General features: G+C 29.4%; 5 protein-coding genes across 5 annotated transcripts; 3 read left to right on the top strand and 2 right to left on the bottom strand.

Moving 5' to 3' along the window:
• Positions 1 to 14,717: 14,717 nt before the first annotated feature.
• LOC114163871 (nitrate regulatory gene2 protein-like) lies at positions 14,718 to 20,989 on the top strand. The gene is made up of 4 exons (XM_028048244.1): positions 14,718 to 16,508; positions 17,940 to 18,145; positions 18,537 to 18,760; positions 19,572 to 20,989. The coding sequence occupies exons 1-4, from the start codon at positions 15,212 to 15,214 to the stop codon at positions 20,362 to 20,364; spliced, it is 2,520 nt and encodes an 839-aa protein (XP_027904045.1). The 5' UTR covers positions 14,718 to 15,211; the 3' UTR covers positions 20,365 to 20,989.
• A 10,845-nt stretch (positions 20,990 to 31,834) lies between these two features.
• LOC114163780 (protein disulfide-isomerase) lies at positions 31,835 to 35,624 on the top strand. The gene is made up of 11 exons (XM_028048094.1): positions 31,835 to 32,120; positions 32,446 to 32,476; positions 32,569 to 32,856; positions 32,935 to 33,123; positions 33,211 to 33,336; positions 33,681 to 33,818; positions 33,900 to 34,019; positions 34,121 to 34,238; positions 34,810 to 34,922; positions 35,040 to 35,282; positions 35,395 to 35,624. The coding sequence occupies exons 1-10, from the start codon at positions 31,939 to 31,941 to the stop codon at positions 35,277 to 35,279; spliced, it is 1,545 nt and encodes a 514-aa protein (XP_027903895.1). The 5' UTR covers positions 31,835 to 31,938; the 3' UTR covers positions 35,280 to 35,282; positions 35,395 to 35,624.
• A 6,154-nt stretch (positions 35,625 to 41,778) lies between these two features.
• On the bottom strand, positions 41,779 to 44,304 carry LOC114162524 (two-component response regulator ARR17-like). The gene is made up of 5 exons (XM_028046445.1): positions 43,949 to 44,304; positions 43,722 to 43,849; positions 42,817 to 42,894; positions 42,397 to 42,464; positions 41,779 to 42,248 (listed from the first exon to the last, which is right to left on the bottom strand). Exons 1-5 carry the CDS (start codon positions 44,097 to 44,099, stop codon positions 41,957 to 41,959), a joined length of 717 nt encoding a protein of 238 aa, XP_027902246.1. The 5' UTR covers positions 44,100 to 44,304; the 3' UTR covers positions 41,779 to 41,956.
• An 11,401-nt stretch (positions 44,305 to 55,705) lies between these two features.
• On the top strand, positions 55,706 to 62,566 carry LOC114163353 (delta-aminolevulinic acid dehydratase, chloroplastic). The gene is made up of 12 exons (XM_028047616.1): positions 55,706 to 56,181; positions 56,275 to 56,386; positions 56,750 to 56,823; positions 58,319 to 58,387; positions 58,470 to 58,553; positions 58,651 to 58,720; positions 60,562 to 60,617; positions 60,830 to 60,951; positions 61,554 to 61,625; positions 61,724 to 61,805; positions 61,897 to 61,974; positions 62,155 to 62,566. Exons 1-12 carry the CDS (start codon positions 55,930 to 55,932, stop codon positions 62,320 to 62,322), a joined length of 1,239 nt encoding a protein of 412 aa, XP_027903417.1. The 5' UTR covers positions 55,706 to 55,929; the 3' UTR covers positions 62,323 to 62,566.
• An 868-nt stretch (positions 62,567 to 63,434) lies between these two features.
• On the bottom strand, positions 63,435 to 71,276 carry LOC114164273 (IAA-amino acid hydrolase ILR1-like 6). The gene is made up of 5 exons (XM_028048879.1): positions 70,625 to 71,276; positions 69,550 to 69,675; positions 64,544 to 64,840; positions 64,136 to 64,264; positions 63,435 to 64,059 (listed from the first exon to the last, which is right to left on the bottom strand). Exons 1-5 carry the CDS (start codon positions 71,081 to 71,083, stop codon positions 63,694 to 63,696), a joined length of 1,377 nt encoding a protein of 458 aa, XP_027904680.1. The 5' UTR covers positions 71,084 to 71,276; the 3' UTR covers positions 63,435 to 63,693.
• Between the last annotated feature and the right edge of the window lie 813 nt (positions 71,277 to 72,089).

Below are 72,089 nucleotides of genomic sequence, written 5' to 3'. Positions count from 1 at the left end.
ATTACCTCCGAAGGTTATCCTTTAGTAAACAGACTCCGTAAAAGTTAAGGACGATATGATTAATCGCAATATTATTGTCAATAAATAGTTGTTAAAGGATTCATGATTTGCCGTTTTATTACTATCTTTATAGATTACCTTGTGGTGATTTTATTCAACGGTCTGAAATCTTTCATAATTACGAACCCCTGCTACAGAAGATTGAAAAAGACAAGAGCAACCAGATAATGTTACTTTTTTTTACTAATTTTTACATTTTATTAAGAGATTATTAAATAAATAAGCATGTTTCATATTTTAAAAATATAAAACTCTTGTAAAAGGAAAAAAGGGTTTGAAAAGAATTATAATTATTCTAGATGAAAACTGATTGAATAAAATTGAAAAGTATTAGTTAAGAAATTAATAAACAACTTTTTGTTTAGAATAATGTTGATGTGCGTCGAAAATTACAAATTTATTGGATGAATTGTTAGTATATACAGATTCTTAAGTTTTCAACCCAATAAAACTTATTACTTATGACTTTCGAAATAATTAATATTTTAGTTTGTGCAACTATTTATTTTATGTAGGAAAAAATTATAGCAAATAGAAAAATTACTTTATAAATTATACTATTTTAAAAATTAAAATAAATACATTTTTAAGGTATAAATTATATTATATTTAGAATTTGTAATAAGGGATGACAAGTCCAAGTCATCGTCCTCGTCTTTGACTTTTTCAACTGGGTATGAAGCATATATGTCCTGTCTTCGTCTCCATACCCACCAAAATACTTGTCTCCGTCATATTTTCGTCCCTATTTAAATTATTAAAATATTAAAATTAACTTATATATATATATATTAATACATATTTTTTATTTTTTATTTTTTTAATTATTTGGTCTATTATAAAATTCATTCATATTTCTAATATATTTTTCATATTTTATCAAAAAATTTCATAGTTTAACTAATTTTTATGTCTCACATTTGAATATTTTTATTTTTATTTTTATTTATTGTATATTTTTTTTCACATAAGAACATTTAACACTCTTAATTTAAGTGTTCAATATCATAAACATTTAATTTATTAGGTAATATAAAAAAAGTTATCTTCTTTACTCTATTATTATTAATTTTTTTCATTTAAAGAATTATTTTGTTTCGCTAAGACAATTTTTGTTATTTCTCAACCATTAATATTTGAAAAGTTTTCTTAGATCTCTAACATATTTTTTATTTTATCATATCCTTAATTATATATTTGTTTAACTTTGTGCGATTTAATTCAATGGTCTCTCCAATTGTTTCTAAGACATATATTTGATAATTTTTTAATATTTTTATTTGTTGTTTACTTTTATAATGTAAAAATACTATTGTGATATATTTTATATAATTATTTTTTTATTTTTTAACTCATTATCATACTGTAATTTTGTCATTATAATTATATAAATAAATTTTATTAACTATAATATAAATGTAATTACCATGAATTTTTTTTGTCAGCATCCAACATACATTAAAGTTTAAAAGTTATAATATCTATGTTAAAATTTTATTATTATTACTTTAATATTTATTTTGTGCATTATTTTGATGAAGTGATGTATTGTAACTTTTATTAATGTATAAAAGATAGATACATTCTAATTGTATAAATAAATTTTATTTACTATAATATAAAATTTTAATGTAATTGTCATAAATTTCCTTTTATCACCATCCAACATATATTGAAGTTTCAAAAGATATAGTATTTATGCTAAAATTTTATTATTATTACTTTAATATTTTTTCTTGCGTTATTTTGATCAAGTGATGTATTATAACTTTTATTAGTGTATAAAAAAGAAATTCATTACAATTTAAAAAATTGAAGTAAACATACATCTAAAATATATTTTAATTTAAATATTTTTTTCTTTCTATATATATATATATATATTGTTATTTTATTTTTTAAATTAAATTTTATCAATTAGAATTCATTAATGTTTGCAAATTTAATAGATATTTTTTTGTTGTCATGAAATTTTATTTGGTATTTTAATTTAAAATGTATACAATTATAATATAATTTTTTTCTAAATATTTGATATCGAATAAACAACACTCATGTTAATCTTGAATATTTGATAACATTATGTTTTATTTGTCATAATATGACTATTTGAAGTTTTTACCCGTTAAATTTTGCCAACTTGAAATCTGAGAATAATATGTGAGATGTGAACACTCTACACTTGAATACACTGAGAGAAAATGCAACTTTTAGGCATTTAATAATGGCAGAAAACGGAGCCTTGGAACACACAACAATGACTATCACGCATACATGCTTATGTTCACTTAGAGTTGAGGGTTTCAATTTGTAGCGTAAAATGAATGAAAAAGGAGCGATCCAATTTTTTTTTTAATCAAAAATTTACATCATACGTAAAAATTAGTTTTTATCTTTGACCTTATTTTACATATGACTCATAAAGATTAGACGTAAATATTAACAATTTAATTATGAAAATGTTATTATGCATTTGTCATGTTTGATTTTTATGGATCAAATATATAAATAGAAAGACCTAATAAACCTATTTTTTTTTTTTTGTGTAAGTGAATTTAAGTACAAACCCAAGTTGCCACTTAAAACTAAAATTGGAATCTAAGAGAGTTTTTTTCCCTTGAATTATTCCTTGTGTATTAACACTAAAATTGTGAAATAATGATTGAAGCACAACATCCCAAAAAATTTCTTGTTTTCTAAAATTTAAATTTGTAACCATCAAATACCGTACATTTAAGCTAGAAACTCAATTTTTCCTAGAATCGCAAATCCTAAGTGATGCATGAGATATTTTAAGATAGAAGACGGAAATAGAAGAAAGGAAGAAGAAAAGATACTTCCTAACCCTATAGTTTGATTAAGGACAAAAACCACAAAAAACAAGCATCATCTGACAATTAACAAGTAATGCATGATTACGATGTCACTGAATCGAGATTAACAAATGAACAGAACCAAATTCATTTTCTAATCCTATAAATACATGTAGTAGAAAGACCTCAAGGTATGTTCTAAGAATTCATTGAATATATATATATATATATATATATATATATATATATATATATATATATATATATATATATATATATATATATTATATTGACAGACACCAAGTTAAGTGTCATAATGTTCATTGTAAGTACTAACTGAAAGTCAAAAATCAAGAAATGAACAAAATGCTGAGAAAAAGTTTAGAAGTTATCTATGTAGTTTTCACTAAATTGACACGTGACATAATTATGTGTGGATAATTTTTTTTAAAATAAAAAATTTCAATTTTAAAAAGGAAAATAAAAAAATAAAAATAAAAAACAAGAAAGAAAATAAAAAGAAAATCAATAGTTTACACGGTTAAAAACGTTAATTATTTAGATATTATTGGTAAAAAGAACTAAATTAATCAAAATTTGATAAAAATATGAATCTAATTTAATACAAAACGAAAATAATAACTAAATTGAATAAAAATAATGAAAATAGAGACCAAATGTACGCTAAAAATATTATCAAACCAAAGTTATAAGTTAAATACTTTATTTGTTCACACTACAAATTTTATTCTCACCTCTCAAATAAAGCAATATCACATAAATATTTTAGCTTAATAGAAATTAAAGTATTACTCATATAAAACAAGTTCTTATATCTTAAAAGCACGAGAATTAGAGGAAAGATATATTTCTTATCTCTGTATTGTAGAAAAAAAATATAATGGTAATGCATACATAAGAGTAATTTGAAAAAGGTAAATAAATTTGTAAAACATAAATAATATTGATAGTTACACAATTAATACAGTAAAAAAATTTATTTATAAACATAAAAAATTGATATATCATGATTAAAAAAAAAGTGCAATCATTCCAATCATTCCAATCATTCCTGTCCCACCTTAAAATTTGTCTACTGTTGTGTTGTGCAAGTGAATTAAATTAACAAAAAATGGATTATTTGTTTTATCGGTGGAGAATGTAGTAGGGCATCTTGGTACCCAAAAAAGAAGCAAATACCTTCAAAGCCGAATAAAATGAAACAAAGGAAAATTACTTTTCGTACAATCTTCATTTTAGAAACTTTTTTGGCCATTCTCTTCAAATTTGGTCCATCCATGTATTTTAGATATATTTGTAGTTTTTCTTTCACCTAAACTTTTCCATTATCCAAACGAAGCTTCTCTTTCGACTTTGCCTTTTTTTGTTCTTTATTATCTTATGCAAAGTAAATTAATATAATTTAATCTATGGTAGGGTATCTTCCAAAAATTTAATCGTAATATAATATGAATATAAAGTTTTTTATTCTAGTATGATCCAATCATGACCTGACGTATAATTATAACATTTTTAACCACATTTACATTGTCTTTCAACTTTCATTTACTTATCACTTTTCTCATTTTTTTTAAGTTATTTACACTTTTTTGTATTTATCTTCAATGTCATCGCATTTATCATTTTTTATCCTTTCTTATATAATGTTATTTATACCAAGTATTCATCGTTAGAAGTAGGTTTTAAAAGCTTAACTCAACTTCACAAAAGTGATCTGTTAACAGTCCGATATCGAGTGGAACAAAATGTCCATGAAAACTTGTTAGGATAGATTCTAACCTGACTCTGATACCATGTTAGAAATGAGCTTTAAACCTAACTCAACCTCACAAAACCGGCTTGTAAGGTGAGGATTGCATCTACTTATATATTGTGAATTGACCTTATCTCCGGTTGATTTGAGACTTCCAACATTATTCATTTATATAATTGATGGTTAATCTTTGTTACTACACAAAATTTACCTTTATAAAAGTATTATAACATTTGTTTTTGTAAATTTTGCAACCTTATCTAATGGGTGCTATGTTTTACTGCGTTCCAAGGTTTCTTATATTTTTATAGTTTGAATAGTTTGATTAAAATATTATATATTGCGAATAGAGTTAAGTACTTGTTCAAGTTAACAAAGTGAAGGTTATAATTCAATTTCGTTATTATAAAGCAAACTCTATAATATATGCACTAATAAGAGCCTTGGTCATATATAAGTTGTCTTTAACTTTTCTTGAATGCCCAAATTGAAAATATAATGATGCTAAAAGAATGCATTACTCATTTCGATTATAAGTCTCATAAATAAAATATGTATTTGTTAGTTAAAGTTTTTATGGATAGTCAACAAAAAACAAAACCATAATTCTTGAAAAAAAAAATTCTACCATCAAATATAGGAAATAATAATAAATAAATGGATAAATATAGGAAATAACAATAAATAAATGGATAAGGACTCTAAGTTAGGGATCACAAATTAATTAGTTTACGTAGATATTATTTGAATTTATTTCAATTTTCATGCATAATCTTTGTTTTGTCTAATACGGATATGAGTATGACTAATATTTAATTTCTTAAAAGCTTAAAAATGAGTATAAAAATGAGATAAATATGTACATTTTTTTTACCTCGTTATCATTGTGTACTCGTTTTACGATACTAAAATACTTTTGATTTATTAGGTAACATAGAAAAACTTATATTAATTTTGTAACTTATTTTTAGGACACAAATTAGATTATTTGTACTACTTTCTATAATTATTTGGCATTTATTTAATTGATATGTAACATTAAATTCTTTATAGATATTTAATATTGGAGAAAAAAATGGATATCTTTTTTACATTAAATCCTTAATATATAATATACTATGTTTCTTTTGTTATTATTTTTTATTTTCTTAAACTATTTAATCAATATTTAAAACAGTAAAAGAACATATATGGATATACTTAGTATAGAAGATATAAATATTAAAATGAAATTATTGAAAACTATACTAATTTATCCAAACAAAATATCCGAGAATTGTCTTATGATTAAGGATTTAATTGAGCTTTTAAAAAAATTAATATCTTACTACAAAATATAAATATAATATTTATAAAGTATGAATTCTAACTCCCTTAACTTTCAAGAATTGTTGATATTTTTTATGTCCAATATCATGGTTGGTCGATAACATTTTCAACTTCATTTATCTTTGATGTTTTTACACTATAAATTCGAAGTTGAAGTGCTGAAAAATCATAAATTAATCGATTAAAAAAGTTTAATTAATAAACAAAGTGATAAAAGTATACAGAGAATTGTAGAAGTTGTTGTTGTGAAATCTAAAACCCTAACCCTGAAAATCTGAAAAAGTGTCCCCAATAAATGTTTGAGAAAGGGCATGCATGGGACCCTCTGTTTGATTTTCTCCGTGAGCTTCACGAGAATTAGATTCTGCTGTTGACAAATTAATAAGGAACCAATTAAGTACTGTCTCAAACCCTAGAAAAATTCAATTCTATCTTCGAATCTTTTCCTTTCCATTTTTTATTTTCAAAAAGGAGACTGGACATTTTGAAATTTGAATTGTTGGAACTTGAACTTCGAGTTCATACGAAGGCCTCATTTTCTTGACCTAATTAACTACTCAATGTTTATGAATTTCATTTGCACCTTCTTTGGACTTTTCAAGGCTCTAAGATTCCTGGGAACACTCAAACCGTATTGGAACGATTTACGATATTTTATTTTATTTTACTTCTTTTTTATAATTTTGAAAATAAAGAAGTAAAAATTCCATTCCTTCTATGATGATTGTTAAAAAATAATCCGAATTTCTACTAAAAAAGAGCAAATTTTCTTTCCTAATTGTCTTCTAATTAATTATTATCTCTCTACCAATACAATATATATATATATTGATAGTGAAAAAATTTAAAAATTAATATATTTATTATTATTCTTAAGACTTAAATACTAATTTGATATCCATTTTCATCAAGTTTTTTGAATGTGGTCTTAGGTTTTGATTTTGTTAATCAAGTTTTAATTTGCGTTAGTTTTATTCAATTTAATTTTTTTCTAACACCACTTAGTTAGGTAAAGGCATGTGAAGGTGTTAGTTCATGTTTTTTTTTTTAAAATTTTAAAAAATAAAGTGTCAAGTCAGCATTGTGTTACGTGATAATAATAGTAACACGTGTCATATCAGTATCATGCCACATGGTAATATTAGTAACTATGTAATGTCAGTGTCACATGTCAAGATCAATATAGTGTTAGTGTCATATGTCAGTGTCTTATATTCATTTCAGTATCAATTTTCATTAATTTTGTTTCAAAATTTTGTTTAAATGAAACAATTTTATCTATATTCAAATTGAAGCTAAATTTAAATTTTATATAAATATTTTATACTAGTATTTTTATTAAATTCAAAATTTTATTAAATATTTCTATAATTATTTTTAAACTAATTCTAACTATATTATTATAAATATAATTGTTGGATTTATGTTTATTTTTGTTACAAGTAAAAAATAGGGCTAGCATTAGTTTAAAATAGGGTTAGACTTGGTTAAAAAAATAGGGTTAGAGTTAGTTTAAATAGATAAAGGATTATGTATAGATTAATAAATCCTAGAAATACTTAATATAAAATATTTTTTATGCTAATAATAAAATAAAATAAGATCATAATAACTATGTTAAATGTGCTTCGACCTGTATTTTTTTATGACGATCCTACATTTAAGTAAACAATCATTGTGAATACAGGTGTATACATATATATAAGCATTGAAAACAATATATAAATAAAATAAGTAGTTATCGACAGGGATACAACATTGAAATATATAGGAATTTTTGGGACACAAATAGACAAATGGATATAATAATCTTACATATACTCTGGTGGATCCCAAGTATCAATGTCAATGACGCCATGAAAGTGTTCCTATTTTTTATTACAATAACAGCTCAAACTTCACACGGATTATCCACATACACACTAAGAATAATAAAAGAAAAGGAGAAGAAGAAAATGTCAAAAATAATATATGATTCATTTTTAGGTGTAATTAGGTAAGCCAATAATTCGATAAGTTGGTATATATAATATTTAGGTATCATCCGCTCGTAGTATATAATAAACAATTTGTGTTTAATCTTTATAATACACAAAATAATTTAGTAAGAAAAAAAGTGATAATAAGATTGTAATTAATTGAGTTATTAAAAAAGTGCTTAAAAGTATAGAGTCCAGTGCATGACTTAGTTGTCTGGTTTTGTGATGCATGTGTTTGAGGTACAGTTAAACTAACCTAAAGAGACAAGTTTTGGTGAGAACATATTATGTTATTGCACAAATATTATTATAGGTCCTTTTTCCATCCATCCTCGTCAATAGTGACGTGCAGGTGGAGCTCATTTTATAGGGTATAACTTCCAACCAATAATAGTGTGTTTGTTGAAGATAATTAGTGAAGCAAATGAGCTTTCTATGTCAACTAATCAATGTTATAAATATCACATTAATTAAATACAGCAGCAATTTTTATTATCATAAGTCCACTTTATAATAAGAATTTAATATATAATTTTGTTAAATTATTTATATTAAATATATTTTTAGTCCTTAAACTTAGACACAAAATTGAATTTATCAATGTCTCAAACTTTGATGCATTTTTGTCTAAACTTTAGAAAATGAATGGATATAATTCGCCTAACCCAACATATTTTAGAATGACATTTGAGTTGTTCGCACAATTTTAATATTTTACAACTCAAATGTTTGTATGGAATACCATTTAATAAGTTCCAAAAAAATTAACTTCATTAAATTAAAACGATTATATCCGTTCATTTCTAAAATTTAAGATAAAAATATACCAAAATTTGATATATAAGTGAATTCTAATTTTGTATGAAAATTCAAAAACTAAAAATATATTTAACCCTATTATTTAATCATTATCGATCAATCGTATATATCTAATCTCACATATAAAATATCAATGTTTCAATAATATAAATACGTTGAATTAATAGTTAATATCAAAAGTTTCTACAAATTTGAAGAGGTCATTGTTATTATGTGACTACTTTGAATGCAAAGGTTTTATTTGAAATGAAAAAAGAAAAAATATTTGTTGGGTTAGTTATCGAGGATGCTATTTTCCTTCTTACCCTGCGAAACAACGACTTCGCATCTAATTTTTAACCTTGTGATTATCGAATTAAGCCACGAAATTTACCCTCTCCTCAAGTAGTTGTACAAACTTTAAACAGTAAGGTAATTATAAATATTAAATTGAAAGTAAAATTTTAGAAAAACTAGACAAGAGAGTTTTTATATTATGTATAAATTAATTTTAGTTTAAGAGTAATTAATTTTAACTTTTCTTTTATATGAATGTCAAAAATGTTAAGTTAATAATTTTGTTTAAAACTAAGAAGATAAATAGGAATGTATTTATAGGGATTCAATAGTTTATTATTAATGAACTTAATTACAACAATAACTGATGTAGGTGTATTATTAGTTATGGAGAATACTAACCAATGCTCTTAGGACACTTGTTAAGGAATAATAAATGTACTTTGTATCATCATTTTTACATTGAAAGCTGAAATAATTAAATACAGTAACTAAAATAGTATAAATGCACATAATAAGTTTTATAAAGACAAAAAAAAACCTTTTAAATTTTTAGACAATAATTTACTATTACAAAATAAGAACTTTCAAATTTTTAAGGTCTCTACTAAAAAAATTAATTAAGTCTCAAATTGACACTTTAATTGTATTTTTTTTGTAACAATTTTATATGTTTAACACTAATTTTTTGTTGTTTTTTCTATTAATTTATATTTTCTTATGTTTTTTTTTCAATTTTTAGATATTCAACACTATTTTTTGTTGTTTTTTCTGTTAATTTAAATTTTCTTATATTTAATTATATTTAATTTTTAGCAACATTAAAATATAGTTATTTTCTTATTTAATTAGTTTTTAACTTTTATTTGTGAATATTAAATAAAATATTAAATACACATGTGGGCATTTTTGTTCTTTAAAAAAAATAAAATTACATTAATGATTATTAGGTCTGATTTTAGCTTTGAGGAAAAATATTTTAAGTAAAGGAAGCTAGTACAAAATTAATTTTATTATTGATTCAAATTTGCGATGAGGATGATAAGATTATGATAAATGGAAGAAACATTTAATTTTGTTTCTAGAGTGAGTAATTAATTTATGATTGAATTGTTTGATAGAAATGGGATTAAGTAAATATTTTGATTCGAGTATCAAGTATCTAATTGGTCAATTGGTAATATATGATTGGATTTTGAATTGAATTAGACATATTTTGATACAAGAAGAAAAAGAAGAAGAGTGATTGGCCAATGGTGATCACAGAACAACGTCATTTGTGGTGGTGAGCTCGTTGATTTCCTGCTTAACCATGAATGATGGTCTGATGGTCTGAGTATGATGGTCTGAGTAGAATGAACCTAAGATCCTAGACTGAGACGATGTTCGAGAATAGAAGTATCAGATGGTTGGTTGATGTGATGCGGTACGAAAACCTAATTTTGACTCCGGGAGGATAGATAGATTTTTAATTAATATTTCTTATTTTTAACCGGTAGTAGATACCAGCGGGTAGGAATAATATACTATCCGACTCTAATTCTTAATAAATTGGTACTATTTTACTTGTTATTATTATCCATCCGTTTAAATTTTTTATTAAGTATCGATTGCAAATTTTATCTATGGATAGTCACAAATACAAGTATTTTTGTTATATCCTTATTATATGTGTTTTATTAAATTCAAACACCTTACCGAAAACACATACACAAATGTACTTCTTTAACATGGTATTATTATTATTATCATTTATGTTGTAGCTGGATGAGTTGATGTTGCCTGTATACAATCATTTATGGCAAATCTCTAGTTCAATGGGCTTGGAACATGTATGTAACAAAACCATCATCATTTCATGTTTGTTTCACCACTTGTTAAGATTTATATAAACTATGAAGGAAAAGTGCCTTATTTTATTATTTACTATTATCATCATTGTCATTAGTATGTTTATTATGTTCGTTTTCTTATCATCACAGTATTCTTTCATCTCAAGTGCTATCTTTCAATTCGAAACTATTATTGTATACAAATAATGTGTTATTTCTAAATCAAGTTTGATATGATGATTATGTCTAATTTTTTTTTAATATAAACAATGGAAAAATATACATAAGTATGTTTTTTCTTATGTTATTACAATAAAGGGTTTAACCTTAAATTTGAATTCAGATTTTTATTTCAAATTTTAATATGTTTTGATTTCAAAATTTAAAATTAAATGAATATAATTTTTTAATTCAATAATATTAACTGTTTATCTTATTAATTTGTTACTTAGTAAAATTTGAATATATCTATATATATATATATATATATATGTATATATATATATACATATATATATATATATATAAAAGAAAGTAAAATCAAAATAAAATTTATAGTGATTTTTCAATAAATTTAGATTAAAATAATCAAAACAAACCTCTGATTAAATATGAAAATTTTAGTTGTATTAAGGGTCATTCAAACCGTTAGGTTATGATATCACAATAAAATATTTCTTTCCCTTTTCTACTCGAATGTGAAAATTAAGAATGACAATAAGTAAAGTTTTACTAAGATAATATAATATTAATTATCTTTTTCATTGAACTTAATTAAGACAGAAGAAATCTTTTTCTATTCAGATCACAAACATTCATAATAAAACGGCATTTACTCTTTAACTAATCCTTTGACAAAAAAAAAATCTGAGACTTTCTTTTTCCATGCATAATTTAAAATTCAAAAATTAATCTAATTAGATTCATGAATTACACATCAAGAAGCTTCCTTTTTGTAATATTATGTCAAATAAAATATATAATCAAATCAATTTAACATAATAAGTTAATTAAAAAGTATAACACAGTATTGCATATCCAGTCCGGCAAGGAACAAAAATGCTTAAAATAAATTTAAATCCAGCAATTTTGACCAAATGTTTATTATTTTATAAAAGTGGGATTCTAATACATGTAAAAAAGTATAACTCAGTATTAGCATAAATTAACTATAATGATCACTTTGCCAAGTTAAAATAATGTAATCAATTGTAGTTATTTGTGTAACAAATAGTATTTTTGTTTTAAATTTATTAAACTAAATAAATAACTAGAGATCTATATAACAATTTAGAATATAATATCTATATATATTCTTCTAGAAATTTTACAGATAAAAATATATACTCATTTAGTGAATAATTTCTTTTAACTATGTTTCTATTTCCTATAAGAAATATTCAAATATTTTATCCCAAATAAAAGTATTACACTTCTTAGCCTTCAATGCTATGGAACTTCCAATCAATCAAAGTGGGAATGCTTTGAATTTTTGTGTGGAACCACTGATTAGGTCTTAACGTATAAGCCGTTATTAATTAAGTTATTGAAAACAAAAAATTACTTAATTTTAAAATTTGTAAAAAGTATAAAATTATGTTCTATTGTTATTTTTGTAAAATCACCATTAAATTATAATGTATAAATAATTAAATATTTTAAGAAAATACTATATTATCAAACTTACTACTTTTTACCTTTTACATATTAAGGATTAACTATTTTAAATATTAAGTACGAATTCGAATAAATGTTTTCATTAAATTTATAAGAATGGAAAAAATGAACTTTTCTTTACATTAAAATTAACTTACATATGAAGTAATTTTTAATTTTTTTAGACTTTAAAATATAATATTTTAATTTAGATATATAAGTTGATTTTAATTTGTTTTTGAAAAAATACGAATTTTATACTATATATATTATTATTTTTTTTAGCATAAGAACAAAAATTTGACTATGTAGTAATATAATTATGTTGTCATGTAATAAATATTAATAATTTATCAATTAACTATATGTTTTTCATACCATAAATATGGTTGATTTTTGTTTTGAATTAAATAGTAAGAAATTATGTCTTTCATTTAATAAGTATTTTTATTGAACATGGTAATATTATTAATTTATATAATAGTCATAATTATTTTTAAAATACATTTAAAGTTTTTTTAATTAACAATTATATTTTACCTTTTTAAAAGCAAGTTTTTGAAGTCAAAGGAGCTAACCTTATTTATCTGCAACATATTTTGATGTTTTTAAAGTAAATTACGTTAAAAGTTTGAACACAAATTGCACGGTGTATAAATAAAATATATCAATCTTCATCCAAACAGAAAATTAACTCTAAATAAGCTATAAAAAAAACCAATATATTTAATTAATTTTTTTACGAATCATATACAATTTAAAAATCTGATTCAGTGAACTCCAATTGTCAATTTATATTGTTTTAGTGAATTTTTTGAAAAATAAAAATAAAAATGCTTTTTATCTGTATTTCTGTTACAACATCTTTGTTTCTAAAGACAAAAGACACAAACCGATACATGTACTTTGCATGCATTGACAGAAAGGAAAAACATGTAAATTGTCAATCTAAAATAAATAAATTTAAAAAATAAAAAATAAGTTTGGTTGGACTTTCCTTACCTTACCAAAATAAAAGAATACAATTAAGTGTATAATCACGAGTAAAATTATAATTAGTTATATATGATAATATTTTGTTAATAAATATACTTAAATGAATTATTTAAATAGTAAATATAATGAAGTAATTTAATTTAAATTTTAAAATAATTCTTTTTAATATATTATTATTATTATTTTAAAATACAAATTTTGCTTATTAAATTTGAAAAAATAATAATTTAAAATTTACTTTACTTTAATTTATATGTTTCAAAATTATTATTTACATAAGTTGTTTTCAAACATTTGTTTTATACATTATTTTTTAATATATTAATATAAATCCTTTTATTTATTTTCTTTTTATTATTTTTTTCTTAATTTAAATAATCAATTTCTATTATCTTTATCAATCTTCCATGACTATTTTAATTTTTTTTTTCAAAATAACCCCACATTTTACCAAACTTTGTGCTCACGCGGCTGTTACAAAGTTAAGTAGTTTGTCGTTGTCTGAAAATCATTACAAGAGGATTATTAATAGAAATAAGATAGTTATTTAAATAAAAATCAATAACATTGTGTTGTAATTAAGTCAATTTAATCTCACTTTAATGAATATCACCCATGCCAGATCAAACAGTGAACTTGTTTATAAAAACAGATTGGATTTGATCCATAATATTTAATTAACAGGGGAAATATTTGTTATTTAAAGACATTTAATAGGTTTAAGGAGAAAACTTGAAATAATTACTTGTGAACCCAACTCCTAATAAAAATAAAAGTTTCAAATATTACAAAAAGAAAATATTTTAAAAGTAAATTTTTTTTACATAATTCATTGCATACCTATATTCAGAATGATATACAAATTTGAATCGCATGAATTTTTCTGCTAAATTAGATTATGATATATTAATTTTGAATTATAAAATAAAAAATTTATTTTAAAAAAATGCTATGAAAGATGTATATATTGAATAAATTGAATAACGCGGAAACATTGAAAGTGTAATCTGCAAGAAAGGGAGACCAGAGTATGACACGGAATATTGAGGTAGAATTGCATGGGTATTGAAGAAGTGTAATGTCACCAATGGTGAAAGCATCTAACAAATCCACATTAAATATTAAATTAAAATTAAGTATTAAATATGGAAATAAAGATAAATAAATATAAAGAAGCATGAGATGGTATTATGAAGAAAGGGGTCCTGTTGCCAATGGCGGGTCTCCTCTTTCTCCCTCTTCTTCTCTTCTCCCACTCTCTCAAACTTCCATAAATCTCATTCAATTTTTCTTTAAATTCAAACACAAACAACAAAAATCAGATCCCCACCATCACCAATCTCAATACAATTTCTTCTTATTATTTTATTGCATAACATCCTCCCCACCCTCTTTTCTTTTTCATGCTTCAAAATTAATAATTAAAAATCTCTCTGGAATCTTCATTCTCTGTTACTCTCCCTTCCATCAATCCCCTTGCATGCACACACACTCACTCACCCTTCACTCTTTCTCACGCGCTCACTTCTTCTTTAATGATATACACAAAGTGTATCAAGCAAACGCCATCACCATCTTCTTCGTTATGCGGCGCCGTCACCATGATGCAGTGCCGCGGTGAAGCATGTTCTCCGGCGTCGACATCGGCAACTCAGTCTACGATCTCCGGTCACTGACATGGGCTGCGGCGGCTCCAAGGTGGAGGACTTCCCCGCTGTGGCTCTGTGCAGAGAGCGGAAGAGATTTCTAAAAGCCGCATCGGAGCAACGCTATGCTCTTGCGGCGGCACACGTGGCGTATTTCCATTCGCTCAGGGAAATCGGCGATGCTCTTCGCCAATTCGCCGAACAAGACCTGACTACCACTGGTTCTTCCTCTCCGGTTCTTACATTACCATCCGAAACCAAAAGCGTCAACAATAACAAACTTTCATCCTCTTCTGCTTCAATCTCTCATGTGGATTCTCCTGAGGGTTCTCACTTGCCTCTTTCTTCTGGATCCGAATTGAGTTCTCCTTCTCCTACTCATTCTCATTTGCACTCTCATTCTTCTTCTTCCTCGCCTCACATTCATGGTTCCCCAGAACCAGACCCACCTCCTTACGGGTACTATCAAAATTTCCAATACGCCCATTACATGAAGAGGTCTGTCCCTAATGGGAAACCAATGGTATATGAAGAACCAGAGAGACACGTGGCAACAATTGGACAATGGCCTGATCCTTCTTACGGTTACGGTTTCTACGGGTATCCGGGTGGGGATTACCCTCACTACCCTCCCCCGGGACCGTCGTCATCTCCGCCGCCTCCCCCTCCCGCGCCGCCGTCTCCTCCCCGCGTCTCTACTTGGGATTTCCTCAATGTCTTCGATAGCTTCGAGAACGGGTATCCGATTTATCCCCCTCGGTTCGGGTCGAGCGCGAGCAGTCCCGATTCGAAGGAGGTGAGGGAGAGAGAGGGGATTCCCGAATTGGAAGATGAGACGGAGCACGAAGTCCAGAGAGCGGCTCCGGTGAAGGTGAAGGAGAAGGAGGGTAAAAAGGTGGCTGAGGAAAAGGGTTTCGCTGGAGCGAGGGATTTCGGGGAAGGGCCTTCGAACACTAAAACGGTGCCGTTGCAGCAGGTGAGTAGCAGCGAGGGGAGTTCCAAGACGGTGAGGTTCCATGACGGCAGCGATAACGGTTCCGTTGAGAAAGAGATAAGGAGCAGTCCCGACACTGTTGTTTCCGAAGAGCATGGTGCGAAGAAAGGGGTGAGCTTTGAGATTGATGAAGCGACGGTCGCGGCGGTGGAAGGTGACTCTTCCGTTCTGAGTAGTGTAACCACTTTGTCTGCGCACGGAACCAGGGATCTGCGTGAGGTTGTGGTGGAGATTCAGGATGAGTTTGTGACGGCATCGAATTTTGGAAAAGAGGTTGCATTGTTACTTGAGGTTTGCAAACCGCCTTATCGGTCTAGAGTTGCTGCACTTAGAGGTATAAAGCTCTTTATCCTTTTCTGCTAAATGTTAGACTTATGCCTTACCTTTATTTCATTCAGTTTTTGTTCGTGTGTGGAGCTTGTAGATGGTGATGTGTGAGTGTTACGTATTTTGCTTCTTTTTCTGAGCCTGTAGACGGTAGAGGAAGGAAAGATGACGTAGATTGGCTTATTTGCTCCTTTTGGGACTTTGGTTTTATAATTCGTTTTTGTTTTTATTTTTATTTAGGATTATCTCGTAATTAAGTTAGTGCTAGAGTAAGCTTGTTTTGTTTGTTTTATCCTTTACATTTTGTTAAATTTCATTAGATTTAGTTTCTTTTTTTTTATTACAGTTTGGCTTTGCATCCTCTTTAAAAACCTGGAGTCTGTTGTGGCTTTTGAGCAATAATTTCTATTAGAAAATAGCTAGGATGAATCCGACACCTAGGAGTGCTCCACACTCCACTGGAACACTGTTGTCTGCATGGTTGTTTTCTCATCCAAGGATGTGGGGAACGAGCGTCCGAAACTTCTCAGCCTGTATCCCAGTTGGGAGCATGTTTAGATTTCAGTCGAGAGAGTTCAAATTTACTATTATTCTCAAAACAACAAATTATTTCTTCTTCATTTTTGTGCTTCGGAATTTACAATTTTGTATTGAAGTTTGCAAAAGTATTTTCCCGAATTTAATCCAAAATTAGCTTGAGTTGTCTTCCCTTTTTTTGTTTTTTCTTTTGACTCTGGCAGCGTGCTTTGTTAGAATAAAACATGGGTTATGCAATTTGATGATCATTCCGTGTACACCGGTTTAATTATCATGATTTTTCTGTATTTATGCAGACAATATAATCTAAAACAAATTAGATAGCGTTGAGAGAGAAAAAGGCAAGAAGCTAAATACTTCATTAAATGGTATAGCACGTTTATTGTAAACCAGTTTCTGTACAACTTACTGCAACAGACTTGTGTTGATTTGGCAAGCATGAGCTCCAAGCAGAATACTTTTTATGCTGTATAATTACGTTACAAGACGTGTTTTGTTGTTTCTTTCGTTTAGTCATTTTCTTCCGTGCTATTTTCCTTGTCTCCTCTCCTAAAACAAATAATCAAGTCATGGACAGACTGCAGGCGCTACCAGATTGTGTGATCGACTGTGAACCAAGTTGAATTTATAAAGATTTTTCGTTATGAACCCTTTAGTTTTATATTTCCATACTCGAGCCTCCCAGGCTTGTGCCTCAAGAAAATGTAGATGCATTTTTATTTAAAGGTCCAAGTAAACTGAGTCATTCAGATGATTTTTCTACAGCAAGCATACATACATGTGAGCGTATTTGTGGGGCTTTATTATTAAACTGTGTTTTTTACTCTCCATACCCTCTTTGATGTTGAGTTTGAAACATCTGTCAACTAAATGTCTTCCTATGTTATGTGGTTTTATGCAGTTATCTTGTCCAGAATCTTGCAGATGGTAGCACCTTCCAGGTTACCCTCAGATCCTCCATCTATACAATTTTCTTCTAGGGAAATAAAGTTGGCACGAGCATACTGTGGGGAACCTGGGAAAGACTTCAAGACAAATCCAGAAAATCTTTCATCCACATTGGAGAAACTTTATGCGTGGGAGAAGAAATTGTATAAGGAAGTTAAGGTATGAGCATGATTATTTTCAAAATAATCCAAGTTTAATGAATCATGAAGTTAGAAATGTTTTGTGCCATTCATAGTTTGATATCCTTCATACTGATTTGCTATATGACCTACTTGTTGAGGGCAAAGGCTTCTAAATCGCTTATGATATAGTCCCTTTAATACTTTCATGTTCTTGGACAGGAGGGGATATAATTTGAAACTACAGTACTCAATAACATGTATTTTCAATGTCATGCATATTCAGCATCGTCTTCAATGATAAATTATTTGTATTAATCAATAAATTGTAGATTATACCACATACTTGTATTGATAAGTGGTTCTAGATAATATACTTTGTGTTAATTTGAAATTATGCTTATGTATTTATATTTTTGCCCTGTTCTCAGGATGAAGAGAGGTTACGGGCCATTTATGAGAAAAAGTTCAAGAGACTGAAAACATTGGATAATATAGGAGCTGAATCTAGTAAAATTGATGCTACTAGAGCATCAGTTAGGAAGTTGCAAACAAAAATCAATATTTGCATCAGAACCGCTGAAACTATAATGGGAAGAATACATAAATTGAGGGATAATGAATTGCAGCCTCAACTTGCGGCATTGATTAATGGGTATCAAATTGCTTCACTTATTCACTATGCAATTTTTATCTGTCATTTCTTGCTAATTTCTGGTCACAAACATTTAAATTTTTTACCAGAAAATACTGTCAAAAGGCTTTTTTTTGTTGTCATTTCAAGAGGCAATGTGTTTGGTCTCTCTTCTTCCCTATAAAGAGTAGGCGAAAATAAGTGAGATGAAGTATTAATGTTTTTAAACACATAAAAGCCACTTTGTGAAGTTTTACATGTTTTTTTGCCATGTTTTAATATCTCCGTGAATTATGACGATATTTAATGATCTAAGCCATATAATTGTTTCCACTTTTTTGTACAAATAAATTGAGTAGAAACCTTGCTCTCCTTAGATTCTTCAATTAACAGTTTTTGTTCACCACAGTTCAATTGGCTCAATACAACTCCCTCATTCACCTAAGGATGAGAGATCCCTTATGGAATGTTTGAGTTTGCAATTTAAAAATCTTGCTGTCATTATTAATGCCTCTGGATGCAAGAGAGGCCAATAATTGATGGTACAAGGTAATTTATGTGCCAAATCAGACATTCCATTGAGAATTGTCTCAGTCGGATAGAGATATGGCACTGAGTCAACGTATATGTTCAAGTTATTGATGAGAAATAGGCTTCTGTGATTATGTCGTCAGTGGTTAGTGGTTGAAGACATGTTTCCGTCATCATTATTAACATTATCATATTTAGTTTTGGAATGGATAGATCTTTTTTTTTGTACATGTTTGAATTGTTTTTCTTGAGTTAGAAGTTATGGAGCTATTGATTTGATGAATAGCCTATTTGTCAGCAGATTCACAAAAATGTGGAAATTCATGCTCAAATGCCACCAGAAACAGTTCCAAGCTATCATGGAGAGTAAAAGTCAGTCTCTTAAGATTAACGTTGGTCTGCCAGGAGATGAAGTTCTGAGGGCCATTGTAGAACTTGAAAAGGAGCTTTTGAATTGGTGCAGTCAGTTCAACATTTGGGTTAAGACTCAAAAAACTTATGTCAAGAATTTGAACGAGTGGCTCTTGAGATGCCTTCCTAATGAACCTGAAGAAACAGCTGACGGTATTGCCCCTTTCTCTCCAAGTCGGCTTGATGCTCCACCAGTTTTTATTATTTGTAATGATTGGCATCAAGCAATGACTAGAATTTCAGAAACGGAGGTGGCAGAGGCCATGCATGAATTTGCTCAAAAACTACATGAGTTATGGGAAAGGCAAGATGACGCTCAACGCCAGAGAATCAAAGCTGAGTATCTCAGAAAGGACTTTGAGAAACAACTTAGAACATTGCGCACAGAAATGGGAGGCATAGAACATGATAAAGTTTCAGGAAAGACTGCATTGTCGAAGCTCACTTCTGATAGCGGTGTTTCACCACTAGATGATCTAAAGGTGGATTTAGATTCTATGAAGAAGAAATTACATGAAGAGAGGGTCAGGCATAAAGAAGCCGTCAAACTTGTTCGTGATGCAGCTAATAATAGTTTACAGGCTGGTTTGATTCCCATTTTTAAGACATTAGAGAGTTTCACTTCAGAGGTGGTGAAAGCTCATGAACAAGTTAGGGTTCAAAATGCTACTGGGCATTCGTAGAGATTCCAACTATTTTGTTTCTTTTGACATCACATGATTCCGTTTACTAGAGTGAATTGATTGGGGGAGTTTGGGGGTTGTACTTGGAAGATTTAGAACTAACCCACCAGTTTTGCAGCTATAGTTAGTCTTATTATGTAGGAAAGCGTTTGCTTGGAACATGTTTCAGCACTGAAGAGTCACCCAATCTACAGTTAGAGGAAAATTGTATAGCAAAAAAATTCATTTATTGATTTATTGGTTGTAACTTGAAGGTGGACTGTATATGTTGCATATGCCTAGGAAGGAGTAGGATCTTTATGAGGAGGAAGCAGGGAAATTTTGTAGATGTTCAAGAATGATATGGTGAATTAAAACATAATCTCCTGCAGCTTTGATTCTTTCCTCTTTGATGAAAGAGTTGAATATGAAACCAATGTTCAGCAGCCCGATGGAGGAAACTAAATTTTTGTAATGATAGGAGGGAGGAGGGTTCACAGTGAAGAGAAGTGTTGTAAATAGTACCTAGTGTCATTTGCACCCAACACTGAATTGCCCTAATCCCTATATGGAAAGGGAAAAATAGAATGGGATGCAGATGAACTATGAGGCAATAAAAAGTTTAACTTACTTGGTTGTGAAAAAATCGGATAGGAAGGATATTTAAATTTTTGGACTTCATATTTAATTTTGTTACTTATTTCTCTTTTGTTTTTTTTTTATTGTTTTTATTTCCATTTTTTGTTGTCAAACTGACCGAGATTAGTTAATAGAAACAAATACCTAAATAAGCAGTTAGAATTATGCTTTTTTCAAAATAGTATAAAATGTCATAATTTATTTGTCTTGATCCTTGTACTATTATAGAGGTGCAAAGTATTTAAGTTAATATTGGAAAAAAAAAAGATTGACTAACTGTTCTGTAGTAAATTTTTCTTCTTCTTCTTCTTCTAATTATAGCAGTGTTTGAACAGGAAATTTAAGGAATTTGAACTCTGCTCCGTTTAAAAGAATGATTTGTTAATGTATTTTTCTTGATTTAAAAAAAAAAATACTAAACTTGCTGAATTTTTTGTAATAAAAGGTGGTTTGGTAAATGAACTTAACGATAATAATAAACTACAGATATATTTTTATTACGAAAATCAACGACATTAATTGTGAGTGAACTGCAACATCAAAAAGTCTGACTCTATTTTAATTAAATTATTGGTCAGTATATTGTTTGCATTTCGAAGGCTAAATCTGTATCGGTTGAGTAAAAAAATTCAAGTTAATGTGTCTTGACATTTTGCAGTTTTCTTTAATTTTAATTTGTTTTCTTATTTGATTTTAAGTTCTTCGTTTATATATTATCATTATCTCGTATAATAAAATCTCACTTTGTCTACAATAATTAGGTTTAATGAATAGAACTAGTTCACTGCGCGGCGAATCAAAATTAAATTTTCATTTTTATAAAAGATATTTAGTATCCGTCAAAATCTTAAAAAACATCTTATTAAATTTCACTATAAATAAAAAAAAAAATCATAGCCATATTTAGCCACATTTATAGGCTTATTAAATTTGGTTATAAATTTGATCACTTTATATATTTATTAAAAGTAGGTTAGTCGTTTTTTAATGGTTTGATATGTTCAAATATCTATCTCACACTTCATTATATACACTTAAAGCTCTTTATTGTCCCTCGGTTTTTTTTTTTTTATGAGTATATCTTCTGTTCATTTTTAGGAGCAATAAGTGTCAATGATTAAATGAATTTGTAATCATATGATTGTCCACAATATTAATAATAATATATCTACCATTCGATTTGTCATAGTCCAATTTAGTGTTTTAGGACCCATTGGTGAATATCTTGATTTCATTCTATCTTTTTCCACATTTGTTAGATATTTCTTTCATGGTAGGTGGTGCACAAATCCTTGCTTTGATTTTAGTTAGGTATTTATGACTCCATCTCAACTTTGAAAATAATTAGGTACTTTTTTTGTTTAAATTATTTAAAATATAAGTCATTTCAAATATCTTAATTTCTTTTTGCATCTTTAATTTATGGACAAAAGCTTAAGCACAACTTTTTACTTATTGTTTATAAGTTAAATTGAAGTTTCATTTCATTAATATATGTACTATATATCTCCATCAAATGCTAGCATAAAATTCGAGATGAAATATTATTTTGGATGGGAAAACGACACTAAAATCATCTAAAAAGAGCATTTGAGTTTTGTTCTAATTCATTGTAAAGTCTAGGAGATATTCACTTGTTTTCTACGTAAGTTAATGAATTCAAATTAGCCTATTAACAATGAGTAATATTGAAAAGAATAAAATATAAAATAAAATAGACCAAAATAATATATATATATATATAATATAATATAATAACTTCTTTTATTAGATATTTTAATCCTTACTTTTTACACTTCCTTAGGGATGGCAAAATGGGCCGGGCCCGACGGGTCGGCCCGCTAGCCCGTCAGTAAATACATGGGCCGGGTCCAGAAATTCAGCCCGTCAACCCATGACAGCCCGACCCGTCAAGCCCGCTGGCCCGTCGGGCCAACCCGCGGATCAAAACGGGTCGGCCCGCGGGCTGTATCACTTAATAAAAAAAACAGCACGTGCACATTTTTTCAGTATCCCTCCCTCACACACACTCTGCGCCGAGACACCTCACACACTCTGTGATTGCGTCTCTTCTTCTCGACTCTTCTCTGCGCTCACTTCTCCTCCACCCACGACGTTCTGGTTCCATTTCAACTTCGTAGCGTTCTAGTTCCATTGCAGGGCTGTTTGTGTTGTGATAATTTTCTTGTTTAATAGATCATTGTTGTTGTATTCTTAATTGCAGGAGAATTTCTTTTGGTAATATAAAATTGGGACATTATTCAGTCAACTAAATTTGAAATAAAAAAAATTAAAATCTGATTGGGCCACAAATTATACAGATGAGAAAAAACTGGCGGGCCGGCCCGCCAGCCCGTCAGCCCGCCAGCCCGCGGGCCGGGCTCAGAAACGCAACCCGTTTTACCATGTCGGGCCAGCCCGGCCCGACCCGTTTAATACGGGCCAAAAACGGGCCGGGCCAAAACGGGCCGGGCTGGCCCGTTTTGACACCCCTACACTTCCTCGTATGTTTCTCCTTTTTGTTTATTTTCACATACTTATCCTACTACAATTAAATATAATAATGTTGATAAAAAAATTGTTTAATGCTATAATTCAAATATTAGTTTCTCCTAATTATATTCTGTGATACTGAAATATACATTTTTATCTTGTTACTAATATTGCTCCTCAAAATTTATTTTGTTTAAGATCACAGACAAAAAGGATTTTGGAAGAAGTTAGTGACGGAATCCCCAGTGTCCAAGATGCAGAATATACATGGGCGGGTAGGTGATAAAAGATATTTGGGTTTTTCTTCCTCACTTTTTCATTTTTTCTGAATCCTCAAAAATTTCTAAAATTCCAAAAATACTCTTTATTTATTTGAGCAAAGTCATGTAAATCATACTTTCCAAATTATTTTCAGACATCGACATTCGATAAAAGATATCTCCAAAAGTTGACGTCTACTTAAAATTTTAAACTTCTGGATGTAATATATATATATATATATATAAATATAAATGTATTAAGATTTTATTTTATTTTTAAAATACATATTAAAAATTATAAAATATATAATTTTTTTAAAGCAAAAAATACTTTAAAAAATACAAAATAAGTAAAAACAATTTAAGGAAAATAAAAAAACTATAAATTTAAAAAAATGAAATATATATATATATATATATATTCTTTAATTTAAAATTTTATTATTTTAATTTAAATTATTTTTCAATTATTTTTCAATTTAAATTATTTTATATGTATTTTTATAATTATTTTATTTATATAATTAATGAGTATAGCATTTTATAATTTTTTTAATTCTATTTAGAATTTAAATATTTGATTTTAGTTATGTTTTTAATTTTTTATATTTTTTAATTCAAAATTATTTTAATATAATTTGTTAAAAATTTAACAAAAATAAAAAACAAAAAATAATTAAAAAAAGACAAATTATAAATTTTTAAATATATATATATATATATATATATATATATATATATATATATATATATATATATTCGGATATATATATTTTGTTGACATCCGAAAATTCAAATTCGTCACCGGATATCGGTAAAACTTTTACTATAAATCGACAACAGGGAATAAATTTGGAAGTGTAATATATGTATCTTTTTTAAAATTGTCAAATAATAGTTTTGAGTTTTAAAAAAAATTTGGAGGTCAGAACAAAATTTTGAGATACAGGAAGAAATTCCTAAGATATCAGCTTTTCTTATCAATTAAAATTCTTTTTTAGTAAATATTAATAATTTTTAAAAAATAATAAAATTATAATTGTACATAAAAGACAGATTAAAAGAAAGTAAATGTTAAGACCCGACGACCCGGATGGGTGCGTCGACCCGTACGGGCCCGACGACAAGGACGGATCTGACGACACGGATGAGCCTATTCGGGTCGTTGGACATGTCTAGATCATCGGGTCCGTCAGGGTTGTCAAGCACATCCGGGTCGTCGGTCTCGTCCGAGTTGTTGGGCCCGTTTGGGTTGTTGGGCCTTTCTGGATCATTGAGCCCGTCCGGGTCGTTGGGCTTGTCTGGATCATTAGACTCGTCCGGTCATTGGGCCCGTTCAGGTCGTCGGGCTCGTCTGGGTCGTTGAGCCTGTTCGGGTCATTGGGCCTGTTTGGATCATCAGGACCGTCCGCGTCGTTGGGCTTGTTCGGGTTGTCAGGCATGTCTGGGTTGTCAGGCTCGTCTGGGTCATCGGACGTGTTTGGGTCGTTTGGCCCGTTCAGGTCGTCGTACCCGTCTGGGTCATCGAGCCCGTCCAGGTTGTCAGGCCCATCCATGTCGTCTGGCCCGTTCGTGTCGTTGGCTCGTCCGTGTTTTTGGGGTGCCCTGGTCGTCGGGCTCGTCGGGCACCGTCTGGGTCGTCGGACCCGTCCGGATCGTCGGGTCCGTTCGGGTCGTTGGACCTGTTTGGATCATCGAGCTCGTTCGAGTCGTGGTTCTTATCAAGGTCGTCAAGTAGGTTTGGTTGTTCGACCTATTCGGGTCGTCATGCTTGTCTGGTTCGTTGGACCTGTCTCACAGATAATAATATATTTTAAAAAATAATATATTTTTCATGTGAAAGATAAAAGTCCATGGGTTGACGCTAACCCCACAAGGCTTTTGTAGGATTTTTGATCCTATAAACTTCTTTGACAGTGACTTTTTTCAATGTAAATTTTTTTTATCATAGCCCACATGAACCATAACCAAGCTCTATGAGTGGGCCAAATTGACACATCTGGCTGAAAGGCGTCACTAACACAATTTGGCCATGTAATTTGCATATCTTGTTGAAGTGTTTATTTTATTATATTATCATTGTACAGGATATTTTCAATAGATGCTGTTTTTTTCCTGGTTTTCAGTGTCATAATTTTTTCTCGATGGAATTTGTTTGGACTTGGACTCGAGTTTAGGGATTTTATTTGAGGGTTTTTGTCCTGGAAGTGTAATCTATTGGACTATGACAGTAAGCATTTTATACGGCACTTACATTTCTTATCTAATAAGCATTTTATACGGCACTTACATTTCTTATCTAATAAGCTTAATCAAATGCCACTGACAATCATAAAGATCTGGAACGTTTCAAATACTCATTGCATAACCGAGGATGAAAAGTGAGATTTTACGGGGGAGAAATTAAACCAAGTGGTCTATTACTATGTATACGGATAATGTTAATGTCAAGAGGGTGGAAAATAACACAATTTGGATTAGAAAAAACAAAAATTAAATAAGTGAAAATTAAATGTGATAAATTTTTATCAATTTTTATTTTAATGACAATTAGTTTTAAGACAGAAAATAAGGTGAAAAATAATACTAAATGGATAGAGAAAAAAAGTAGAAATAAGTGAAGAATTTGTAGGAAATTTGATTCATCTAATAGAAAAAAAAAATTAAATTCATTGAATACTGTAAGAATAGGTATAAATTAAAACTGAAGATGATGAATTATAAAATCTCTATCTTAGAAATAAAAATAAAATTAAAAATTATGTAATTTTTAAAATTATATATATAATTAAAATTATAATTAGGGGTGATAATTCGGGCCGGTTTTCATAATGTGGGCTAGCTTGTTGGGTCTTGCATTTTCTTGTGTTGAAAAGTATGGTCTGTCCTGCATAAGTGTGAGTCCACGGGCTTGTGGACGAATTTGGTTTTTTTTTTAATTTTTTTGAATTCTTATGATAAAATTTTTAATGTTCAAAAAATTGAAAAATTTCAAGAAGTTCACAAAATTATTAAGCAAAGACTTTGAAGAGTTGGATGATAAATTGATAATTCAACATTTTCATCATATTCATACTTTGACATACAAGATGTATTCTTCAAATTTTAGTACATAACAAAATTTTTAATAGTTGTCTTTCCCATCATACAAGAATTTAGAATGTTAATGCAAGAATATAAGAAAATAACTGATATACACAAACACAAATTTTTTTTGTGCGGGCTTGCAGACCAAGCTCATATTACCACCCTTAATTATAATTGTAATTTATGATGAAACGTTTTTTTTTTATGTTTATAACATGAAAAGGTAAAAATTTAATAAAAATAAGATAAATAAATAGTTTAATACAATAAATTAAAAAAAAACTATTTATCCATAAATATATTTTAAATTAGGGTTTAAAAAAACAGTCACACACTCGTTTATATATATATATATATATATATATATATATATATATTTGTCTGTCTTGAAAAATGAAGTAAAACCAACAATTCGACTTTTTTAACTTCAAAACTTATTGTACATAAACACATTCATCATAGTCTTAACCTATTATTATGCATTGCACATATCTTAATCTTCACAATATCAAAGGTACAAAGATCTGTGCATCAACATTCTCATCATCAACACAAATGTTTGTCTTCATCAGTTCAAGCAACATCAGTACATTCTTTACAGCATTATATATTTGATAACTAGCCAAGAAGGCAAGACTTATCTAACACAAAGAAAAAGATAAAGATGAAACATTGTTGGTGCTCTTACAAATTATTGTGCTTAACATATGCTATGTTATACAAATGCCTTTACATTGACAATTGAGGTTCTTCGTTCCTTGCAATTTCCCATTAATCATCAACTACAACAGGACCAAAACCAAGTAGTGCACCCAAGAGAATTTGCTCCCAACGTTTCACACCCCTCTGCACTAGGCTCGAGGTTATCGTGCGCAAGCGCGATGTACTGCTTGAGTCCAGCAAAGATGTTGAAGAAGACATGTGAGGATCTGTTGGAGGAGGATGGTATTTCAAGGTACACTTTCCTGATGGATGATGAACTTTAACATCAAATGCTGGTGAAAATGGTTGTCCCATAACTTGAACATGGGAGATGTTGCACCATAGTAATGCAAGACAGATAAACAAACAATTGGCAATTCATTCTTAAAATGCGAAAAAATTTGATATTACAAGGTGAATAAAAACTCGGTTTTGGAATATTTGATCAATGACCCATTTGAATAAACTTTTTTATCTTCTATAGTGACTTCTATACCAACTACTAGCATAGATTGATTTTGATCTTGAAGAGCTCGAGTAGTATATATTGTTTTGAATTAATCAAAGTCTAAAATTTGGATGTACATTTCACGTTGAGTTTTAGTTATTTTCTTGTGTTTCAGTTATTTTCTTTATTCTCTTAAATAGGTGGGTCAAGGAGAAATGTCAGAGGTGTTGAGTTGGGTATTTGAAAGGAAGAATGATAGTTTGAAAAAGTTTTTTTACAAACTCCGACAAACTATCTATTTAAGTAAAAAAGTACTACTTTATTATTTCATTTTAGTTAAAAAATAAAAAATTAATCTATTTAATTTTATTTATAGAAACTTTGTCAAGTTTGTTAAAAAATAATTTTTCATTTGAAAGTATACCTAGATTGTTTGAACAGTAAGAATAGATTGTTTGAATTTAAGGAAGAATTTGAGTAAAACTAAATATATAAATTTGAGGACATTCAAAAATTGTGATGTTGTTCATTTTGTAAAATAAAGATGTGAAAGTGAATAGATTTGAATAGAAAATTTGTAAAAGATTTAACCCATGTAATAAATAAAAACAAAAGATAACACATTGGGTTGTTATGTTAAAAATAATAAAACATAAATATTTCATGAGTTAATAAGTATAATTAATAGCTTTTTAATAAAAAAATTAATAAGTATAATTAATTTCAAATACAAGGTCATTAATTGAAAATATCTTAATTAAATATTCTATTTCACTAAAATAAATATTAAAATTAAATATATATTAATTATCATTGTCATTATTATTTTTATTAATATTAAATATGATGTAACAAATATCAATGGGGTGGGCAACAATAACTTAACTGTACCAAACTACAATTAACTGCACCATAATATACTGAAAAAAACTGAACTATTAATAATAATAACAACTGAACTATACTATTTTTTTAGTTTAGTTTTAAGAAACTGAAACTACTTTTAAATTTACAGTTCAGTTAATTGCAAAACTCATAAAGTTGCTCTCACTTACTATCTCAATCTTTAACTTCAATTCCCAAACCATACTTCAACTCATTCAATTCCAAAACTATACCCCAACTCATCATCTAATGCATAGACTTTTACTTTCATTCATTCTGCTAATTGCTAATTCCTAATTCATTTTTCTTTCAACAAATTAAAAACTGTCATTGTTTATTTCTTCTTCTTAATTCAAATCTTGTGTACTACTGACACTTATATTTTAATTTTAGGATGTATTTTAATATTTTTTAAGGATTTTGAAAAGCAATTATGAAATTGAGATCATGATAAATATATATAAAACATTAGCTTATTTATAAATTATAATATTTCTAAAATATTTTATTATCTTCTATTTCAAACACAAAAAATATTAATTGTTTAGTGTTGAACTTCACGCTGCACGATACAGTTTTAATTTACATGATTTACTTACTTTTTTTTATGTTATAAATTAAATTTTAAGAAACAGATTTTGTTTCTTTTATCAATTTTCAAATAAGTGGCGATCATTGCCAAAATTAATCTTAGGTGTTATTTTTTTTTTTATTTAAAAAAAAAATCCAACACAATTCAAAAGTAGTTGGCAAATCGTTCGGGTCAAGAATAGTGCAGCTTGGAAACAAGTTAAGATACATAATTCAATTTATATTTTAATTGAGTGTAGTTTAGTATAGTTCAGTGTAGTTTTGTAGAACAAAAAATAGTTCAATTCAATTATTCTGAACTAAATTTTTGTTCAATATAGTGTTTATTAGTGCAGTGCAATTCACTTACTTTTGCCTACCCCTAAATATCAAAGTCAAACACCTCCATTCATATAAAAAGTTATTTAAATGATATTATGGAAGTATACCCATAAGACATACAGGTGTGACAAAAGAAAGTGAGAATAGTATTGTTTGATTAAGTTATCATCCTGAATGTTCAGAATTTTTAACATAAAAAGTTATTGAAATAATATTATGGGAGTATACCCATAAGACATACAGGTATGACAAAAGAAAGTGAGAATAGTATTGTTTGATTAAGTTATCATCATGAATATTCAGAATTTTTAAGATAAAAAGGCATGAATCTTCTGAAATTACATAAATTTGTTAATTATGAATCGAATAAAAGCGAGAGCTATTTGTAGAAGATTCTCTAATATTCAAGTAATTAAGAACATAAAATATATATATATATATATATATATATATATATATATATATATATAAAAGGAAATCAAATGAGTATTCAATATGAGAATGCATTATATTTATAAATAGATGTAGATAAGAAATGATAGATGTAACAATTGATTGTCAAATAAATTTAGTTGACAGATATATGCGATTTTAATTATTATTTTTATTTATGCCTGGATTATCATATTTAATGGGATTTGTGCCATATTCTCATAATTATATTTTGTTATGATGTGATATTTCTTACAAGAATAATATATATATATATATATATATATATATATATTATATTTTTTTTGTCAATAGAAGAATTAATTCTCTCAAATCATAATTAAATTAAATATTATATTATATTTGAAAAGCACATCATAATAAATAATGATAAAAAAGAGTTATATTGCAAATACATACAATTTGTTAAAAAATTGTTATAATATTGAAGAAATTCATTTAATAATAAATTATTAAGAATTCTAAGTTCTACGGTAAATTTTAAAGAAAGAATATATAAAGATAAATACTTAAATCATTAGATTCTCTAGTATCAAAATTAACCTTTAATATATCTTATTTATTTATTGTTATCATAGAAAGACATTATATTTAATTATAAATATGTGTAACTAAACGTGAATTCAGTATAATTCATATAATAGTGAAAATAAGTAGGCTTTTCTACTCATAATGACCATATGATAGATAGATAAAAGTTTTTTATTTTTATTTTTTATAATGGCTATTAACATGTTAGTTACAATTAGGTATGAATATTTTTTAAGGGTTAAATATGTTTTTAGTTTCTTAATTTAATATTGAAATTAGTTTTTCTTTACATTTTTGCACCGATCTAGTCTCTAAATTTTATAAATGCATGAATTTAGTCATTTTAAACATATTTTATTAGGTTTATTTGACGTTTCAAACATATCTCAAGATAATATTTCAATTAACATTGAAGTGAAAATATATCGTGTTAAACGACTTAAACAACTTAAATATTACCATAAACAAATATTTGAAATGTCAAAAAAATTTAATAAAATTTTAATTAAAATGACTAAACTTACACATTTTAAAAGATGAGATATTAAATTAGATCAAAATTTCAAAACAGAAATAATCAAATTTTCAGTTTTAGACAAAAACATATTTAATCCGACGAAAAAACATATTAAATCCTGTATTTAAAGTTTTGATTATGCTATAGTTTATATCCATGTAATTATAGAATAGTTTTTGACCGGTATAGTTGTATTAATAAAAGGAAAAACAAAATAATCCGGAAGAGTCAAAAGATGTTATCAAGAAAAATTATTTCCTTAATCAATCTAACAGCAAAACGGGCACGCAAATCCATCAGATTTGTTGAGCCACAAATATTTAATATACACCCGACCTACACGGGATTATGAGCACCCTCAGAAGCATTTATCCGTTAATTAAAGCCCTATTATTCAATATTCGAGCCACCGGTTTCACTAGGGATACACTGAAGAAAAGAAAAGAAATGTTGAGTGACAAGATCAATCGAATAAGATTTCGCCACGTCATCGAGAGTGCCAACGTGGGGACATGAGATTCGTTAGCAATAGCCATGTCCAAAATATCTGAGAAACATAGCGCACGTGTCATGCGGTGTTCTTACCGGGTTTCTAACTCCTACAAAACCCCCTCTCGTGACCTTCTCTTAACCCCAATTGCTTTCGCAGCTTCCCATTCAGAGGAACAATGGCACGTAGGGTTTCGATTTGCTCCTTCTTCTTCGTCTTCGCATTTTCTCTTATCGCCTCTCAGATCTACGCTGAGGAGTCCTCTGAGACTAAGGAATTCGTGCTCACACTGGATCACTCCAACTTTCACGACACTATCAGCAAGCACAATTTCATCGTTGTCGAGTTCTACGCTCCATGGTATGTTTCGATTCTGTTGCATTTTTACGTGTTTTTATTTTCTGCTTGATTTTTACTCCTTCTGATCTGTGACATTTGCTTTGACTTTGTTCTACATCTCGCTCTTGTTAATTTCCTGTTGTGATTTTGTGTCTGTACTGATGCCCTCATTTTAATCTGATTTATTTTTGCGTTTTGGATTTAATTCTGTGGTTTCGTTTGAATTGACTGTGTTTGATTTGATTTTTGAATCTGTTGTTCTGAATCGGCTTCGCTGAGATCGATTGTTATTGATATTAGTGCATTGTGGTTTTCACGTGATATTTGTTTTTATTTTTCTTTGTAGGTGTGGCCACTGCAAGAAGCTTGCTCCCGAGGTAATTTTGGTCGCCTTTAAGTTTGGGGTTTCCTTTGATTTGTTATTGTAGGATTATGCGGTTGATGATTGTTGTCATTTTTGTTTATGCAGTATGAGAAAGCTGCTTCTATATTGAGCAGTCATGATCCTCCGATTGTTTTGGCTAAAGTTGACGCCAATGAAGAGAAGAACAAAGCTCTTGCAACCGAATATGATGTTAGGGGATACCCCACACTTAAGATTGTGAGGAATGGGGGAAAGAATGTTCAGGAGTACAAAGGTCCCCGTGAAGCCGATGGCATCGTTGACTATTTGAAAAGACAGAGTGGTCCTGCTTCAACTGAAATTAAATCTGCCGATGAAGCTTCAGCTTTTATTGGTGAAAATAAAGTTGCTATTGTAAGTGATCCATCGTTTCATTTTTCTTTATTTTAACTCATATGGGCCTGTAGTAATGATATATTCCTATGATTTCAGGTTGGAGTTTTCCCGAAATTTTCTGGCGAGGAGTTTGATAACTTTACTGCCTTAGCAGAGAAGTTGCGTGCTGATTATGACTTTGGTCACACCCTGAATGCCAAACACCTTCCAAGAGGTGAATCATCAGTCGCTGGCCCTGTAGTTAGGTTATTCAAGCCGTTCGATGAACTTTTCGTTGACTCCAAGGTAGTGTTGATTTATGTGGATTAATTTTGCAATTTTATTAGATGTTTGAATCTAATACTGGCTGTCAAAATTAACTTGTGCTTGCAGGATTTCCATGTGGATACTCTAGAGAAATTTGTTGAGGAGTCCAGTATCCCTGTTGTTACTGTCTTTAACAATGATCCTAGCAATCACCCTTTTGTTGTCAAATTCTTCAACAGCCCCAATGCAAAGGTAAATTTGCTGTTTAAGTCAATTTTGTTCTTTCAGTATTGAACTGGAGATTTCCGTATTAATAACGTTATTGCTGCTGAAATATTATTTGTTAAACACCTCCGTGGTTTCAATAATAGCTATAGCTGGGTAGCAGGGCATAGATTGAAATATAGGTTTTCAATTGCGGCCATTGGGCTACTAGCAGCTTTTTGCCTTCTGTAATCTGCACTAAATAGCATTTTCCTAAACTAGTTTTCTTTCCCTTACACTTCCTGTTCCATAATGTTTATTATTTCCTTTTGTTTTGGTTGTGTGCACATTTTATCCTGTGTTCAAGAAACTTAAATTGTTGATATTGGCAGGCAATGTTGTTCATCAACTTCACTGCTGAAGGTGCTGAATCTTTCAAATCAAAATACCGTGAAGCTGCTGAACTATATAAACACCAGGGTGTAAGCTTCCTGGTTGGAGATGTAGAGTCTAGTCAAGGAGCTTTCCAGGTTTGTATCAAAACATGTGACATTCAAAATATGGAGCATTTAATATCGATATTTGACACTGAGTATGGCTTGTCTTGATAGTACTTTGGACTGAAGGAAGAACAAGTACCTTTAGTTATCATTCAGCATAATGACGGGAAGAAATTCTTTAAGCCCAATGTGGAAGCCGAACACATTCCAACTTGGTTGAAGGCATACAAGGTTATTCTTGTTTCTCCTAGTGGCTTGTAACGTAGGCATAATTCAATCTGATTTATTACTTTTAGTGGTATATCTTGACATTTTTTTTCTGAATATTTCAGGAGGGTAACATTGCACCATATGTGAAATCTGAACCTATTCCTGAAACTAACAATGAACCAGTTAAAGTGGTAGTTGGGGAAAGTCTCCAGGACATCGTTTTCAAGTCTGGGAAGAACGGTATGCTTGTTCCTTATTTCTATTTTGGTTCTTTTCCATGGATTATCAGATTTTGGCACACACTGTAATCTTAAAAAATATCACGTTTCTAATGGTCCTTGTTTTTGATGGAGCATTACGGTCCAATTTAGATGAGGAATACATCTTCAGTTTGTATAATATCATCAACCTTTACGAAAAGCTGATAGTAGATATGATTTATATTTTTACCACATTTAATTTGCTGGATCTGTTTGTATAATCATTGCAAACTATGAAGGATATAACTTGGATTTTTGTTTTCTTTAATTCGAAGGTGTGTTAAACATTAGACGTATTTCTCTTCGTATATGAAATTAAAGAATAACAAAATTGATTAGAACTTTTATTTAAAAACTATATGCTAAGATGACGAAGTCTTCATCTTCTTCAGACAATTATTTATCTTTGATTATATATAGTAGTAATTATGCCCATGATTATATATGGTAGTAATTATGCCCGTAGTAGAATCTTTCATTCATCTGCATCATTTTTGTTAGTTGTAAACTTTTATCAGTCTATTATAACTGCTAACACAAACACCTTGCAGTTCTGCTGGAGTTTTACGCTCCCTGGTGTGGTCATTGCAAACAGTTGGCTCCTATATTGGATGAAGTTGCTGTCTCATATCAAAATGATGCTAATGTTATCATTGCCAAACTGGTAAGAACTGTATTCAGTTTTCAGCTTCGATGTTGGGAGTAACTTTGAGAATTATATTTTAATTACCGTCCTGTGCTCTTTTTGCTCGGTCACATCTACATGTTTGTCACTTTCCAGGATGCAACTGCCAACGATATCCCAAGTGATACCTTTGACGTCCAAGGTTATCCAACCCTGTACTTCAGGTCATCAAGTGGAAATCTAGTACAATACGACGGTGGTAGGACAAAGAAAGACATCATAGAATTCATTGAAAAGAACCGGGACAAACCTGCCCAGCAAGAACAAGGAACAGATAAACCTGCTCATCAGGAACAAGTAAAAGATGAGAAAGAAACAGGAAAAGATGAGCTTTGAAAGGTAAGTTTGTGTTGATCATTGGCTGTCAATTTTCATTGCAATTCCTAACTCTTGCAGACTATGATTTGCATATTTATCTAGTCTCTCTTATTTTATTTTTTATTTTTTGCAGGAAAGTTGTAGCTTTCTGGGGATATAGGCACATAGTTACATGTGGGGTGTTAACCCCTTTGTATCTCTTTTAGTGAATTTTAGGTGCAAACTATCTTTCTCCTTCGGTTTTCCTTCTCTTATGTATGTTTCGAGAAATAAAACGGATTTTCTTTGGCGGAGTAGAGTTTTAGTTTTGGAAAAGTTGTAGTTGGAATCTGAATTAATTTAATGAATGCTTTTAGAACAAGATTTCCGATTCTTAGTCTTGATGAGACTATAATTTACAAATAAGAGTTTTAATTTGGTTTAATTTTCTTAATCGAAATCCAATTTATATACATAATAAATAAACGCGATTTGCAAATCCCATTTAGATTGTTGCTCTACATTTCACCGTAATTTTAACTAGGGATATCAAATTGGGTTCAGTCCGATGGCTGACCCGTGAACCTGACCTAAAAAATTGAATCGGGTTACATATTGGGACTTTCTTCCTGCATCTCCAAGTATTTTTTTTTGCACTTCCAAAAATTTTAAAAATTTTAAAATGTCTTTTGATCACGAAGATTACATCTTTAAACTTGTTTTCGAATATCAACTGGAGAATACCTTCAACAGTAAAAATACATAATTGAAAGTTGATTTTGGAAAGTCAAAATATAATCAAAAATTGATTTTCGGAAGTCAAAATATATAATCGGAAGTCGATTTTCAAAAGGCAAAATATATAACTAGAAGTCAAAATACATTATCGAAAATCGACTTTTGAAAGTCAAAATATATTACGAAAGTCGACTTTCAGACTTCAAAATATATCACTGGAAGTCGACTTTGAAAGTTAAAATATACTATCGGAAGTTGACTTACGGTATCGGAAGTCAAAAACAAAATATATTTTTCATTTTCGTTTTTATAATTTAAAATTTAATAATATTTTTGTTTTATTTACTTTTTATATTTATATTTATTTTTTAGTACATTAAATAAAAATAAAATTATATATATATATATATATATATATTAAGAAATATGAAAACATAAAAAATAAAAAAATATTTTAAATTTAGAAAACATAAACTTTAAATAAAATTTAAAATAGTTAAAACAGAATTAATATTTTTTTAATATAAAGTTTAAGTATTTTTAATTTATTTTATTTCTTAAGTATTTTTAATACATATTTAAAAAATAAATTTTTATATATATATATATATATATAATTTTTTTTATACAATGTTTTAAAAATAAATAAACAAAAAGATAAATTTTAAAAATAATATTTTGACCTCCGGAAGTCGACTTCCGGTAATATATTTTAATTTTCGGAAGTCAACTCCCGATAATATATTTTGATTTCCAGAAGTCGACTTCCGATAATATATTTTGACTTCCGATTATATTTTTGACCTTCGGAAGTTGAATTCCGATTATATATTTTGACTTTCGGAAGTTAATTTTTGAAAGTAATTTTGAGAGTGTAAAATCCGTAGTTTTAATTAAATGGTCAATGAGTTGTTTTGGGATTTAAAATTTTATTGGAGATGTAAAAAGATTTTTGAAAATACAGAAAAAAGACTCATATATTTGAACCTATTAATTTGAAAGAACTCGGCTGGCCTCGTGTGTAATAAGACGAGCTAACTGGACTAACCCGCTAACCCGTAACTCTCCTTTTTTATTTTTGTCCCAATCTTCCTTCGTTACGCTACATTTATTTTTCAAGCTCCACAGGTTCTTCTCCTCACGTATTCACGGAGTGTGACTCCAGTAACATCACCGGCAGTGACATTACCTGATCCAGGGCGACTTCATTCACGGTGGCATCACCTACGGCGACTTCACTCACTAGTTGCAAAATTGTACAATTTTTTTTTTCAAAAATATTTTCATATAAAGAAACTTAAATCTCATACAATTTTATAGCATATCTGAATCTCCTTCACAACATTCTTTTCAGCAACACCAAACAACATTGTATCCGTCATATTACTAAGTTTATATTTGTGATAGCATTTGATTTAATTTCTTTCCACTTTTTTATCTCTGATGTTCACAAACATTTCTTGAATTGTATTCATAATTGTCTTTTGGTTAAATTTTTTTTTCCTAATTTTAGTAGTTTTGTCAAATTAATTATAATTTTGTTTTTTTTAAATAGGTTTCAATTTTCGTTAATTTTGTTCAATATTGTCTTTTATTGTTAATGCCATTTAAATCATTAACAACCTAATAGTGTATCATGTATCAGAGTTGATGTTTTATATTTAATTTGTTCTTTATATTCATTATTTTTGTTCTATTTAGACTTAATTAATTTTTTAAAATGAAACAATTTGTTCCCTCTCTCCAGTTGAGACCAAATTTACTTTTTATATTAAAATTAACATTTTTATTAAATATTTTTGTTTAGGGTTAGAGTTAGTTTAGAATTAGAACAAAAATTTTAAAGATAAATACTAATTTTAAAAATTTAGAAAATGATGTTAGTTTTTATCCTTACAATTTTTGTTTTAATTTTAAACTAATTTTTTTCATAAATAAATAAAAAATATATAAAAAATTAAAAAAAAATCATGTAGTGACATGTTGCAAACATGGTTCATCATTGTTAATGATTTAAATGGTGTCAGCAAAAAAAGGATAAAATTGAACAAAATTAATGAAAATTGAAACTTATTTCAACAAAAAAAAAACAAAATTAGGATTAATTTGACAAAATTTGACGAAAATTGGGATCAAAAAAATATTTTCTTAAAATTTCTGTTATTTTCAATTTCAACTGTAAAAAATTATTTTCATTACACTTCTTTATCCCATATTTTGTTGTCATAGTTTTAAATTTAATTACACAAATTACTCTTATGGTATTGTTTTTTGAAATGTGAATTGGACAATGAAAGAGAGATTTCCCATGAAAAAACGGATGGGTCTAATAGACAAAGTTAAATACAGTAGATATTCGCTTAAGTCCGCATCCTTTATAAATCTGCATTTGAAAAGGGAAAATTTTCGAATCAATAATTTTGTGACTTTATTTTCACAAAAAATTACATAAAGTTATTTGAATTTATATTTCTTATATATATATATATATATATATATATATATATATTGAAAGAAAATATATGAATAAAATAAAATAACAAGGTTCTCCTATAACATATATTTTATATCTATCATATTTCTTATATTTTATATCTCTCATTCTTACAATCCCTACAAATACTCCACAATCTTAATATTTCATATTATAATTATATGACACTTAATAATCTATATTGTAATATGACTATTAAAATTCTAATAAGTTTGCATCCGAATTAAGTCCACATTAAAGTCTCAAGATCATAATACACTTAAATGAATGTTTACTGTATCATGTCCTCACTAGGGATGGCAATGAGGCGGAAAGGAGACGAATTTCGTTATCTCATACCTATCCCCGTTGAAAAAAATCATCTTCATCCCCATACCCAAACCTAAAGGGTATCAAACTTTTGTCCCATCCACATCCCTACCGAGTAACGGGTATAATCTCGTACTCATACCCATATCCGCTTTCTTAATACTTCAATATTAATTTTAATTAATTTTTATAAAATAATAAGAAATTATAGTAATGGAAACATAATATTATCAAATATTCAATATTAGAAGAATGAGTATTTTTTCGATATCAAATACTTTAAAATAGATTATAATTTTTTACATTTTAGATTATAATACCAAATAAAATTTCATGATAACCAAAACATTTATTAAATTTGCAAATATTAATGAAACATAGTTGATAAAATTTAAAAATATTTTTTTAAAAATATAAAAGGAAAACAAATATTCAAATTAAAATATATTTTAAATGTTTTTTTACTTCAATCTTTTAAATTTTAATAAATCTCTTTTTTATACACTAATAAAAGATATAATACATCATTTGATCAAAATGATACAAAAAATAAAGGGTTAAATATGTTTTTGGTGGTCCCTTAACTTTCAGTGAATTTTGGAATTAATTCATTTTGAAACTTTAGACCAATTTAGTCCTTCATATTTCAAAATACGTGGATTTAGTTATTTTAATCAAATTTTGTTAACTTTACTTGACATTTCAAGCGCGTTTCATAATAATATTTGACTTAACATTAAAGCAAAGATGTGTCAAACAGTATAAACAACTCAAATACAATTATGTCATCAGTGCTGATATAGGTCATTTCCTCATCTTCACTGTTATCCTCTACTGTCTCCAGAATCCAATCACATCTGATGTTCTAAATGTATCAACCTAGTGTTCAGAATTAAAATGTGTTGTACTGAATGGTGAAAAGAACAGCGTCGCAGTGAATATTTTGTGGATCCAGAACCCAATCACAAATGTAGTCTCCCAATCAAAAATGTAGTCTTGCCTAAACTGTTGCAGTTCCGCCTGCAATCATAAATTAACATTTTATATTATGTAAAATTTATTTTCATTACCATGCCACCCACCAATGGGTTGGCTTCAACAATGACTTTGCTTATCTCTTCACCAATGTAGACCACTGCAGAACGAAAAACACCAATCATGCTTCACCAATCCGCTCTTGAACAACACTGTTTAAAAAAAAATCCAAACTTTATCATATATTAACCAAAAACAGAAACAAAAATGCCTCCTTTCCACAAACATCAACAAATAAAAAATTTGTTGAAGTGGGTAAACCCAAAACTTTTTATGCTCCACCAAAAGGGAAATAATGAACCCAGTCCGAAAATATCTTCCAAAATGGAGAAACAAGAAACTTGGAAAATGAAGGAAGAAGAAAACTACAGGCATGGAGGAAGAAGAAAATTAGAGGGGTAACGAACAATAGACTTTGGAGATGGAGGAATAAAAAACTTGGGAGAAGGAGGAAAACCAAACCTGGGGATGGAGAAACCACAAATTGCTCTCTACTTCTCTAACCACTTCCACTCCGCTCTCTGTCCTTGCTTCTCTCACTTCTGTCACTCCATCAACCTCCCTTTCTCTCTCGCACTCAAGCATCCAACGTGAAATTGTGAACAAAAACTGAAAAATAAAAAATCACTGCTACGTCAAATAGTAAGAGAAGTTGTTAAAAATCAATTGTTAATATATCATTTTTCTTTCTTTTTTTCTTTTTCTAAGTCATATCAAGTCTTTCTTTCCTCCATTGAAATAATTCCACATGTACATGGTCAAAAATTTATCTAAAAAGCTTTATTAAAAAATAATTTTCCCTCGTATAAGATCGTTTTACAGTAACTACTTTGGGTGGTAATGTACGTGACGACTTTGGGTGATAATGTACATTCAAACCTTGTTACCTTGTTGAGTAACAAAGAAAAATGATGTATGAAGTATATTTTTACGCAAAACATGCCAACACTATTTGAAATCTAGTTCGAAAAAGTAACATTATATTATTTTTGCACAAACCTTACAAAATAAAGTATGAAAAAGTATCCTATGGTAAAAGCCTATGATTTGTTTCAGCGTACAACAGCATTAAGAAAAAGTTGATGATACATGCAATGCAACTCAGAAAAGAAAAACAGTGGAAAGCACGTGGTTCATGAAATACCCCACACACACACACCATTTTGTCAGTGTAAACACTGATTTTACTACTCTTTGCCTGCAAACTACTTCAGTTTTACCGTCTATTGCGTATGTCCAAAGCAATACCCTTTAACTTGTAATCAAGAGCTTAGTTTATGCAGTAGACACAAGGATTTTCAAAGACCCCACTCAGCCACTCACATGTGTTTCATATCCTTAACCTTATAAACCAATTTTTCAAAATAGAAATAAGTCAACTATTATGTAAGTGTTGATATCCTATTTTCACTGACCATAAGACAAGTTAACAGTATATAATTAGTGAGTGCAGTATTTCAAAATTAATTTTGTAAAATTGAGTTAAATTTAAAGTTCAATTCTTAATATGATATCAGAATTGTGAGTTAAAGTCTATTCTAGTAAAATTTATTGTTTGTTCGACCTATTATGATACTCGATATAAAAAAATTTTTATTTATTAGATTTATCTTGTGTTACATGTTATTAGACCATCATTAATTTTTAATCTCACGGTTAAGATGCATTTTATTGTGAGAGAACGTCGGAGATCCATGTCAATTACAAATAAGACAAACTTATAGTACATAAATGAATGCAAATTTCATTTTGTAAATCAGTTTTGTAAGGATGAATTAGACGTAAATTATACTTTTTAACGCTGATTTATGCTTGAATTATTCTTTCTTCCGCATGAAGATGTAAGTTAAAGATTTGACTAGTTATATAACTTATAAAGGAGTTAAAGAGCCATGCAAAATGTTCCTTCTAGTTTGTGAAAATTGTTTGACAGTGATTTAAGTTGGGAAGTGGTATTCAACATGAGGAAAGGAAAAATAATAATTGAAATGATTTAAAAGAGGAGGTAAATGATAATTAATTGTGAATAACGACATTAACACTCACTGGGAATTGATTAAGCTCTTAGATTTGAGGAGATAGCCACAATAATTAGGATCATAATCATAAACTATATAACAGGTATGCACCAAACACTTTCTTACACCACAGCCAACTCCTTCATTTTGGGTCTTGATCTCTCCTGATGAGACTCTGCAGATATGGCCTTCCTTTTGCTGTTACTGTTGTTACTGTTATTGTTATGGTTACTGTTACTGCTACTACTGATGTTAATGATCACATTCTCATTCTCCGAATCTATGCAACTGTTATGATCAGATTCTTCTTCACAAGAGTTTTCAAGGGATTTCACAAAATATGACTGAAGCTTGTCCAAATCTGATAACTGAAGAGGCTTCAGCAGAAACTCTTCTGCTCCTCCTTCCAAACACCTATCAACAATTTCTCAATTACATAAACTCTTACGACATTATAGTATCAGTCACAAAAAAAAATGAATCTGTTTCCTTAATGTTGTCACAAAGTGATGTTCTTTTAGGAGTTAACTAAAATTCTAGAAATGAAGCAAGAAAAACTCACATGCTGATTCTGGAAGGTACATTTTCTGATGACATAATCACGACGGGAACATCTTTCCAAGAAGATCCCTGCAGCGGTAAGCAATGTCAAAACAAGAAAGAAAGGAAAACAAAAAGAGCGACCAAATTAAAGAAAAGGAAAAAAAGAAAAAAAAGTGAAAGCAAACTTAGATCCTGAGATCTGTAACTTTTCCTTTTTCTTTTCTTTTATCTTTCTTTTTACTGAAAACTACACCGTTTAGAAAAAGCTATGTATCTGTGTTGAATGGTGAATAAAAAGAAGAGTGTGGATTAAAAATTATTGATTGAAGGAGAAGGGAATGTTTGGAATCTTTGAGAGAGTGTGAGTACATGCTATTGAAGCTAAAAAAGACAGAGGGAATTTCGGGAGGGTGTCGGGGAATAAGAGTTGTGTGTTGACCTTGACTCGTTTCAGTAAATCATAGCCACTCATCCCAGGCATGCAATAATCTGTCATGATCAAATTCACTTTGATTCCCTGAAATTCAAAAGATGCAACACAAAGTACACGTTACTGTTTCCTATTAATATGGAATATCTCACCACCAAAAATTTAAAACCAAAATTCAATGGTCTTTGCCCAAACCTTTTTCTACCCGTTTTTCTTTTCCAAAAGACACCCTTAACTTAAACAAAAGAAAAAAAAAAAAAAAACAACAACTGATGTAGACAACAGTAGATACGATTCTGGGAGCGTGCCATTCGTGCATCAAAACAACAATTACTCGTACGTACACGCAATGAAAAACTCTTAACTTTTTCTACAAATTGTATTATTTTTTCACGGCATGCTTATGGGATTACAATGCCGTCGGATCTTCAAGAAAACTAGCACAAACAATTATGCAGAATGGACTCAAGAACTCAATGTTATTTACATTATAATAACAACAATTTCAGAAACTTCCTCGTGATTGATCACTATATATGTGTGTACCTTTTGAAGGTAATTTTTTGAGAGAATATATTAATATATTACTTATGATAATTTATTCTGGCAATTGAATATGCTGTTACTTGAGGGCAAGAAAACATGAAAGGAATAACCAATGCTGCATTTACAACGAAAAATGGAAGCCATTTAGAAGTTCTAAAACTAGTGTAGTAAGCGAATTAAGCAAGAACTTTTACTTTCTATGAGCGGAAAGAAAAAAGTCCATGGAATATTGAAACTACAACTCAAATCAATGGACTGGCTCAAATGTAGTACACAACAAGCACACGTCTTAAAACCATTGAAGATAAACACAAAAAATAACAGAATGAGATTATTATTATTATTATTATTATTGTTATTATTATTACCTCTTGCTGCAATGGTTGAGGTGGAGGAGAAGATGGTGATTCTAAAGAGGTTGAAGAAGAAGTATCATGAAGGTCTTCAACCAACCCGAGATATTTCAAAGCCTTGTCTCCAGAGTCCACGCAGGTCACTGTTTAACAAATAATTAACACAACCATAAAGCAAATTAGCAACACAGAACCTGAGAAATAAGAGGGTATGGTAGGGAAGAATTAAAAATTGTAGGAACCTTTGCATGAAGAACCTCTCAGGAGCCTCTCCAAAAGCTTCCTATCTATGACACTGTCGTCCACTGCCAACACATGAAAATGTTGCTCCTGCGGTTGCAGATGTTGTTGTTGTTGTTGTAACTGTAGTTTTCTGGTATCCACAAACTCCATATCAGGGTTGAGAAAAAGCTTCAGAACACTATCTATATGTTTTACTTGCAATATATAGATATAGCTGGTTTAAAATGTATGAGTAATTCAGAGAGAGAGAGAGAGAGAAAGAGAGAGAAGGGGGAGAAGAGGTGGAATGTAATTATCCCACCCTGGTAGCTTTTTATTTTGATTTTTTATTTTTGATTTTTGTTTTGTTTTGTTTTGGTATTAGTGGGTGCATGAGAGAAAAAACTGTGGTGGCACAGTGGCATGGATGTGGTGTTGTTTTTGTGTGCGCTTAGCTTCTTCATGGTGAGATCTTCTCCCTAGATTCTCTCTACCACTTTGGTACAACCACCACACATACATAACCTTTCTCTCTCTTTCCCCTTTCAATTAGATTTTATTTGATTGCTAAGGAAAAACCCAAGATCTTTGTTCCCATTCGGTCATCATGATGATGGAAACAAGGTTGAAATTTTTTATGCCTTTCAAAATTAAACCAACCCTTCTTTCCTAACTAATTAAACCGCTTTTACTTTCATATTAATTTTCCAAGACCAATGAGTAGAGTTTATTTTTAGAAACACATTCCTATAATTTTATTTTTTTATTTTCATGACATAATTTAATGTGAATTCTTAATTCTTTAAAGAAAATAAGGATATATTAATTAATGATTTATATTAAATCACATCAAATAATAAATTATGGGAGTAAAAAAATAGCAGTTATATTTGTTTTTTCCTTTCACCTTATTTTAATATTCTTGCTTCTCCACCCACTTTTGTTTACTTTTTCATCTAAAATACAGTGTTCTATGTTACTTCTAAAGTGCATGATGCATTGGGTAAGATAATTTCGGAGACTTTTCTCCAACTAATGGATAATCTTACATCACCCTATTTTACTTTAGCCTAACATTTCGCTAAGGAATGTAGGATGTGACCCCTAATTAAATAGGATCATTTTGCTATCATCATTTTGTTGTAAAAAAAAGAAGTTCATAGAAATTAAGTTAATAAAAATTTTCCACTTCAAAAATTTCTGTGCGTCTTATAAAATGTGGAGAAATTGCAATTTTGATGCTAAATATCCTCACACATGCGTAAACCCATCAACTCCTTCTACATGACAAACTCATTCTGTCGGGCACGAAAAAATGGAATAACATGAAATTAAGTGGGTCAATTAAGATTGTTTGAAGTCCTAGGTGATTATTGTGATATTTCATCTTTTTAAAGTGATTTATGGCTTGTTTGTATGATAGTCTAATCTTAATTAATATGGTTAGCTGCTAAGTACCCAAATTTACGCAAACAACAAGAACAAGATCTTTATGAAATCCCACCGAATATAAGAAAATAAATGTGTTGCTTACCTGAAATTAGACGCAATGTTGACATCGCCCCAAGACCTGATGGGAAAAAGTTTGTTTGTACCCAATTTCCAATTCAAACCGGGAAGAGTAAAAATTGTGGAGTTTGGGTAACCAAGTTACGTAAAATAACATAATTTATTTTATACCATGAAGTAATATTTTTTTAAGTAGTTTTAAAATATAAAAAAAAATAAAAGTTTATTTAAAAGATGTTGTATCCGTTTCAATTAAGATTGAGAATGTCAACAAATTATTTAAGATTTTACATTAATTAATTTATAAATCTACAATAATAATTAATTAAGTAATAATCATTAGATAATCGATAATTAGATAACCGATAATGAATGAAAAAAAAATAATGGAATCAATTTTTTTTTTATTGTTATTTTTATATTTTTTTTTTCCAACTTTATCTCTTTATTTCTTATTTTATTTGACTAATTCTATTTTATAGTTTTTAGAAGAACGAATTCACTAGAAATAAATTTTATGTTTATTGGAAGACGATTTGTGATTATTTTATCCTTTCTATTTTTGTTGACTATTTTCTTAATAATATTGAAGTTGTTATAAATAATATTATTTGTTTGATCGTGTTAACATCAATATTATTAACTTTTATCATATTGTAAGAAAAAGTTAAAAAAATTTAATTATTAAAAGATTGTTTTTCTTTACAAAATTATTTTGTAAAATAAAATTTATGATCATCGATATGGGATAAATTAATCTTATTTTTAATTTATTTTTAATTTATATATGATATCCAAGAATTAAAAAGACAATTGTGAAATGAAAAATAAAAGAGGGACCACCGAACATAGAGGAATGTGATAGAATGCGTAAAACATTTACACAGAGGTTACCATTAATGTTTGCAGAGTAAATGGCAAAGGGGAGAAGAGATAAGTATAAAGGGTGGGGAGTTGGGACCAAAGCGGGGTCCACATAGCAAAATTTGAAATCTTGGGTGGGTCCAAGCAAATATAATCTTTTGTGGATCCCAAACCCATTCCTCTCTTGTGATATAGATTTCCCAATATTTGGAATCTGTTCCCATCGAGGGTGTCCAAAGCAGAAAGTTTTTCCTTTAGGGCTCAGTCAGTTTGTTCAAAACCCCTTTTTCACACTCGAGTGTGGGACCCAATTCTTGTCTGCCACGTGTTCCTTCCTTTCATGTGTAGACCTAATTATCGTCTGACATTGGGACACACTTGTAACGTGGTGCCTCCTCAACCGTCAGATCACATCACTATCATCCTCAATCATTTTACCCTCTTCTACTTCTTCTCCTATTTTTTTCTTCTCTTTTTTATTGCTTTTATATTTTAGACAATCCCATTGGCGTGTTTCTCAAGGACTCTCTCTGTTTTGGTAACACACGCCACACAAAATACTCAATTTACAATTACTCTCTCAACAAAATGCTTTAATATTTTACACAATCCCAATTTCATTACCATCTGTAAAATTAAATACGAATCACATGCTTATAATGTTTTCATCACTCAATAAAGGGGACAAAATGATTTATGTATCCATCACTCAATCAGTACATATCCATGCTTAACTTTAATGTAATATTTTCTTTTTTTTACGATCATAAAATTAAAAGAATTGGGAATAATTTTGATCCACTAATAGTCAACCCATATTTTCCTATATTCGTTGGATTACTAAACTATGAAAAATCTATTAGTAGTTTCATTCTGAATATATAAGTTATGATTGTAATAAATTGTGATTATATATATATATATATGGTATTGGTTTTATATATATATATATAATATTTTGATTTCACTTAAACTTAAAATTTCCGATATGAAATTTTTGATTCACTAACAAATTCTTTTTAAAACATTCAATACCTCTTTGTGAATTTTTTTATTAATGTATTTTTTATGACGATTAAAAGATATATAATTGTTGGATTATGTTTTATATATTATAGTTAGCATTAGTTTTACATATATAAACCATTTGATACTATTTTTATCTTAAAATTTTAAGATAATGTAATTATGAGTCTTCTATTTTATATAGTATTTAATTTTATTTTTTTATATAATATAAGATTTTTTTATTCACACTTAAATTATTTTTAATAATAATCACTGAATCAGTAATTAAGTTCTTAGATTTCAATTTACTGAATAGTGTACAATTATAAGAAAAGTTGGAAGCAGCAGCTATATAGTAATCCATTTTGGTGAAAACAATTGTAATTAAATTGTTAGGTGAATATGGCACAATGCAATTCAAATGTTTAAATCGCTTAAGCGTAAATGATAATTAAGAAGTTAGTTGATTCAGCAACGGAGGCAAACTATTAATGCGGTTCAATCCTTAACGCACAATCTAGTTTTTGGTGCAAACAACATTTCCTTCCAAATTTGGAGTTAATTGTAGATTAAATAATCACTTCTACAACAAATAAACTTTCTTAGATAACATTCACTGTTTAATTTAGATTTATTTTCTGAAAATTAAAATTGTTAGTTCGTATTTGTTTTAAATATTGACATAGTTTTGTAGGATGAATTCTTAAAGGATTTTTTTTTTTTGGAGAATAAATTATTTTACATTTGAGTTATGTGTGTGTACACGCGTGTGTACGCACATAAATATATTGTGCTTGTCTTATATTTCTTCTGAGACTTAGATTTATTTTCAATAGAGGTTTTTCTTATTAAATGCTCAAATTAATTTCATTCTTTTAAGGAGTCTTAATTTATTTGCTTCAATTTCTTTAATTGTTTAGTTTATTAACTTTGTTTTACAATTTTCTAGTAATAATTTAAATGCATTGTTTAGACTGTTTTTCTAATTTTAAGTGTTTTTTTTCTTTATTGTATTTTTAGTTTTGTTATAGTTTATTCTCTTTCGTTTAACTTATTTTTAAACTTAAATTTGTTCATCACAAGAAGATGTAATATTAATGACGAGTGGAATTCGTCAGTAAAAAAGTTCGTTAATAAAATAATGTACATAATTTCGTCATTAATTATTAATTAATTTAATTGTCAGTAATATTCATGTAGGAAACTTTTTTTTCTATTGACGATTAATTTCATCGATATCAAAGAATATTTCTTTTTGTAATTATTTTTGAATTAATTTATTAATAAATTTGTAGATGATATTATTTATTTGTGTTTTTAATCCGAAATTTGAAGTGAGGGTTTAGCCGGTTAAAACTTCTTGATATTAAATGTGGTGATTCCAGATAAGGAATTTATCTGTAGGAGACTCTCCGATGTTCAAGTGAATAAGAATAGTGAATATTTGATGATTATGATGTCTATAGGTCAGGATAGGCTATGTGAATAGATAGACGTATATGATTAAGTAATACTGATATAAATAGGATTATCTGGGGTTTTGTGATTAAGGCGTTATAATGATTAATTACCTATAGTTAAGGCGTATAAAAACTGTCGAAATACTCGTAGTTAATATGTGATCTTTCTTTTAGGAGAAAGATTTTTAATGGATATTATGTCCATCGAGCTCTATCGTAGATAATTGGGCCTCATTTATCAATAATTACTGATGAATTAGTTCATTAGTTCATTATTTTCATACTAAATTTTTGTTGGTAATGTTGTAGTTAACAAAAAGTCAAATTTGGTCGTTATCGATTTTATTACATCACATATCACAAACTAAATTTATCAAAGGAAAATATTAAATACATATTAATTAAAAACAAAAATTGAAAACGAAAGTCTAAATGCAATAAAGACATATTGTTCTATTTCAAATGTGGAATTGTTGAGCTTCTTCCTTAATAAGCTTGTACAAATTCTCAGAGCAACAAAATTGGTTACGTAAGTGTTGGAGGTACGATGTTACTATTGACTTTAAGGCAAAAAGATAGAATATTATGGCACATTCTCTTTCTAAATCATTTTAAATGGTTTGTTCTCGAGCAAAATCTCAATAAATAACTACATTGAAGGCTATTCATGTAATAATTGTTATAATAACTACCTTGTAAAACAGAATTCAGTAATTCTGTTGTTGAGTTAATTCTGGTTTTGTTGAATTAAAATTATAAATAGGCCTTGTATATGCTTTTAAAGGGCAATGAGAGTTTTCTAATTTGGTGTAAAATCTCTATAATCTTCCTTTGAAGTTGTGAGTGAGTATTACTAGAGTGATCTTGGAGTTACTTGAGAGTGGTGTGAGTTCTCCTTACTGTGAAGGGTGCATGAGTGAGAGTAATATCAGTGTAATATCACTTTAGAGATATTACAATTCAAGATGTAGATTTATAGTTGAAATCTATTATGGAAGCATGTTATATGGATGATCTTTTGAAACCTAATCACACAATACATGACATTAAGGAAAAATTGGTAATTCCTTCCAATTCATAAATTATTCAACAACTCTCGTCGGGTTTCCGTTTTCATAGTTCTCTTATTGGTGATAATGTAGATTATTCCAAGATCGTAACCTGAATTATCGCTCAATTTTTTTAGCCAATAATGTATTAAGAACTCTAAACTTATGTTAATGGTACTTAATACGTGGAAAAACTAAATCGACCAATGTTCATCCTTCTAATTTGTTGTCATTACTTGTCCCAAAGAAATATTAAAAAATTTATATCATGTTCTTTTTTAGTGATTTGCTATACATAAAGAAGTAGGAGGACAAATTTAGGAAGCTAAATAATGTTATTTTCCATTGATTTTAGAGTGAATATTACCAAGATCTTCAATTTTTCTCATCCGACTTTAGTCGAAGAGATTTGAGGATAATATATCCTCTTTTACCATAATACTCATTTCATATGCATGCACTATTGTTTGTCATGCTATTTGATATGTTGATAAAAAGCTAGAAGCATTTTTTCATTTTCTTTTTAATCAAAGTTCATTCATCCTTGAAAATATTCCCATAAACATTCTATTTTCTAATAAACCTCAGGAATCATTTAATAGAAACTTTTTATTATAAAATGTTATTAAATAATTAAAAAATAATTATGAATTATATATCTTTAAAGTATTTGAAATATAAACTTTTATCAATGTTAATAAAATGTGTAATGTGAGAATTCTTTTAATATATTTTAACTAAGATTTCCAAGAGTCTTCTGATACAACTAATATACTTCAATGAAGGATCTGTTGTTTGAGCAATCTTAATCACTACAATAATTACAATTTATTAGCAATAATCAAATATATATAGCTTTTAAAATTTATTACTAAAATGAAAATTATTTCAACATGTCAATAAAACAATAATCACAATAATATTTAACATCTATTTTTTTACCAAAAAAATTATATTTTTTATTTATTACAATATTATTTTTTTTCTTCCAAACTATTCATGAACCTCGATTCTAAAAAAAAATATTTTAACTAATTTAAAAATTGTTATGAATTAATGATTGTCCATTAATTTGATAGATCTACTCATATGATTGATATAAGGTTTTAACGAGATGTTCTCTTATCAATGGACACTCAAGGGGGAAATGTTATGAGTTAATGATTGTCCATTGGTTTTTGATAAATCTACTCATATGATTATGATTGATATGATTGATGCTCATATGATTTATTACTTCTACTTTTTATGTAAATATTTGTATTAATTAGTTGATTTGTTTTCTTCATAGATTACATGTTGTATGTTACGACTATTCCTATTAATAATAATACACAGAAAAGTTTGTTACCCATCCTCTTGTTATGTGTTCTTCCTTTTCTTCTTCTCTCTATTATTATCTATTATTAGCTTTATTTTAATAACAAAAATCATTTTATATTACATTCCCGTACCAAAATAATATGATAATCTTTAATTTCTGTTTATTAAAATCTTTTTATACCTATTATATCAATTAAATCATTCACAAATTTTCACAATTTTCATCTCTAAATCTACTTACGTTCATCACCAAATCCTTTAAAAGAAATAATACAACTTTTATTTTTAAAGATATCCACTCACTCTCACTTAAATCCATCTTTGAAAAAAATACACCCTTAAATATGGATTTTGATAACAAATTTATCTTCGTGTCATGGTTACATAGTGATATGTGATTATTGAAAAGCTATCCTAATATCTCCCTCAAAAGTTATGATGAAAAAAAAAAATCTAATCTTGTTTCTAACATCTCTGTAGATCTTTGGTGGATAAAATTCCGGAAAGGCATCAAAATTCCTGTAACACCAATTAAGGCACTGAGAAGTTTTGATATTTACGGATGAGTTCTGCTAACTACTTCCAACGTATTCTTTAAATATTCTACTATTATTGTATAATTTCTTCGGAATGGGTTTATTTCGATGTTGGGTTTTTAATGTAGAAATAAGAATTAATTATTTTTTATTCAACTGAATTAATGTTCTAACGTAGAAATAAGAATAAATAAGAATCAGTTGTTTTTTATTCAACTTTTTTTTTTATTCTTTAATTGATTTTGAAAACTAAATATATACTGATTTTGCGTTAGATAGAAAATCAATTCTAATGGATTTTACGTCAATTTGATACAGAATCAACACACTTAATTTTAACTTCAATTTCAGAATTAAAAAACAATGAATTTTAAGCATTTGAGAATTACATAATGTTAGCTTGGTGACATTTCATTAGAAAGTATCTTGCACTAAAAAAAATTGTAGAAAAAACACATTTATTTTAAAAGAATGGACTTTTTCTTTTTGGATTAATTTAATAAAAGAAGAAAATATATGAATTATAGATAAAAATAACAGTCATATCAAAAAGTTAACAAGATTACCTAAATAAAAAATATAATAAAAAGACTGAAAAGTTTTAAATTTTAAAAATATTACTAAATAATCGACTCAATCGAAAGTTTTTAAAGTTATTAAAAAACAAAAAATAATTAAGAATATACAAGAGTTTTTTTTTTTTTTTTTAACTTTTTCACTAATACATGCTCAATTTAAAATTTGAATAATCTTCTTGGATAAGAATTCTCTTAAGTTCTTCATTCAAACTTTGTTTATCTTTATCTTTACTTAATAATATTAGTAGTTAGCGTTGTAAGTAGTTTTTCCTCTTTTATTACTTTTCTAACATTTTCTTTTTCAACTTTTACTCTACAATTATTTTCTTTTCTCTCTTTTTTTCTAATAAGCCCTTTCACGTGTTTTTTTTTGTTCTTTCTCTCTTCTTACCCAATATTTTTCTTCTTTTTCTACCTCTCTTTTCTTCTTCAAGTCTTTTAGTTCTATCATAAGGTAGTATAAATTTTCTTTTCATGCAAGTCTTTATTCATTCATGTCATGCTGATATCTCTATTTTTTTTTCCAATTGCAATATCATATGTCCTTCCCCCACACTCTAAGTTTATGTACATCCTACAAATCTTTTAAAAACACTCTCACTATAGGTTTTATTCAACAATTTATCTTGATTATGATATCAATTATGATAGATTGGAGTAATTTTTTTTTTCATTTTGATTTCTTTTATTTTCTAATTTCTTCATCCTTTGGTGCAAATTAGTTTGTTATAATTTGATGAAATCATGGATGAGGAGTTACACTAAAACATGAGAGAGACTTGGGGCTTGGATTAAAAGTTTGTATTTTTATAATTTTTGTATATAGAGTCTCGTAATTATTTTGTAGTTTGTTCTAATTCTTTATTATGCCTTTTAATTATTTTGTAACCTTTTGCATTTGGTCTTGTAATTTTTCTTACCGTCCTTGAAATTATAGATTTTTTTGGACATTGAATCTCTTGTTGGATGAACTCAGTAGTACTCTCTCTAGCTTTAAACACAAGATCCATAAAAGATCTTTTTTTTAGACTTCCAACTCATGAATCATGATTACTCATTACGTTAAATATTTTATTATTATTTTTAAATTTTCACTTTAAAGTGATAAACCATTTTTAAATTTTTGATTTTTTTTATCACGTCACACAATGACTTTACACTTAGACAATATTTTTAAATTAATAAAAATTAAAAAATAAAATTAATTAATAAAAAATTAAAAAAATACTAAAAATTGGCACGTTAATTATTTAAACATTATTATCAAAAGAGACCAAATACAAAAAATTGACAAATATTATAATATATGAGTTCATTTAAGCTAAAAATAAATGCGTCATTGCATGAGAGAATATCAAGTAAATATAGGGTGACAAAACGGTTCTCGTTTTGGTCCGACCCATCTGTGGTCCGTCAAAAATGGGTTAGGTCGGGTTGGCCTGCCACCAATAAACGGGCTAGATATTGTAACCCGTATTGTCTTAGGGCGGGCTGGTGAATCAGCGGGCTGGTCTGTCTTTCTTTTTTAATTTTTTAATTTTTTTCTTAATTTTTTAAACTTTTTAAAACTTTTTATAATTTTTTGTTTATAAATCTATTATATATAAAAATTTATTTATATAATATAAAAACGTTTTATTTTTTAATTATTTTTAATTTTAAACATAAAAAATTAAAAAAATATATATAAAAGAATGGGTTGGCGGGCTGATCCGTGGACTGGCCCGTTTTGGCCCGCTAAATTGACGGGTTAGGCGGGCAAAATTATAACGGGTTGACGGGTTAAAAATTTCAACCCGACCCGTCCTTTTTTGACGGGTTGACGGACTGACCTGGCAGATCTGACCCATTTTAACATCCTTTATGATATTTTTTAGAAAATAAAAATAGCTAAATATTGATTTATTTGTTTCTTAAAAACTTTAATTATAAAGTGGGGAGAGATTCGCAACATTATGATAGGTTATAAGCGATAATTAGTTAAAACACAAGTTAAAGGACAATCAGTACGTCATATTAGTTAAATGAATTTGTTTAGTTGGATAAAAAAAATAAAGAAATAAATTTTCACTGTGTTTAGATTAAAAATATGCAAAAGTAGTAATAAATAAAGAAAAGTTTTTTTGTCACTCGTCAAATGATTGAATAGAAAAGGTGCGAGGAAAATAGTGATGTTTTTTCTTTCGTTTTTTAGATTACATTACCTTTTATACGTGTAGATCTTGTGGGTTGAAGAAAAACATAAATAAAGGATTAAGTATGAATTTTTACTTTAACTTTGTAATATTTTATCTTTTCAAATTTAAAATATTTAGTTATAGTTTCATAAATTCCTTCCTTCATTTTCATTGTATATATAAAGAAGTACTATTTTTAACTTCTTCCATTATTAAAAAAAGTGCACTGTACACTTATCTTAATTTTATAATATTAATTTGTAGGTGATATTATAAACTAATTTTATCGTGAAACTTTATTAAATCTTTCTTACGTGAGCGGAGACGTATATATCTTGTATATGGAGTTATATATATATCTAGTATATGAAGTTAAATATTCATGAATCCGAATAAAACAATAAACCTAATAAATAATAAAATTTTGTTACGATAGATTTTAATCCATAACTTTAATACTATATTAAGATTTAAATTTTAAATTAATATTTTGTAAGACAAAATTTACACCTACACAATCTTTAATCGATTTTGAACTTTTAAAGTCATGTTTTTTTAAATATTCTAATTAAAATCAATATTTTGTAAGACAAAATTTACATCTCCACGATCTTTAATCGATTTTAAACTTTTAAAGTCATGTTTTTTTAAATATTCTAATTTGTTAACATATGACTAAGTCATTTTTTATTAATATAATGTCATTGAACTCTTATTACAACCTGCGCTACTGAATTGAAGTGTTTTTTCTTTTACTAACAATTAAGAACGATTTCCCCTTATGAATGAAAATCTAAATCACAATATTCAAATAAAAATCCAAGAGTTTTAATAAAATTTATAATATAAATATCCTGAACTTTGAAAATATATAAGGTTACATTTTAAAATTTCACTTTTTAGTATGATGAAAACAAACTCTAACTTCCATTATCTATTTTCCAATATTTTTTTTCATTTATAATTATCTTCACACTTTTCATTCATTTCAAAATAAAAATTAGGTTAATTTTTTAAAACGAAAGAAAAAGACCAATAAAAAAAATAAGTCTTTCACTTTCTCTCCTACTGAAATTTGCCGTTGATGAAAGGAAGATCGGGCCTTTCTCTATTTCATTTAACATGATTCTTTGATATACTTAGAAAACATTTATTTGGAAATTGATAAATAACACTTTAAAATATAAAAATTATTAAAAATATGATGATGATGATATAATAAGATCGGAGAAAACATTGTACTATCGTGTTATTTAATACTAAGTGAAGTATTGAATCCTGTACGTACGTCCTCACTTATCCTGTTTCTGCAACTCTCTTCTCATTGGTTATCTGTATTCTCTCCCAAATCCTGTAGATCCAACTTTCCTTTTCCTTCTTCACTCCCAATCCCATTCTTCAAGCTTCACCAAAAATCTCTAATATCATTCAACCAATCTAAAGTTGAAGGCGCCAAAATCTTCAATCGATCGTTCTAGGCGTTCTATACTGCAATCAATGGCTTCTTCAATCCCTAATGCGCCATCCGCGGTCAATTGCCCGAGCTATGTCGGTCTCCGAGCGCCGCAGAGGACCTTCAACTTTTGCGTTCCACAACCTGCCACCAAGTCGTTCCCTCCGCGCCTTTTCGTCGTGAGAGCGAGCGATTCCGATTTCGAAGCCGCCGTTGTCGCTGGAAAGGTTCCATCGGCGCCTCCTGTGCCGCCTAAACCAGCGTCTCCGGTTGGAACTCCGGTGGTCCCTTCACTTGTGAGTCTATTCATTGTTTTTTGCATTACTGCCACTTACTACGCATTGCTTCGCAATGATTTGATTGGTTTGGATTGTTGGATTTTGTATTAGCCACTTCATCGGCGTCCTCGTCGGAACCGGAAGTCGCCTGCGCTTCGGTCCGCTTTTCAGGAAACGAGTATTTCGCCGGCGAATTTTGTGTATCCGCTCTTCATTCACGAAGGTTGGTCTATTTACACGCGGTGATTTTTTTTTTTTTTATAACGTAGGACTTATTACTTGTAAGTTATAAGCATTTTGAGTAAACACTGTTCTAGTTTGATTTCATTGCTTACTGTCATTTGTACTAAAAATACTGTAAAGGAACCAAGTTTTATAGGATCAGAGACTAAAGTGAGAATTTTAAGAAGTCAAAGATCGATGATATTGCAAAAGCTTATTTATTTATTTTTCGTTTTTCACTATCATTTTTTTTTGCTAAAAAAAATACTATTTTTCATTTGTAGATATTGGGTTGAAATATAGACTACTATTCTCTTGATTATTTGATGTTGGATAATGAGGACATTTAAGTTTGAATTTGCAGGCGAGGAAGATACTCCAATCGGAGCTATGCCTGGATGCTACAGGCTTGGGTGGAGGCATGGACTTGTAGAAGAGGTTTTATCTGCTACTGTTTATGTGTCTCTTACTATCATGCATTAGTGCATCACTTAAATGAATCCCTTGTTTGCCTCAAATCTTTTGTTTCATTTTTACGTTCTTCAATTTTAGTGCCGAAAGTGAGTGGAATTTTAGAAATGTAGTACAGTGAATTACAAGTTAACAAAATCAAACCATTAACAAATACTAGTGAATGTGATATTGGAGATGTCTTTCTACTTTTGTTCTAGAACCGGACTGGCTAGTCGAAGCAGAAAACTGGTGAACCAGTCCGTTAACCGGTTCAAATAAACCGCAAAAGCAGCCTGCAGAGAAACCCGGTTAAAGGACCCAGAAAACCGGTAAAAAATAGTTACGTGTTGTTTTAAAAATTTGTCAAAAAAGTAAAAATCAACCTAAAATATTTGTTATTATTTTATTCTATGTCTAAACTTATTATTAATAAATATTGATGTCTATTACTGAAATTTCAATTTAAGTATGCTAACTTATTTCATATGAAGTTCTATATACATTTTAAAGGTTAAGAACCTATAAACTTGTCTTTTATTTTACTTATGAGATTATGTTTTTTTAACATTATTTTACATATTATTTAACTACTATAATAATTTTATTAATACTAGTCGATTTTCATTCAAATATGGTTGAACCGCTGAGCCAATGTCTTAACTGGTTCAATGACCGGTCTGGTTTTAAAGATATAATTGTCTACTTCTGTGAGATGAGCATATTTAATTGGAGATTTCTTAGACTTTCTTTTGCACAATATTGTTCGAGTAAGTCTCAGAATTTTTCCTTTTGCTTTAATGTCGATTCTATGATAATCAAGATAAAAATATGCTTTTGTACTTTACTACTTCTACAATTAAGAACTATAGGTCAACCCATTAAGAGCGATCTAGAGGTAAATGGTCTGTCTTTGAACTTGATTAAAGACAAGTTTACAGCTCTGGTTGATCAATGTAGCCAACCCACCTCGTAGGAAAAGACTTTGTTGTTGTCGTTGTATATATTTTATAGATCTGCACCTGTGAGTCCACATTTTTTTTATTATTTATATTATTTTAATTAAAACCATGTTGGATAAGCAATATAGATTGCAGATTTGCATGGAAGAGGAAGAAAAAAGGTGTAACTGTATTGTAGAGTAATGATGTATGTGGTTATTTTAAGCAGATAGATATAGTTCATCTCTACTATTTCTTCTTTATTGTTTGTATACTTTACAGAATAATAGTTTTGAGGTTCAAAATATTGAAATTTTAAACTATACTTAACGGCAAAATAGGAATATCAAAATGTATATACAAGATGGGGTATCTCCATTATATATTGTTATAGATGTTATAGATTATAACTAAGGAGTAGAGACACACATGAAACGATTTTCTTGTCTATATTCCTAAACTATGTGGGTGATGTCATTTGGACAATATCTTGTATAACTTACTAAAGTTTAATAATTTTCAGTGGGCATTTTGTTCTTCAGGTTGCAAAAGCACGGGATGTTGGTGTTAATAGTATTGTGCTCTTCCCCAAAATTCCAGATGCTTTGAAGGTTCTATTCTCTCTCCTATAAACTATAGGTTTTCAGTCAGATAACTGTAGCACAATCTAATATAACATCTTTCACCCTTTAGTCTCCCACAGGAGATGAAGCATACAATGAAAATGGTTTAGTGCCTCGGACAATACGTTTGCTCAAGGATAAGTACCCAGACCTTGTGAGTGAACACTATTTCCATAGTTTGAAGATATTATATTTTTGTGGTTCATATAGGAAGTTAAGCCAATGACCTTTCTCATTCAATCTTTCTTCAGATTATTTATACAGACGTTGCATTAGATCCCTATTCATCAGATGGGCATGATGGCATAGTTAGAGAAGATGGTATGCTATCAAATTTGTCTTTTATACTCAGTTGGAAACCTCTTGAGAAAAATGCAGAAAGTATAGGTTTTTTAGTTGGTTCTTGTTATATTTGAGTCAATGTTGTTATTTCCGACACCATATGGACCTAAAAACATGGAGCATATGTGTCATACGGAGGTAAAAGTTTGGTTTGGAGGTAAAAGTTAAAGAGAGAAAAATGTAGGTCATGGGTTTGAGGTCTTCTTGCTAATAACCAAAACTAACATTAATAACTAACATTTCTCGATAAAAATAATGTCATACTGAACATGATTTCCTGACTTAATTCATGAGAATTCTGTGAATTTCAGACATGGATGCTAAATAAGAATCTTCTTCGGAGATGATCTTGCTTTATGATGTGGTCCAAAAAAGTTATTGAATTGCTCCCAATAATATTCTTGCACTTATTCCTCATGCTTCAGACCAAGCAAGATTTTGTAAGGATATTGGATCATGGATTGCTCCAAATGCCTAACTATAGCAAACATAAACAATGTCCAAGTTATGTTCTTAGCGCTAGACTTCACCCATTTAAACCTTGACAGATCCCTCCATTGCCTTCTTGACTGCCTGTATCCTCTCCCTAATTAATCCTCTTCTACTGAAAATACTTCTCATCCTTGTTAACCTAGTTTTAAGCATCTACACTGGCAAACATAAGAATGTCTATTGTCTCCAGCATTTGTCTCTTGGTCAACTTGCTTGTCTGCCTAAGGCCCACTTTTAAGTCTTCCCTTTTCCGACTCCTGGTGATGCATTTCTCCGAAGTCCCAACCATACCTTCATTGGAGAACTAGCAAGAAGGGTTCAATTTTTTTCATTCTCGCTTCTTGTAGCTCACCGCAAGATTCTAAAATGCTTCAAAGTTTCTAAACTTCTCTCCCAAGTAATCTCTTTATTTCATTCTTGTCCAAAACGTGTACTGCTCCCTGGATCTTTTATTACTTTTGATAGAAACCTGGTTTCTTATTACAAGAATAAGGTAAATCTCCTCTAATTATAGCGCTGCAGAACTTTGAGGGTCTGCAGCTCCTCATACCCAAAGGCCCCAATTCTCTCATTAAGTACAAGATGATCTTTTTTCTTATCTCTACGATTGATACCCTTCACCGACTGTAAATAACTAACTAATGAGTTATCTATGTTTTGTTTTTGTCTCCTTCTGGATTAGCAGATAATAAGGAACACAAGAAGAGAATAGGTTCTACCTTGGTATTTGAATCACAATCATATGGGTACCAAATAAGTTTTATAGTAGGATGTCTACCTACTTAGAAGTTGACCTTAATGTATTTTTAGACGACAAATGAAATTATTTGGAATTGAAATGTGAATAGAATTAGGAATGGAGTTGTTTGGAATGGTAAGTATGTGCTATGAAGATATACATCATATAAAGCTAGGATAATTCAACATGGAAAGTTATTCAAAATACAAGGTAAGAAAATGAGCATTAATTCATTTCATTCTGCAGTGAATGGTTATTTCTGATTCTGTGGAATCAAGAGTCTTAATTTTTTTCCCACACTACCCATGAAAAAGACTGGAATTGAGTCGGTATTCTCCCCTTTGCTGTGTACTGACCTGTACTTTTAATTTAGTACTTGTTGAATATGTCTCGTCTCTTTTTCTTTTATTCCAATATTTTTCAAAAAGAAAAATATTCTTTCCTTATAAATAATAGACATCGATCTAATGTGTAGTCCGTAGCTCTATTTGTCAACTTTAGTTGGGAAAAGAGTAGGACCTAATCTGAATGAGTTTTAAAGAAGTGGTCCTTCTTCATTAATTAATTATATATCCTTGATATCCTGTAGGAGTTATTATGAATGACGAAACAGTTCATCAGCTATGTAAACAAGCTGTAGCCCAGGTAATGGACTGTGTCTTCTATTGACTTTTGCAACACGAAGCTCAATTTTTCACTTCCAAATAAGTCTAATTTGTTTCATTTATGGATGTGATTTTTGATTCATGTAAATAATGGGTTCAACATGGCGGTGTCTCAACTCCGATTTCCTTGTTACATTTCTCTATTACATCACTAACATTATGTTTGTCTCGTTTTTTTTAATTTACTAAAAGGCCCAAGCTGGAGCAGATGTTGTCAGTCCTAGTGATATGATGGATGGTCGGGTAGGAGCATTGCGTGCAGCTCTTGATGCTGAAGGCTTTCAGCATGTTTCTATAATGTCCTATACAGCAAAGTAATTTTTACTTGCCATTTCTTTTTCATATCCCATTTTCTGTTTATACAAGCTTTCACTGAAAATTACTGAAGGCTTAGTCAGCTATGCAGATGTATACATGCATCCAAAATTAGAAATAACTCCAAAGATAATTTGAAAATTAAAACCCAAAAATAACTAAAAATGTAGTATTATATTTCATTGATCCGTTATAACTTAGAAGAATGAGTTTATGGAGAATCTAGAGTTGATATCTATTGTTTAGCATTATATTAAAGATCCTAAATGTGGGGAATATTGATTCAATTTTTCATGTGAAACAGTTCCATTTTGCACAAGTTGGTTTCTTTCTCATCCAACTTATAAGCAATTTTATCATCCTTACTGCCATTGTTACGACCGTCCAAATCATTTAGATTTGCATCTTCTTGCTGCCATAAGCTATCTCACTACTTTTGCTAATTGTTACTGAGTTTATTCATTGACAAACAGTTATATAAGAATATAAATTTTACTTTAAAAGATGGATCGGCGAAGGTCGTCATTGGCTTCATCCATGTCCTTTTTGTGTCTGGTACATAATTTGGTCCAAAACAATGCCATTTATCTATTGCCAACAGGTATGCAAGTTCTTTCTACGGTCCATTTAGAGAGGCACTAGACTCCAATCCCCGGTTCGGAGACAAGAAAACGTATGTATCATCTTGAAGTTGAACTTACCATTCTATGAAATCGATAACACATTGCTGATTCTTGGTTTGTTTATAAATATGTGCTGGCGGAACAAAAGTTATCAGATGAACCCAGCTAATTACAGAGAAGCTCTGACTGAGATGCGGGAGGATGAATCTGAAGGAGCTGACATTCTCTTGGTTGGTTCACTTTTCTTGTGTGCGCTTGGGCGCAATTTATGCTAACTTTTACCTGCACTATTCTTACAAACATGAACAAATGGATTTGCAGGTAAAGCCTGGTCTTCCTTACTTGGATATCGTAAGGCTGCTCAGGGATAATTCTCCTTTGCCAATTGCAGCATACCAGGTTCTTTTCTTTGCCCATTCTAGCACTAAGCAAACTATTTCTGATTAAAAGATAAACGGAAACCTCTGCATACTTTTATGTGAATAAAAAGATGTAGTTCTGAATAGTTTTAAAACAAGTTTGCATGTTTTATCATCTTCACCACCCTTTTTTTCTTATATTTCTTAATTCATGAAATAGGTTTCTGGTGAATACGCAATGATAAAGGCTGCTGGTGCTCTCAAAATGATAGACGAAGAAAAAGTTATGATGGAGTCACTGATGTGCCTCCGAAGGGCTGGTGCCGATATCATCCTCACATATTCTGCTCTGCAAGCTGCCAGAAGTTTGTGTGGAGAGAAGAGGTGAGAGATTCTCTGATTATGTTGAAGGCTGAAGAGATTTCCTAATACCAGCATGTTAAGCTGGAATTTTGTCAGTTGTAAATTGTTTTAAGAATGACTTTGGGGTTATGTGTATAGAGAGACTCATTCGTAATAAAATATTATGGTGTAGTTTTACTTATATATTTAATAACCTAATAGGAAAAGACATGGCCCTGTTTTTGGCGTTATTGTAACGTATGAATGCAACTTTGCACTCGCCTACTCAATATTTCGTATTGCAATTTGTAGTAAAAATTGAGTGATAACAAGAACAAGATGGTTTTTAAGACGTGGACGAACATTTGTTTATAGAAAGTGAAAGCTTGACTTGTAAGTTTTTACTGGGTAATGATATAAGATATGGTTAAAAATGACCGGATGTAGATTGAGAATAGTATAAATGTGGTAAATTTCAAGGAGAATTGTCACATTGTTTGATGAATGTATTGAGTGGAAGTCTTTATTCTAAAGTCATATTAATTTTATTAAACTCGTGAACTCGTACGGAGAATGAAGTCATACTAATTTTACTAAATTTGTGAACTCGTGTAGAGAATGAAAATTGGATGTATAGGATTGAAGAAGATTCTTATGCTAAGATTTATATGAAAAAGCACATTTCTGATTTGTATGGAGTAATGAAGTCAGTTTATTAGGAGGATGCCGAAATTGTGAGACAGCGTTTTTTAAAGCTGTCAAAAACTCTACATATTTTATCTCTTGCAAAGATCATTTTGGAATAATCTGTAATGATATTTATCATTATGAATAAACTTTTTAGAACAATGAAAGTTATTTTAAATTTCTCTTTTGAAATTATTCTGAAACGTTCTTTTAGAAATGACTTGTAATGTTTTTTTAGAAAACAAAAGCTTTCGAGAAATAAAGGTTCCGTTCCATGCATCCTTTTCTTCTTAAGTTCCCAGATAAGCACATTCAGAAAGATGACTTGTGTCAAAGGGTGGTACGTAAATAGTTTTACTCAAATTTATTATCTGAAAAGAATTATGAAATAGTTACCTTTGTCTTGGTGACATTAAATATAAATTTACTGAACTCGCCAAATCTACAATTTAGTCTTTTAGTTAAATGGCGTTTAAATATAAGTTTCTTCAATAATTTGTATTGACATTAAAGACTAGGGAAAACGTTCAAATGTAAAAATTACTAAAGTGAAACATTATATAAAGGTAGAAAGAAACTAGAGTAAGGGTTATATAAACTTAAACTAAAGAGACAAACACTTACATTATATGAGGAACTAAACTGAGAATTTACTCCTGTAAGAACATGAGGAGAAAGGGTGCGAATTTTGTACGAAGTTGAGAGAATAAGATCTGATGTGAGAAGAAGATTAGGCACGTTGAATGAGGTACCTCTCTGCAATAGTGGCATGAGTAGCAGCACCTATTGGTAGAACGTCTTCATCAATCATGAAATAGGGAGAGTGACCCGTATGAGTAGACCCCAATGTTTCATTCCTTATCCCAATGTAGAAGAAAGCTGAGGGAACCACCTCGGAGTAGAAGGAGAAATCTTCAGCACCCATCATAGGTGGAACTACCCTGAAATTCTTCTGACCCAGCAAATCAATGGATACCTTCTTCACATGCTCATACATTCTCTCATCGTTTACTGTTGGAGGATAAATGGTGTATTCCTTTTCAAAGAAATCAACCTCTGCCCAGCATCTGTACACACTCGCCTGTTCAACAATCACCTGTTTTCCAAAACAACATTCATCATCTATTTTTAATTCTCTCTTTTCACTCACACTCATAGACTTTTCATCTAACCTGTTCTATTCGTTCAAGTAACTGGTAAAAACTTGTGTTAGAGAAGGCTCTGAAAGTCCCACCGAGAACCACTGTGTCTGGTATCATGTCAAGATTGTCGCCTCCATTGAACGAAGTTACAGAGACAACCTGCAGTTGTAGTTAGTTAGGAAGGTAAGCAAAAAGACACAAGTGTGTAAGAATAGCTTCCAGAGAGATATAACACTAATGAGATTTGAATCCAATCACATAAGATATTGACATCACTCTCAATACAAAACCTTAAGTCAATGAATTTATGGGTCTTCATTCTTATATAATGTTTCACTTTCTCATTTTTATCCAATCTAAAATTTAAACTCACACTTAGAATCCTAACAAAATGAGGATTGAAAAATAAAAGAAGAAAAAGATTGAATGATGCAATACCTGAGAATCCAGTGGGTTTGATTCGCGGGAGACAATGCCCTGTAAGCTGATAACAGAAGCTGAAGCAGCCAAAACAGGATCAACACCAAAACCCTTTTTGCCAGTAATGACGGCTCTGAAAAATCCACAACCAGCGAGGAGGGGCCCGGGCCTTGACCCAATTATTCCGGTTGGATGTTCATGGGATACATGAGCTGCAAATATCGCTTCCACGTCCTCCAAAGCACCTTCTTGCATCATTCGTTTTGCTCCATTACCAGCTTCTTCAGCTGGCTGGAATATCAAAATCACAGTTCCCTGTCATCGACACAACAACACTTCAGTTGCTCATACTAAATATATGCTTCATAAGACCACATGTTTCCCTTAATCGCATAACTATTCAAATCGTTGGAAGTCTCCGATCGACTAGAAATAAGACAATTTCATAATATATAAGTGATGTACAAATCTCATCTTATATACTGGTTTTGTATGGCAGAGTTAGATTTAAAAATCCACTTCTAACATAATATCAAAATCATTGTTTAAAATCTATCCTAACGAGATTTCATAGTACATAAATAAAGTACAAATCTCAATTTACAAGTCGGTAATAAAGATAATTTGGTGGTTAAAAGAAAAAAAAGAGATGAAATTCGATCCCGCCGCTAATTTAGAGCAACAAAATTGGTTTGATTCTCTTTAGAACAAAGTTAAAAGGGAGATGGAGAGAGATAGCAGATTTAACTCCCCTTAAAAAAACTAACTGCTTTAAATAAAAAACTCGACGAAAATATACTAAATACTGTAGAAAAATACGATGGTTGTGTTTTTCGTTAGATTTTGTTATATAACAATTTGTGAATGATTGTGAGTGAGATAATACTGAGAAGAAGATTGATTCGACAATGTGGTTGCATTTAATAAGTAGGATATTGCTTTTAGGTGACACGAAAATAAAGATTGGGAACCACATCACATCTTTGCCTTCTAAATTCAACGGTCCCATCATCTCACACTTCACTTCCTACTCTTCCCCACCAACCCGACACCCACTCCCATCATTTTAATTACATCTTTAGTTTTCATGCTTTCTTCGATTCACAACTGAATTATAAAAAAATATTTGATTTAACTGAGAAAATAATCTTGAATAAAAAGTACATTGTAGCAAATCAACTCAAATTTTCAATCCTAAGCCTCAACTGAAAGTAAATAACTACCTAACCTAAAACATTTGTGTTGAAACAAAATGTAGAAAAGGCGTAGTAGTATAATAGGATGGTCCCTACTTCTTCCTACACCTAGGCTCTGAGTTCCTAGTTATAGGATAGCCTCCCCTGCTAACCTAAAGTTGATGGTGAATTATCCTAAGTTTAGAGGTCTCGTCAGTGACCATGTTTTCACTGAAAGGGTAATTTTTTAGGTCAAATGTCCTTGCACTGTCTTTGCTTCCTATATAAGTACTTTTGCAGAGGAAAGGAAATTTGGATCTGAAGTGATTTCACGGGTTTGGATTCGTAGTTCATTGTGAGAAATGAGAGGACAAAAACGAGAAGTTCACATCACATCCCTAAGAAGAGTCGGAGTCCTGTAGTACGTTATCCACAATATCAGAAGTCATTGTTGTCTTCTTCTTCTTAGATATTTAAATCAATATTTTCAATTTCAACTTCCCTGTAAATTATTTTTTTTATGATTTTTCAAAATCAACAGAAAAAGTTGTATGGTAGAGATACTGAATAATGTGGTCAGGTTCATAAACGGCAAAGCAGACTTTATTTTTAAGGACCACTTCTTACACTGCTTTCAGAGCAGCTCCTTTAATAGCAATGCAGCAGTGATGGGGTAATAATTTCTTTGCCTGCTCATTTTTAAATACTAAACTTATGTTTCTTTACGATCAAAGGAATATTTCTTACATTGTTTATTTTACAAGGAGGTTATTTAAAATAAATTTTATGATGATTATATTTTAATTTATTTTTACGTTTTATTATTTTAAAAAGAGGAACAAACAGCAAAAGATATGACATATTATTTTTCTTATGTTTATTTTCTGTTTCAACAAATTTGTATAAGAAAAACGAAAAAAGATATTGAGTTGGTTAGATATAAAGTATTTATTTAATACATATTATAAATAAAATAAAAAATTTAAACATATCTTTTCTCTTCAATGAAATTGGTTTGACAACAATATTTGAATAGAGTAGAATACAGATGCATTTCAAAAAGTAAATCTAAACCCGATTTTGTTCATTAAAAATCTCGCTTATACAATTTAACTCGATTATTTCTGAAAAAAGAATTGTTGTAGTGCACATTAACAATAGGGAGAAAATTGGCCTGGAGAGGATTACCAAATTCATTCGCCATTTCCATTTCTTTCATTTTTCTTAGAAAAAGCAATCTCATATATAAGAAGTATATTTTGTTAGAAGTACTAAACTAAAATATGACCAATTTAAGTTATACAAAGGAATGTTAAGTTCTATGAGATTGAGTTAGATAACTTTTTAACATGATATCCTACAAAAATTATTAATTGTTGGATATATAAGTAGATGCAAAAGCAAACCTTATCTTTCTAAATCCGTGGAATTGAATTAAACTTAAAAAACACTTCTTAACATATTACAAATTAAATTAAACATTAAAGTCAAAATCTTTAAAGAAAAAAAAAAGATTTAAAGGATGGAATCAAGAGCACTGAGGCAAATAAGCTTAATTATATAATTTAACTAGTATTCCACACTATTTATTTATGAATGAGGAAATATTAGGAAGTAGAGTAGCAAGCACGTTAAAAGGAATCTGAACTTCCTAACTATAGACAAAAACGAAAAAAATCATAATCTAACCCATTTAACTCGCTATCAAAGCAGGCACGCAAAAACTAATAACAGAAAAAAAAGTTATTGAAATTAAGTTACACGGTAAAGCTAGTTTTCTATGCGTGTATCGTTATATATAAGGAAATATGCCTAGTTTTTGTTGTATGTTGGAAATACATGTGAAAACAAAGACGAAATTAGATAAATAGGTGTTGTGAAAAATGTAAAAATATTAATAATTTAAAAAAAATAAAATCTACAAATATTTTTCTCTCATGACAGAGTAGTGTTATAATCTGAAAGGGGAAGTTAAAAAAATGGCGTAGACAACTGTTGGTTTTGAATAGATTCTGAGAGAGGCTCAAATTTATGACTCAACAGAAGACACCCGCATTTAGTTGTCAAACCTGGCCAGACAACCCACCTTGTCTCAGATTCTTAAAATTCATAGATATCAAAAGTAAAAAAAATAAAAATGTTGGTTAGATTCTAAAATCAAAACTATTCTTTTCTTTCTCGTGATATGGTTAAGCAGCCCTCTTAAAAATGTCAACGCGTCTCATAAGTGGAAAAATAAAAACATACATACGGAGAGTTGTTTATACTGTAATTGTTACGGTTCAATAATAATATTGAATTATATTATCATCTAATAATAAAGTTATTGCATAATAAATTTATCAATTATTATAATAACTAATTAAAAATTATAACTAAAATAGTTTCTGATTATGTGACAATATGAAAATCTACAAAAGCCTATTCACCCCCACAAAGCATAAGATAACTAAAATGGTGTAAGAAAATAGTAATTATAGTCAACTCTGTACTTAAAAAATGGGACAAACTGCAAAAGCTAAGTCAAATTCTGAAAGAAATATATGAGCCAATCAAAATAGATCTACTTGGCTAAGTTAATCTGGAACCTCGAGATAGAATCAAACTAATTTAATAAGTTGGGTAACTAGATTTATAGATAATATATTTATTAAGTTATTACTATTCATTCAATACTACATATTATTTAAATGGACAAATGATACCATCCCTCTCATCTTTACTCTCCCTCTCCTTCTTTACTTTCTGACATGATTTAATGTAGATTATTTATGAATGTATAATTATTTTTATTTTAAATAATTAATAATTCACATTGAATTATCTTAGAAAGTAAAATATTAGAGTAAAAATTTGGAAGTCGTAGTATAATTTTTTTTATTTAAATTTTATACAAATATTGTAAGACTTGATGTTCAGTAGAGATGACTGACAAGGTGTAAAATTTAAAGTTGTGTTTACTGGGAGATTTATTATTTCATATATAATACATAAATCTTGTAAATATTATTTTCATGAACGGTAATTTAAAATATTTTGGAATTATAGAGGTTTATATGTATGTTAAATTTTGTGAAACGTCCAGGGTATTTTTAAGGCACGAAATAGAAAAGATGAGGGTGTTTTTTTCCTTAAATATACAAGTTAAAATGGTCCACCATTTGAATCTTTAAGATGAAGTTTTTCCAGTGTCTGTCCTTGTGGGAGCCATTAACTGATAGCGGAAATATATCTTAACCCACACGGAGTAAAAAGATCGTGTCTTCCACAGGAAAGTGCAATGGAATTGTTAGAGGCAAAGGAAGTGTAATGGACCACATCTAGGCCCAAGTGTCGTCCCAAATAAAGTTATGCCATTATAAACACCATGGGATGTCAATCCTCTCTCCCTTTTTTTTATACTCCCATTTATTAATGTAGAAAATGGAAAACATATATATAATGTGTGAAAGTAACTTCTATTCCTTACGGTAAATCAACAAGAACCACAGTGAAAAACTTCTAATTGGACAATAGAATATAAATCATACGAGGAGTTATAATATTAATTTGATGATAAAAAAAATTGAGAAAAATTGTTTGATTCAACTCTTTTCACTTATTGATATTTGAAAAATATAAAAATTGGTTTGAAAGTTTTGAAGAAAGAGAAAAAAATTGTGGTTCAACTTTTTCTTCTCAAAAATAATTATTTAATTATAAATAAATAATAGCATTGTATGAGGTGAAGTTTGTGTTAATTATGTCTGATTGTGGGTGAGTAAAATGATCGAGGAAGTGTCGAAAATAATTGTAAGAAATGGTGGAATACTATGATGATTAGAAGTAAGAGATAAGGAAAGAACAAACCTTTAATAGATGCTCTCGAGTTTTCAAGATCTTGGCAGCGCCAAGAAGCATGGCGACGTGTGCGTCGTGCCCACAAGCATGCATTTTGCCGGCAACTTTAGACCTGTGCTCCCACTCCACAGCTTCCTACAACGAATCCCGATTAGAGATGAGATGGAATTTTGTTTTATCACAAATTCCGATTTTATTAGTCACTTTAAACATAGTTTGGCAAATATATTTTTGTAAAGTTAAGCGTTTTTTTAAACTTCCGGATGCATAAAAAATATATCTATAGTCAACGCTAGTAAAGTAGGGTAAAAGTAGTTAAAAAAAAACACATCCCTCTATATTTTCGGTACAAATGCTACGATAAAACTTCAAGGTGCAATAAATTAATACATGTAATAAAATCTATCTATAATACAATACATGTCTTACATTTTTTATTTTCAAATATAACAAAGAGAAAAAACAAATTCTTTTTTTTTAAGTACATCGTCTAATATATTCTTCCATAATTTTTATACCAGGTCAGACATAAAAATTCTAACAATCATAAAGTATATCTGCTTTTATTATTGTCAGACATATAGTACCAAACACTTATGACAAATAAGATATATCGAAAGTTTTTATTATTAATATGTATCTCAGATAAAAACAAATCAAATATTAATATATATCATATAAAGACAAATCAAAGATCTCGCCACGTATTTTGTGTCGACGTAATAAAAGAATAATAGTAACATTTTTGTCGTAATAAAATATTTTAAAATAAATTTTCTTCTCATTATTAAAAATGTGTTACAAATTTATCTAAAAAAACATTTTCTCAATTTTTCTAAAAATTATAAAAATAAAAAATAATAGCAAGGATAAACATGAACCTTGAAGACAACAAAGAAAGGACTATAAAGTCCAATAAGAGTGTAACTTTGAATCTAATATTATTTTATTGTGTATGTTATATTATATTTTATTAGTCTTTTTTTTTTTCAATTGGTTTTGATTTTAGGTTTAAGAAGAGAAAAAGAAAATTGGAGAATAAAAGTAGTGGATGGTGGAAGGAAGAGAAGGAGAAGAAGGAGACCTGAATGGGAAGTGCGTCCATGTCAGCTCTGATAGCAACAAAAGGAGGACCACCAGTGCCGATCCAGGCTCGAATACCGGTCTTAGCGAGGGGATACCGATAACTAACTTCCATCAGATCCAACTCCTCTCTCACCAAACGACTCGTCTCGATTTCCTCAAACGCCAACTCAGGATTTGCGTGGATCTTCCGCCGAATACCTCTCAGCCACTCTACCGTCTCCGAGTGCCGCGCTACACTCAGCACCGCCTCCGAACAAGCCTCGCTCCACACCTCGCACTCGGCCGCCGCCGGTGGCGCGCCGCGCCGTGTGCTGTTCTCGGACACCGCCTTCTGGCATCTCCGGTCGGGAAACAGCACGCGGTCGTAGGCGGCGGAGGGAGTAGGCTCGGCGACAGAAACCGCCGCGGAGACTGCGAGGAGGATTGATAGGAGCAGGATGGAGTAACGGAATTTCATACTCTGTTTTTTTGTTTAGTGGAAACAGAGTGGAGAGAGCGAAGAACAGAGGAGGGGCGTAAAATAGAAGGGGAGAATGGGATGAGAGAGAAGAAAGATGAGAATTTGAACACGTGGTGATAAAGAAAAGTATAAAAAAATGGAGGTGACAGAATTTTGTTTATCTTTAGTGTTTTTGGTCCTCTGACAGCAGTTGAAGAATTGTAGCACGTGGGAAGACAGACACGGATGTATTTACTTCTACTTAATGCATTGATTGGAATACATTTGTCACACCAAGCAACCGGTCAATTTTTTTAATTCACTCAATTATTCAGAATTAGCAAATGAGATTGTCGGAGAGAATAATGAATACACTAATACAGATCAAATTAACTTTTTTTTTTAAGAAGTATCTTTTATGTATCTCTCGTATGAATGAAGATATTTTAAGTTTTAATTAATGACTTTAAATCCTCATCAATCCTCATCAAATATTGATAATGGATTAAAATTGATGTTTTTTTTACTTAACATGGCTTTCTTATAACTAATTGATTTAATTTAATTTGCAGTTTAACGATTTTGAAGTAAGTCAAATTGAAATAAATCAAAATTTATTATTTAAATATTATTGTATTGTAAATTCTTTCATTTTTTTATAGAAAATGTGTGTAATCAAGAGAATTTAACCAAATTCGTATAAATATTAATAAATATGAAGATTGACCGACACAATATTTTAATAAATATGCAAAATAAAATATTGTTGGAAATAAATAATACAGAATGAGTAATTTCTTAATTGTATTTTGAATTTCAAGAAATATTATATATTAAAATTTATTAAGAGATGTAAATTCTAATAATTATGTGTATTTATGTGATAATATATAAATATGTTTAATTAATACTTTGATTTTACTATTTATGAGATTTATTTAAGTGATCTTTTTCTTTTTTTTTCTTTTTTTAATTTGGTTCCTACATTTAGTTAAAAATATTTAATGTGATCTCATTTTAAAAA

This window comes from Vigna unguiculata, chromosome 9, assembly GCF_004118075.2.
Source record: "Vigna unguiculata cultivar IT97K-499-35 chromosome 9, ASM411807v1, whole genome shotgun sequence".
In the NCBI taxonomy this organism is placed as follows: domain Eukaryota; kingdom Viridiplantae; phylum Streptophyta; class Magnoliopsida; order Fabales; family Fabaceae; genus Vigna; species Vigna unguiculata.
The sequence above is the reverse complement of the archived record's forward strand: the minus strand, read 5'-3'. Positions and strand labels throughout refer to the sequence as shown.

Coding starts and splice junctions, on each gene's coding strand:
- LOC114163871 (XM_028048244.1), top strand. CDS start 15,212: ATGGGCTGCGGCGGCTCCAAGGTGGAGGACTTCCCCGCTGTGGCTCTG. Junction 16,509..17,939: donor TAGAGTTGCTGCACTTAGAG/GTATAAAGCTCT, acceptor GGTTTTATGCAG/TTATCTTGTCCAGAATCTTG. Junction 18,146..18,536: donor AATTGTATAAGGAAGTTAAG/GTATGAGCATGA, acceptor CCCTGTTCTCAG/GATGAAGAGAGGTTACGGGC.
- LOC114163780 (XM_028048094.1), top strand. CDS start 31,939: ATGGCACGTAGGGTTTCGATTTGCTCCTTCTTCTTCGTCTTCGCATTT. Junction 33,124..33,210: donor AACTTTTCGTTGACTCCAAG/GTAGTGTTGATT, acceptor TTGTGCTTGCAG/GATTTCCATGTGGATACTCT. Junction 34,239..34,809: donor TTTCAAGTCTGGGAAGAACG/GTATGCTTGTTC, acceptor AACACCTTGCAG/TTCTGCTGGAGTTTTACGCT.
- LOC114162524 (XM_028046445.1), bottom strand. CDS start 44,099: ATGGAGTTTGTGGATACCAGAAAACTACAGTTACAACAACAACAACAA. Junction 42,465..42,816: donor ATTTACTGAAACGAGTCAAG/GTCAACACACAA, acceptor TTACCGCTGCAG/GGATCTTCTTGGAAAGATGT. Junction 42,249..42,396: donor GTACCTTCCAGAATCAGCAT/GTGAGTTTTTCT, acceptor AATTGTTGATAG/GTGTTTGGAAGGAGGAGCAG.
- LOC114163353 (XM_028047616.1), top strand. CDS start 55,930: ATGGCTTCTTCAATCCCTAATGCGCCATCCGCGGTCAATTGCCCGAGC. Junction 58,388..58,469: donor AAATTCCAGATGCTTTGAAG/GTTCTATTCTCT, acceptor TTCACCCTTTAG/TCTCCCACAGGAGATGAAGC. Junction 60,618..60,829: donor GTAAACAAGCTGTAGCCCAG/GTAATGGACTGT, acceptor ATTTACTAAAAG/GCCCAAGCTGGAGCAGATGT.
- LOC114164273 (XM_028048879.1), bottom strand. CDS start 71,083: ATGAAATTCCGTTACTCCATCCTGCTCCTATCAATCCTCCTCGCAGTC. Junction 69,676..70,624: donor TGGACGCACTTCCCATTCAG/GTCTCCTTCTTC, acceptor GATTCGTTGTAG/GAAGCTGTGGAGTGGGAGCA. Junction 64,060..64,135: donor TACTTGAACGAATAGAACAG/GTTAGATGAAAA, acceptor TTTGGAAAACAG/GTGATTGTTGAACAGGCGAG.